Genomic DNA, 72,089 nt, shown 5'->3' on the forward strand with positions numbered 1-72,089 from the left:
AATAAATAAGGAACTAGACCTTTTCCAAAAGACGAAATTAATCGATTGCAATGAAGAATACCTATTAGTGCCAATATTTAAGTTAGGTAGTTTCCTTCTTATGGAAAATTATAGAATTCGGAAAGGATAGAGAATGATAAATTTGCCACTATTCGTGGTTTAGTCTAACACTAGGTAACCTATCTATACTATCCCAAGCTCTAAGTGACACGCCAACAATCAAGTCTGAGTTCACTCCATAAATGCAATGTTGGCGCCGGACAAGCTCAACGATTGGGAAAATTATTTGGATCTGGTTATTAAATTATATTATGATTAGGCAGAAGGTAAATTGGCTTTAAAAAATTTTAAAAGGGTAAGACTCTTCACCTAAAGGTCGTACGTTTGAGCCCCAAGATATATCGCAAACAAATTTGCTATTTCTGATGAACATTTTACCACCAAGTTGTCATCGTTTAATTCCCTAAAACACATCCCTATAGTAACTACCCAGGTCAATTGGACATTAATTTTTCAGATGATTTTTAGCCTCTCAAGCCAAATTTTAGGAAAAAAGCATTTGGTAATATGATACGGAATATGGGAGTTAACTCTAGCAAGATGGAAACGAAACCCATTTCTCATGTTTAATGAACTATGTTCAGCAACAACAGACCGATAAATAAATGTAAAACATTCGTTCAATTGTATTAGGCTCAACTATGTGGAAGTTAATACTCGAAAATGAAAAGGAGACTTCGTTGTACTTGATAATGACCTCTATGGTTCGAAACATGTTGTACGGACAAAATAAATTAGTGGAAATCAACGAAGTCTCCTATTCATTTTCGAAATGTAAAACAATCTAACATTTTTCTCTGAATTTTTTTTCGTACACTGGAATTTGTTACACTGTATCGTGCATAAAATTCCGTCTAGTGCCATGGTGGCTATGAGTACAATTGAGTCATGAAATTAAGCTGGAGATGAAGGACTTAAGATAATAAGTGTCATGCATCATTTTTAAGGTGAACAACCCTTCCGTGTTAGCTTCGGGTTGAGTCGTTGACCCCAGCTTATGACAATTTGCCAGGTGGAAGATCAAAAAAGTCACCGCGAAGATGATAGGGTAGTGAAACAAAGGGAAATCATGCCAAATGTTATGATCACGCCTGATTAGATTGCGTCACAGCGCTGTGTGGTCAGGTCATCGGCCGCGACACCTGTGAAACTTTGATCGGAGAAGGAGATGCACATTGCAGGAAACTCTAAGTGTGTATCTTTTTTCTTCGAAAGGCAGCTGTTTCTCGGTTAACTGATGGAACGTGTTTATTATTTTCGGCGAGGCCAACAACCCTAGAAAGGCACGTGCTAGCCCATACTACATATTTGCATTTTTGTGTTCTGAAATCAGATGGTAACTTAATTAGGAGGAGGCGCCATTCATGGAGAGTATTTATTTGCCTTAAGTCGTATTAACCTTGACTGCATAAATTTCTAAATACGTGTCAAAAATATTTTTATTTTATAAAATATGTACGGAAACGCTGAATTACTACATTATTATAACTTTTTCTGCTATTTTTTTCATTTTTAAGGAAACTTTTTATATTATCACATTGATACATTACGGTTAATAATTAATACGGAAAATATTTTTCTTTATAAAATATATACAGAAACGTTTCAATCACTACATCTTTCTAACTTTTTCTGCTATTTGTTTTTAATTTTTAAGGAAATTTTTTTATATTTATCACATATGATACATTATGGTTATAGACAACTTTTACATCAAATGGATGTTTGTCACAGATTTGGCAATTTTCCAAAAAAATGTTTTCATTACAAAAATTAATTGGAAACTCCTCGCTGGCGCCGGTACCGCATCTAAATACATGTATAGATACCACTTGGGTTAAACCTCTCAATAGTTCCTCATGCAGAGAGCTGACTTCCTATAACATAATTAGAAGCTGATCACCTTTAGTATTTACTGACTACTTCGAGAACCACATAGTATAACGACGGGGTGTATCATATCTGATACACCCCATGTGTTAAAGAGGAAGAATTCTGCCCTTCAGAAATAACAGGCAACGAGTTTAGTGTATGAGTGTAGAGTAAGAGACTATAACGGCTGCGTCAGAACTCACAAGTAGATTAAATGACTTTTATTGTAGCTTACTAACTCACACACCTTAATGCAATTTTCTGAATTTACTTATTATTTCTAACAGCATGTTTGGTGTGTTCTAGCTTTATTGGCAGAAAACCTTCATAAGTAGTTTGCAAGTTTAGCCTTGAATGAATGCGGTAGTATAATCTTTTAGTATACGTTACGTTTTTTTTACCATGTAATGTGCATGTGGGAATTCAATTGCATGCCGCATGCTGGTGATTGATCACCCCCTGCCAAACATCCTAGAGGTGGTTCGCAGGGTAATATGTAGATGTTGATGTGGATTTAGATGTATCATACAGGGTGTCCCATTTATCTTGACCACTCGAAATAACTATTTGTCCAGATGGAAATTCAAAAATGTGTCAAACAAATGTTTATTAGCCGTCAGGGGGACATTAATCAGCATGATTACCTTCCTTATAGCTTTGTTATTTGCAAAGATATGAATAGTGGTATGTCTTTTTTAAAGGGCGGCCTATATTTTTTATTCGGTAATTCATTTCCTCTCCTAAAGACCTATTCAAAAATGTAGAACAGTGGACCATTAACATAAACTCAGTGCTGTGAAAAATGACTGACTCTCTAGCGCTTAGTGCAGGCACGCGGGTATTGGAACTACTCCACTTGCTGACGTTGACGGTGAACAAATGAAAGCATAGTAAAATGCGTACCAGCCATAAGAAACTCGTCCACAGTAAGGCTAGTCCCGGTATAATTTAATTTGTCCCGGACACCAATTCTGAATGAGAGATTCGGAAATTCCCAAACAATCCTCGAAATCGGTTTTCACAAACAGGTGTCTTTGTCCCTCCTCGAAGTCTACCCTCACTTATCCAAGCCAAACTCCGGATTGAAACAAAAAAAGGCAAACGTGTTCGTCGTCAAATTGACGTATCCGCATCTTTGTCAAAGGCCTATAGATGCGGCTTACGGAGTAGAATGTTGATGATATTTAGCTTTATAAAAGTCCATGGGGGGGAAAGTCCATGTCCGACTTTTACCACCCCCATTAGAGGGATTGCTTTTATTTGTAACATATCTGAATAGCATAAGGCAGTTTTACGCATGACTGGAGCGGGGCTTTGATAAGGAGTCACCCCAGCTAGTGATCAAGGGGTTGAGTTTTGTCTGGGGTGGGGATGTAACCGAGGAACAGGTGCCCCTCCGATACAAGCCCTCCCCTCCACGACGCGACTTCGCACCTGCGCGGATTAAGCAAACCAATTGGGCATGCGCACTGGCGGCCTTGGAGAGAGAAACAGGGGACGCCGCGCCGATTCCATTCATTTGTTTTTTTCAGTCATCTCTCTCACCCCTCCTCGGAGTTTCCAAGAAGAACGGAGAGAAGCAACCCCCGACACTACTCTTCACCCGTTTATCAACCCCTTCGCCATGCAAACCCATGGCCAGTCCCAGACTTGAAATTGGCGCCCGCTATCTGATTTCTGCGCATGCGCAAGCAAAATTTTCATGTCGGTATGGTATGGCATGGTATTTGCAAGGGGGCGACAGAACTGCGATATATCGTATAGAAAACCTCTTTTGTTTTGATTTTTCCGGAGCCCCAGTGGTCCAACGGCCTACCCAACATAGAGGCGCTGGTGTAGCCTGTTTTTCTGAGCAGTAACGAACTGGGGGCTGCCATATTGAATCTCGCTGTAAACAAGCGTGATATTGAGGCTTATTGATAGTCACTAGTGTTAACTGCAGACTTTTTTTTATTGCTTACAGTGTCCCTTACGATTTTGGAATGTGCTCGATGAAGGATACGAGTCTCAATGATCTTGGTTATTGCTAAATTGCATGGGTATGAAATGTATTTGGTGATGAAAATGTGAGTAATTCTTTGTTTCCTTCATTATTCCATTTTGATTTCAACCTGTGATTAGCTAACCTTTTCTCATGTTTTCAACCTTTCATAGTGTCTTTTATTCCTTATATTTCAATATGTTTTTCATTGTATTTGCAGTTTTTCTAGTGTTCAAAGTACTAACGAATCACTACTGCTATGCTTTGGTTTGTTTAATGCTAATCATTTTGTTGGTTATGTACTTAATTTGCTATTTCAACTCTGTCCTTTCAACTGTTTAATTGTCATCAATTGAGCATAATTCATTAAGTGTTCTACAATGTTTACATTTCTTAAAACTTTCTCTTTCGTTTTTAAGTGAGAACTTAATTTCTACTACATTGGTATAAAATATTCATCACTTTTCTCGTTGTGTACTTTTGGAATACTTTCTTTTGCATAAATGATGGATATTAACATCTAAGAACCTTTCATTTTAAGACTCCTCTGCCAAGATATGTTATCTTACTGGGTACTCATCATGAACTACTTCCTACGAAATAATGTCCTTCTCCTTTCATAATTAAATAATTATCTTCCATGAAATGATATCCAAACTTGCATGCTTATTTCTAGTGAAGTGTTGTCATGGTCGTTGGTTTCAGGATTAGCATTATTTTCCCTGTCCCTGAGCTGTTGCAAGATACATCTACCTCAAGGAACATTGGGTCACCCTCTTTGTCTATAAGTGTGGAGTGTTTACTGAAGTTATGGAAGCTGACTCCTATTACGCAAAGGCTGCTCATCTCTCATGTTGTCATTGATATTTGTTGCTTGTGCATCTCATGTGTTTGTAGAATTGTGAACTTCCACAGATTTCATCTCCAGTATGTCATATTGAAATTGTTATTGTTGTATTTTTTTACCAGTTATTGTATCAATAAATACCAATGTCCACTGAAGTAAGTTTCCGAGATCATTATTCTTACCAACCACCAGATCGCCAGTTGACTTTGTACATTAACCTTGTATTATGGTTACTGCTTTAGTAACCTGGGGAAGTTCTTCAGGAAGATTTTCCTACATTCATTGCTTTTAAGTTTATCGCAATTGCAATATCATTATTAAGCCTGAATAGCACGCCCTATCGTGACGCGTAAAAAAATTGAAACACGCGCCGAGATGTGCATTCAAACTTCGCGGCAGCCTTGGACCACTGGCATAGATGGCACTGATGTATCAAAACCTATACGCATTATCCTTATGGGTATGTCGCCTCCTTGGTATTTGGAGGAGGCGACCGACAGCTGAGGTCATTTGCGCCATGAAGGATGGGTGGAGAGAAACCCGGCGTCGACATTAGCCTGCTCTTAACGAAAGGCGACAAGTGGACCACAGCTTAACGTCCCATTCAACGGACGGAGTGTTGCGCTTGAAATGTCCTCCACACAACATTGAAGCAGGAATCCGGCAGTCTCTGAAAATTCTCTGCCACTGCCGGGATTTGAACCCGAGCCCGTCGGGTGGGAAGCCAACACTCTAGCCACCACTCCAACCCGATCCCCCAAATTTTTTCATGTCGAAGGAGTGCATATACATTCACATGCTGACCTGCAACATACCTCAACAGGAGTATAGAGATATATAAGACCTCAGACCATATAAATTAAATAAGAGAGATAGATTGCAGAACAGACAGATTCCGAATGTCATTTTTTCCTCGATCAATAAGAGATTATAACGGCAGCAATAGACCTCGTAAATAGATTGCATGACTTGTAGTGTAGCCTACTAACCTATGTAAAACTTAATGCATGTTACTGAATTTCTATTCTATATTCTATTTCTAACAGCATATAGTAGTATAGTTTGTTATTATACGGGACGTTTTTTGGACGGTGTGGTGTGTATGTGGGAGTCCAAATGCATGCTGCATGCTGGTGATTGATCACCCCCTGCCAACACCCTAGAGGTGGCTCGCAGGGTATTATGTAGATGTAGATGTAGATGAGTATGGAGGGGGTGTTAGGACACCAGTCTTAGACAAATTAAATGGAAATGCTCTGACGAAGTTCCGTCTAGCATTTATTAATTTCCTTTATTCTAAGTGGGATAAATAAACACCCATACATATTCGTTCGCCAAAATATCTCTCTTAATTTATCGTTTCTGAGGGACCTGGAAACATAGTGTGGTTCTACTATGATGTTCTCCGTGTCGCTCTGAAAGATATATATTCTCAATCGGTCGAACAATCTAAGTCAAGCGCCCACCATCCGAGTCTCCAACGAATCCCCGGCTAATTCGTTTAACATCTGAATAACGCTTTCCAAAGTAAACTCGATGGAAAGAATAAAGCTCATAAAGGAATACCGTGGGTCGATCCTTTTTCTACATCTACAAAGATCTACAAGTATTATGTGGATGTAGATGTTAGTATAATTTGTTAGCATGGGTGACTTTTTTGGATTCTGGGGTGTGTATGTGGGAGTTTTTTCTAACGAAGTTAACTATATCTTACGGACGCCAACATACTACGGAAGATCAGATCATATAAATAAAATAAGAGAGATAGACTGTAAAAGAGACAGATTCAGAATGTCTTTTTTTCCACGATCAATAAGAGATTATAACTCATAAATAGATTTCATGACTTGTAGTGTAGCCTACTAACCTACTAGCATGTAAAACTTAATGCATGTTTAATTTTATTTTTATTTCTAACAGCATATAATTTATTAGTATACGAGGCGTTTTTTGAACTGTGTGGTGTGCATGTGGAAGCCCAATTGCATGCTGCATGCTGGTGATTGATCACCCCCTGCCAAACACCCCAGAGGTGGCTCGCAGGGTATTATGCAGATGTAGATAACTAAACAGCGCATGCTACTTTATTTTTTATAGCAATATATACGAAAGCAGATCATACTTGAATGAGGGTATGATATTTAAAGGAGGCAACTGACAGCTGACGTAATTTTCACCAAAGGGTTGGGAGGCAAGGTTGGAGATAAGCCCAACGTCGCATTAGCCTGCTCTTAACGAAATGCGCCAAGGGGACCACGGCTTGACGTCGCATCCGACGGTCAGAGTGCTATACTAACAAGTTAGTGGCCCCTACAAAACACCCAAGGCAGTCTCTGAAAAAATTTCCGCCACCGCAGATATATGAACCCAGGCCCATTGGGAGGGAAGCCAGCATTGTACATCTACATGTACATAATACGCTGCGAGCCACCTCTTGTGTGTTTGGAAGGGAATGATCATTCATCAGCATGCAATTCCCACAAACACAGCACACGGTCCTAAAAACGTTACGCATAGTACAAATTATACTACCACATGCTGTTCGAAATAATAATAAAATTCAGAAACAAGAATTAAGGTATGAACAAGTTAGTAGGCTACACTATAAGTCATCTGATCTATTTGTTAGTTCTAGCGCTGCCATTGTCTCTCGTTCCGTCCGCGATTGGGCGGAATTCGAGAGAGAAATTGATAGGCCGGACATTTCATAATTATTACGGAAAGAAAATTGGACTGTATGAAACAAAAAACAGAAAAAAAGATAATGGGCCTGCAGGAGAGCACTGAGTGACTTACCCCAGGTCTCCAGGCTAGAAGCTCCACCGTCAGACGTCTGGATGATAATGGTGATATCTTTTCGTCGGTTCGTCTGCGAGTGAGGCCGGGTTCGTCGTCTCATGGTCCCAGGAAAGCAATACATATCAACGAAATATTCCGACAGGTGTCGGGATAAGGGACAAGTCCCTCACTGCCCTCTTTAGGCCAAAAAGTAAAATAGACTTAGGCCGCGAAGACCAAACAGCCATTATAATCTCTTATTGATCGTGGAAAAAAATTCTGAATCTGTCTGCTCTACAGTCTATCTCTCTAGTTTATTTATATGATCTTATCCTCCGTAGTATGTTGGCGTCCGTAGGATGTGATTTACTTCGTCAGAAAAGATACTGCTCTTGCACTTATCTAAAAGGTTTAGTCTATTTTTCAACCTATGGTCTGACAGGGATTCTCATCCGAGGTTATCTAAGAGGTCAGTTACACTAACAAGACTATCGTAACGACTTTTCACATAACTGGCAGCTCTTCTTTGCACGCATTCTAACACTGTTTAGGTATTGCACCAACCTGAACCCTCTCTAAAAACACTGTAGGTGAATTTATAATAATTTTAAAATAATCATGTAGTGCTATACTTGAAGTTCCCCACACAAAATACCCATGCAGATATTGGGCAGTATCTGTTATACGATCCCCTCTGCGCACCTTTGGTCCTGTAGCGGGAGGATGAAAAATCCCTGCCACGGTTAGAATTGGAGCAATACCTCACAGGGTAGGTAAACAGCACTCTATCCCACGATATCATTAAACTCACCAAACTGAACCTAATTAAATGAAGGCTTCCTTTTTCAATTCAAACTGTACGGAATTTCCTCCTGAAATTTTCGAATTAAAAACAAACCACACACATAGTATTTTAAAGCGCTTTAAATCTTAGGGAAAAAGCCATCCTTAATCAAATTCTATGCCGCGCTCGAGTAATGGAATTTTCACAGCAGTTCATCGAAACCTGTTAATAAGGGCTTTATGATTACGACGAACACTATTCGATAGATATTAACACGATTAGATAAATTCAAGAGCAGTGTCTTTTCTGACGAAGTTAACCATATCTTGCGGACGCCAACGTACTACGGAAGATCAGATCATATAAATAAAATAAGAGAGATAGATTGCAGAACAGACAGATTCCGAATGTTATTTTTTCCACGATCAATAAGAGATTATAACGGCAGCAATAGAGCGCGTAAATAGATTGCATGACTTGTAGTGTAGCCTACTAACCTATGTAAAACTTACTGCATGTTCCTGAATTTCTATTCTATATTCTATTTCTAACAGCATATAGTAGTATAGTTTGTTATTATACGGGACGTTTCTTGGACGGAGTGGTGTGCATATGGGAGTCCAAATGCATGCTGCATGCTGGTGATTGATCACCCCCTGCCAAACACCCTAGAGGTGGCTCGCAGGGTAATTTGTAGATGTAGATGTATTCATTTTTTTTGCAATTAATACATTTCTGCAGTTTCTGCGAATTTTTTTTGTGTTTGTAGCATTATTTACGACTTTCTTCATTGTATAAAATATTTTAAACATAATATAAACGCAGTAAATAATAGGTATTGAGATTGTATAGATCCTTATTCACAGAAACCAAGGAGACGAAAATTGAACTGATTCTAGTAACGCCTCGCTTGGAGTATGCTGCCAGCGTGTGAGACCATTATAAAATAGGACAGATACCTGAAATAAATAAGAGTATATATCAGGGCGGATGATATTTTTGATGAGTCATTACGATAACGAGTGCAGCGTTCCCAATGTTAGGCGAGTTATTATGGGAATCTTCACAGGAGCGATAGAAACGATAAATTAAGATAGATATTTTACCCCTTATCAAACACTTTAGAGGTGGTTTGCAGAGTATTATACAAATATAGATATATGGTTCTGCCAGTTGTTTTTTTACGGAAAAAACCTCATTCGTTTTACTTTAGGCCGTTTTACTCGGGGCACGTACTTACACAGTCTGACGTGTACAAAGGCACAGTCAAAATTGCCTCGTGTAAAGTGGTGAATTGCTAGAACACATGTGAGAATTCGTGGACGTGAAGAGATGGCAAAATAGCCCCTGTTCTAATTTCGTTCATGCATTCGCGCAATTCCACGTCATTTTAGAAATTAATGCAGATCTAACCTGCGCAATTCCTTCCCCGTGTAAAACGGCCTTTAGAATCGCAGCTGAAAAATGAACATTTTAATTTTTTTGGCACGAAAGTATCTACATCTATATATTACCCTGCGATCCACCTCTAAGGTGTTTGGCAGGGGGTGACAAATCACCAACATGCATACCGCACGGTCGTAGAAATATTACGCACACTAGATAATATACAATAACAATGGAAATATTACACACACAAGTATATGCATTTCGAATCGCTGCTCATTAATGGAGTCAAATTGTGCCTCGTTGGCGTCACTTTCGTGGCGTTCTCTCCGTTCCGCACGAATACACAGGTGAAGAGTCAAGAGAAGTAAAATTTTTGCTGACTCACTCAGTTGTGTTGAAGTCTTCTCGCCTTGGACCGGGCCAGACGCATTTGGCGATTTTTTTCCGGCGTCTCTGAGCAGCAGCGGAAATGGCGATCCAGTGAAACGGGTTCCCCGATCCGAGGGTCGAGATCTTCCCCGGTCGCCAGTGGCGGGGGTGGCCGACACGAGCGGCCGTGACTCACCGCATCTCCGAAGGGCGGACGGAAAACAACCCCTTCTTCATCCGAAGCAGGCTGAGATCGCAGAGGACTCTGTACGGAAAATTGGATTGCGGTGTGGGACACTCTAACATCTACATCTACATAATACCCCGCGAACAACCCTTTGGGTGCTTGGCAGAGGGTCTACATCTACATCTACATAATACCCTGCGAGCCACCTCTAGGGTGTTTGGCAGGGTGATCAAGTATAGGCTTAAATTACTAAGGAAATTCGGAGAAGATATTTTCTCAGACGACGTAAATCACATCCTTCGTTTACCGTCGTACTATAGTAGACGTGATAATGACAATAGAAGAAATAGACTGCCAAACAGAGAGATTAAAAATGTCATTCTTCCCTTGTACTATTAAGGATAGCAATGTTGTCTCAATTGATAGGATGAATGGCGACGCAGGCTAGGATCACTCATTGCATGTTTTATTCATGGTTCTAACCTTGCATGTATTTGCTCAAGGGATTAATAACCATCAGCAAGTTTTTTTTTATGAATAAGCATGTATATTTTGCAAGTATGCGTAATATTTCCATGACCGTGCGGTGTGCATGTAGCGGTCCTCTTGCAAGCTGCATGTTGGTGATTTGTCACCCCCTGCCAAACACGCTAGAGGTGGCTCGCAGGGTATTATGTTGATGTAGATCAATCACCAGCGTGAAGCATGCAATTGGACTCCCACATGGACACCACACGCCCCAATAACGTCACGCATACTAGCAAATTATACTATCATATGCTGTTATAATAATTATAAAATTTAGAAACATGCATTCAGTTTTACATAAGCTAGTAGGCTACAATACCAGTCATCTAATCTATTTATGAGTTCTAACGCTGCCGTTATTATCTTTCATTAATCGTGGAAGAAAAACATTCTGAATATGTCTGTTTTACAGTCTGTCTCTGTTATTTTATTTATATGATCTGATTTTCCGTAGTATATTGGCGCCCGTAAGATATGGTTATTTTCGTTAGAAAAGACACTGCTCTTGTATCTATCTAAAAAGTTTAGTCTATTATTCAATCTACTTACGGTCTGACAGAAATTCCCATCCAAGTTTATTTAAGATGTCCGTTACACTAAAAAGACTAACGCAACGACCTGTCACATACCAGGCAGCTCTTCTTTGCACGCGTTCTAAGTCTGTTATTAAGCCTTATTCATGAGGGTCCCAAACACTGGAAGCGTTTTCTAAATGGGGTCTAACAAGAGAGAAGTAACTAATTTTTCTCACTTTGTCGTCGCTCTTTCATAATATTCTTTTAACAAAACGCATTTTACGGTTAGCTTGAGCTGTTTTTTTCCCGAATAAGTTCATTCCACGATATATTATAATAACGTCTACCTCCTAGATATTTCACTGTTTCAACTTTCTTTAAAAGGGTTCCCCGAATGATATAGCTCTGTTGTGGGGAGTTATTCTTTTTCCAGAAAGTCATCACCACGAATTTATTCAAATTTAATTCTGCCATGCATCGCACCACACTTTGATAGCAGCAAGGTCGTTCGTTAGTTCATCCCTATCCTTGCTGGAATGGATTTCCCTGTAAACTACAGCGTCGTCTGCAAAATAATCGTAGCTTACCGTGTACCTACTACTTCACCAATGTTCGTTGATATGAAGAAGGAATACGAGTTGGCCAATGACACTACTCTGAACGACGCCAGAACGATAAAATTTGAGAGATATTTAGCCGAACGGATAGACATGGGAATTTGTTTTTCCCTAGAACAATAAAGGACTGAAACAAATGCTATGAACTTCGTGAGGGCGTTTCCTTTTTATTTTTAAAGGGATGGTGTCCTAACACCCCTGCAACACACCTATTGCGGGGTATTTGCGGGGCACTATGCAGATGTAGATGAAATTGCATTTTCTCTTTTTAGACCAATCTCCTCCTAAAGACAGCGACGCGGGCGCCATTTCAAATCCCGTCAATTCCATGTTCAATGTTCTATCATGGCTGCAATAACTGCAATTCATGCATCTTTTCCTACCTTAAAATTATACTGCTTTAAGTTCTCCAAACACAAATTGTCAACCGCCCATAACCATAACTTCCATAGTGAGATTTTCCAAAAACCGTTTAAATAATAACAGCTCAAAATGTTAAAATAAAGAGATAGCGTAAAAAATGCCAGAATAAGGATATCAAAGTCAATGATATAAAACACCTTTGGTACTAATTTGGGTAACATAACGACCAATATGGTCGTTATTTTACCCAAATATATTTTTATAATATGGTCGGGCTGCAAAACAGAGAGGTTTAAAATGTCATTCTTTCCTCGTACAATTAAGGATAGCAACGTTGTCTCAATTGATAGGGTTAATGGGGTCGCTCGCTAAGATCACTCATTGCACGTTTTTTCATAATTCTAACCTTGCATGTATTTGCTCAAGGAATTATTAACCATTAACAATTTTTTTATGAATAAGCATGTATATTTTGCTAGTATGCGTAATATTTCTATGACCGTGCGGTGTGCATGTGGCGGTCCTCTTGCATACTGCATGTTGATGATTTGGCACCCCCTGCTAAACACCCTAGAGGTGGCTCGCAGGGTATTATGTAGATGTAGATTAATTTTTGCCGCCTTTTTTCGATTTGAGGCCACAGTGTGACGCCGGTACACTCATGCACCAACCCACCCTCATCTCATCACCACCGCTAATCCCTTTTCTTCACTTCCCCATTTATTTTTCCGCTTACCAATTTTTTTCTTTTTTTAGGGGACAGCCCCCACCAATTCTTCCTCCTCCATCCATCCCTCCTTTCCTTGTAAGGGCCGAGCAAGAGGAAACCTCAAAGCAACCCATCCCGAGGGCAGGCTCGTTGCAGATATAGAAGCAGCAGCGCGGAGGAGGCAGCCCCCGAAAACGACTCTCCACATTCGGCAGTGGCGGGCGAGCTTTGCACCTGCAACCAACCCCCAACGGGGGTGGAGGGAGTAGGAGGAGGAGGAGTAGGTTTTACGGGGCTGGGGGGAAATGGTACTGAAGTAGGCAGTGGGTGAGGAGGAGGAGGACTTCTGGATGGAGGAGGGTGGGTCTTCTTGTGGGGAAGGGGGGAAGATGAAGAGGGAATAAGGGGTGCTTTTCTAGGGAGGATCTTTGAAGAGAGGTGAGGGAAGGGGGTTGGGTTTGTGCCAGCTGACCGCCACTACCTTACCACCCACCCCCAAAGGCTCATTCAGACAGGTCCCGCTGTTGAAAAACTCCTTGAGCCATCTGCCTCCATCTACACACTAAAGGAAAACTCTCTGCTTTTGCCTCCTACTCCCAAAAGATTTCCTCGAACAGAAAAACTCAAAATACTCTCCCTCTCGTTCGCTTTCCCGCCTTTTTCTCTCGAGGCCGGGCTCTTTTCCCGCCAAAAATAACGGTCTCGCTTCTGTTTGGATCGTTTGGATGCGCGAGCGTTGGCGACCAGTTTTGGCGGGAAAACTAGGATCGGTTCTCACGATCGTTTTTCTGACATATTTTTTACCATGCAGCAAAATGGTTCTGTTTCCCTGTGTCCGGTAGCTCATTGGCGACACAGAGTGAGGATAGCCGACGATTATACCATATCGCTGATCAGCATCGTTTCCAGAAGCCGATTACGATTCCCATTTAACCTTAGCGAAAATCATGAATCAAGAAGTTACGAATTTCACGAAAACGTCTTGGGCGTCAAATAAATATTCAGTTCACCATTAAACTCATTCATCAAGAATTAACTTTCACTGATTGAATGTATCATTCCATCGAAAGTCAAGTAAATAAACGATACACAGCATTATCAGTATTGAAAGAGGCCGCTAAGAGTTATACCACGAACTGCTATGTAATTTTAAATGTTGTTTTCTTTTATTACCAAAAACGTACTTTTATAAACCTTTCCAATCCTGAGCTACTTCTGTGAAATGTTAAATTTCAAGGCTTCTCCAATGAAAAATGTGAATTTTTCTGCTCACACATTATTATTGTGGCAGCTACATATTCCAACATTAAACTTTACAGCATAAAAGAACACATAGTTTAAATCTTTCCTGAACACAGCAGTAAATGTATAAATTTTTGATGTTTCTTATTGTTAGTGGCAACACTGGGTTTGAATGGGTACAATAAAAACTGCAGGCGATCAACTTTGCAAAATAAAATGCAATCCTCGGTGAGCTCCGTCGATGGACAAAATGGTAAATACATTTATTGGAATGAAACCGGCATCATTGCTCAAACCACAAAAGTACTTCTCATTTCTTGGCGCAGTTACATGATTCTCCTCATTAAAATTAGCAACTAAGGCAAATTTTCAATCTTCGCTGGAGCCTCTGATTCCATTTTCGCCGAAAGGATGTGGATTATGTAGCTAGTATCTGAGTATGCTGGTACCTACTGATACGCAGGCGTACCCAACGGGGGGCAGCTGTCCCCCCCCCCCCCCCCCCCAGAAGCAAAAATGGCAAATTTCTTTAAGGAAAATGATATTTTTTCAAGTAAGTAATTTTAAAAAGTAATTAATAGGTGTTAGAATTTCCTTAAAATGTTGATTTCATCCACCCTTTCCATGCTTAAATCTTACTTACAACTTGAACAACCATGGCTTGCCCCCCCTAGTTTTGATCCTGAGTACGCCCTTGAACTGATAGTGTGAAAACGATAGTTTTAAGCACCCATTTAACAATACAATAAATTATTCGTTCTCTTGACATATTTCTTTATTAAATACGCCTTTCGAAGTCATAGAATAATTAAAGTGTAATTACCAACAGAAACATTCATTGAGACCTTTCCCTGTCGTTATTATTATTGAACCACCATACATTATTTCTATACAGTTCACATTTTCTTAGCTTAAAACTGTTTGTGAATACATTTCCAACTGCTTTGATCCTCCCAGAAATTTCTCTACCCGTTCTGCACAGCTCAGCTTAACAAGCTCAGGAGCTGTTGAGCTTAATGGATCGTCGAGTATGATGATCCTGATAACGAATTGATTATGATATTTAATTTACAACTACATCATTATGAATCCCATCAAAATTTAATTCAAAGATTTTATTATCTTCCGTGAGTAACTAATCCAGTGATACAGAAATTAAGTTTTACGAGAAAAATGTGAACAGCGATTTGCCCTACTCACTATAGAATTAGGAGAGGTATTTTCACATTACATTTTTTTCCTCACATTCCTTTATTTCACCGCTTTGCATCTTTTGATGGACCTAATTATCTTCCTAATGACTGCTGATGTACAGAGATATTTGAACTTCTCTCAATTAGGGAAAATGTGAAGTAGAGTAACACTATTTGTAAGCTGCAGACCGAAGTACGATCTTTTTTTTAGTTGCTAGCTCCATCATTACGCCAAATTTATTCACGAAAAAAATTGGCGACCGGAACATCAACCTTCATCGAATCAACCTGATATTTTGAATTCTTCGAAACTGCTATCACACTCCATCAACCTCTCCTCGGCAAACGCCACCTAAAGTAAAATTTAAGTAAAAGTAGTAAGTTTTACTTTAGGTGGCGTTACCTCGGCACCTGTCTCCCAATTCTCCCTATTAAACCATATCCTCCAATAAAGCTCCGTCGACCACATTTATGTACCATCAATTCCGTTTCCAACTCTTTTGTGTAAATATATTTGTTTTCTGCCAATGTTTTAACGCTGTGTAATTAATAATTTATACTTTTGCGGGTCAAACCAATTGAATGTGTTAATATTAAGTTTTTGAGACTACTTCTGGTAAAATAAGAACCTCGCCCAAGAAATATAGATAGCTACTCATGGATAAATTAACGCATGGAGGCAATACTTCGTGGAACTTCCGCATGTTCCACATGTTTAATCCACTCAAAATCGAAGTCCATACCAATAAAAAGAGATGCAATGACGTAGATATGGGATAGGACTTTCATCCATCCCCCAAGCCTTCTGGCTCAAAATGGTTTTTCCATCAAGGTCGATTTGATTTATTTCATTTTATTTATTATCTACCACTAATATTACCATTTAGCTTCCTTTGGTGTGCAGCTGGAAAAGCTCCCATTTCACCGATATAATTTAATGTCGCTTAAGGCATACGTACTTCGTATTCGCAAAAGGAATTTCCTTGAAATGTGGGTGTATTACATTCAAATATATCTACGCGTCAATGGATTGGCACTGATTAAAAGTTGATGGTAACCTCATTAGCAAGACCCACCGTAATGCCTTCAAAAACCTTACTTCTCAAAGAAAGACAAGATGCATGGAGTGACTTTGAAAATCACCTTTGACTGCTCGAGAGCTTACAATTCATACCATTGAGATAACTTTGAGATTGAGATGCTCGTAAACTGCATATGCATACGAACTACAAATTAAAGCACATGCTGATCTTCTTAGCAACAATATCGCTAGCATCCGCTGAATTAGCGAGGTACCGTACGCCAAGAGTATATGTATGTACTTGCAGAAATGATGAAAAGGTTAAACCAATGTAGGATTAAAATAATATAAATAAAAACAAAGAGATAATTTACTAACAAGCAGAGGCTTTATTGCCGTTCTCACAACCTCTCATATTTTTTATATTTGTTACCTTTTTTCTACAACAAATGTTTTTACAAATGCTCTTTTCCAAACACACATATACATAATAACTAAGAAACGAAGTTTCACATTACAAAAAAAACACTAGGTTTGAGATCTTCAATACATCACAGCAAATAAAATAAATTTATATTTATAATATATATATTTTTATATATATGAAATAATGAAGGTTACAGGTTACTATGGGGTCTTCTCAATAGTAAAGGACAAGAGAAGCGAGTTTGAAACAGGATTAGGAGATCTTTCAATTGCCTCAAGTGCACCATTTGTTGTAAAACCCGTTTGCAAACTCCTTCAGACGCTTCACTTGAATAAAAATGGGGGATGATAATCAACTTTGTACTTACACGTCTTTGGATTAATTACATAGAAAAAGAAAGCCCCCTTGAAAATATAACTAACAGCCTTGACTATTTCTCTTGAAAAACACGACCAATGGTATAATGAAAAGGTTTAGTTCACACTGTGTATTACCTTTAATTTGTATAACACCTATGAAGTAAATATGTAAGCAGTAACAATCTTTCATGACACCAGAAATAATTGAGATTGAACACAAAAATGTATGCATAACATATCTTTGGAAGATCAACCGAAGCCATCATGGATAACTGAATCCCTACATTATTCATCATTTATTTAAAAAAAGGCTTTGGGATATTCTTACGTTTTCCTCATTACTGTAGTGATAAATAATAATCCAATCCACCACTTAGGTATAACCCACTATGTAAGCTAACCTGGCCATTGAAAAAAATATCTGGACCACCAAATATGCTCCACTCTTAGGCCTACCGATTGCATATAATGCCATACACACCCAACCATAGAATAGTGTGATCAAAAAATAATACGTCTATACACATCATTATTCCCTCTTTCCGTATATTAATGAATTAACTGTTTTAACACTCAGCATTAAATAAAACCATTTCCTTCTCCAAAAACGAATAATGAGAAAATGTGACATTTTAAGGTTCCAAGGGGAATGGAATTATGGGGAAATACTGAGCACTACAACATAGATAGAATGGGATTTTGGCGGGGGTTTATGAACATAGATAAATAACAAAATAGGATGGTTTAAAAGGGTAGGTCAACTAACAGGCGAAAACGCTATGATTTCTACACCACAATAAATAAAATGAGTTGATTGTCTGTGGAAGGTTTTCTTCGCTAAGGATAGATCACAATCCCGCGAGAAAAAAATTTGAGATAAAGTCGAACATTAAAACTCAGTCACCAGAAATTTCTGCGGCACAAAATGCTAACTTCTATTTTGAATTTGAAAGATAACAATGATTTGGTGAAAACATGACGCAGATATGGAGGGGGGGGATTCAAAACCTGGGTAAGTAAAGAACCAGATAGCGCTCTCCAACTTAATGACGAAAATAATAAATACGTACAAGTTTATATACAACAAAACAAAGGCTCGAGAGAGAGATATTTCAGGCACATTATTCCAACCCTCAGGAGACAACAATTTTTTTCTATTTCCTTCCACCAGGAAAAAGGGAGGCAAGGCTGAGGATGAGAAGTTGATAAGGATATTTAAAGGACGGGAAGCATAAACTAGGGAATGATAGGATATGAGGGAGAATTGTGATGATTCTTTTACAGTAACTCGAAAAAAACAAGACCAACTTAAAAAAATAATCCGTATCAAGGCTCAAAAAATATGGTGAAAATAAAAGCGCTGACATTAAAAAAAAACATTGCCAGTCCTCTTTCCATACATGCGCTTTCATCTTCTGAGCACACAAAAAAAAACATTCAAGTCTTTTTTCTTTGCAATAAAAAAGAGATCCATTTGCTTTGTCTTCTCTCCCAACTCCGCGGAAAAGAAAATCGCCATTTTCTTCCGGGAACAAAATAAAACTTGCTTTTATCTCCGTCACCCGGAAATCTTGGATTCTCCGGGCTACCGGATCAGGTGGGAAGGATTTTGAATTTCGCCGAGAGGATCTTGAGAAACGCCTCAGGGCACACAAACAAACAAAACATACACAAGTTGAAAAAAAAACAACTGGGCAAGGCCTACAGGGAGACACTTCACCGAGCTGGGTGAAGGAATGAGTGTTTTTGTCCTTGATAAACTCGATTCAAAGTCTCCCGTAATAAAGTCCACACATGCCCGTGACGGTAGGCCGAGCGAGGAAAGCACGTTGAAGTAAGCGGACGCTGTCCTTTCTCCTGCCCCCCACCCTATTCGGGGGATGTAGAGGTCGCTTCCCCGCCCTCCCGCTGCTCCACCCTTCGCCATTTTAGCTCTTCTGAACTCTCGCCTTCTTGAAGACCGTCTGCTCGGAGGGCGTCGAAGCAGGTGATGCCGGCGAGGAAGACTTCTCCTTGGTCAAGAGGCGCTTGCGCTTCTGGTGGAAATCTGCAGAAAGAGAAAAGAAAAAGAAGAAACTGGTTAGAGACCATTCGCTTGTAAATAAAAATTGCAAATGAACAGATGTGGAAGATAGGGAAAATAAGAGTGTCGCCTCGTTTAAATTCTTGAATGGTCATTTAAATGACAACAATTCCATAAGTTATGTCACAAGGATTTTTAAAATTCCTTAAATATTTATCCAGACATATTCCTAAAATATTTATCCAGATAAAAAAAAATAAACCTCGGTGATGAGATGAAACATCTGCACTCAAATTTATACCTATATGTGCGCTCTCCACTGAAATAGAGCCAGAAAAATAGCTTTCGTGGAACTCTTATGGAACGCATCACAGCGCTTATAGATACGTTGACTCGTGGAACGAGCAGTAAGGAAAGTTGGTTGCCTGTAAAACTTATGTTCTGATTATAACTGCAAAAAAGCTAACTTAATAAATAGAAAAGTTACTTTTGTGCATTAGTTATTTCTTTATGAATCTACTCGGAAAAAACTTATAAAGAAAATTTATATACACGTGCATCGAGGATTAGACAAAGCGAACCGACAGCTGTATTCGGATGAGCTCCATGTAGCCCATGCCGAAAGCGATTCAAAGAACACCGCAAACTTCGAAACAACTTCATTCACTAATTTTCCATGCGCTTACAATAATATCTCGGATACAAGATACAGGTACGATTTAATAAGAATCATATTTCAACCACACAGATTCAAGATATTTCTACCGCTATCCACAAAATGAATGAATAGTACAGTGCGTTCGGATGAAATGGAAAAGATATTAGGAGAGAAGTGCTCCAACTCACAGTTTTGCCCGCTAACCCCCACTTTAACAGATCTTGAAAGACGCAGGAGCCCAGTGCGAGAATGATAGGGGGTGGGGCGCTGAAAGGAGTTGGGGGGAAGAACCGAAAACGGACAACACCTGCTATCCCTGGCCACGCTCCTCGTAAAAATCCCTCCCACCCCCTGCCATACACCATCCGGGATACACACAACTCTCCCGGGGAAAGAGACTGGCGGGCGGAGATAAAAACTCCCCAGGGGTTGAGGATGCAGTTTAAGGGTTTGGGCGACGCTTCGGTTTCTTCTTCTGTTCAACCAGAAGGTGGTAGTCAGAATGAGGGCTGGATTACAGATTTCTTACGAACGCTTTCTACGGCAAGAGGAATTGAAAGACCAAGCGCAAACTCCCAAACAAGGTTTGCAAGAACCAAAATAGTGAATTTATATTGAAGTCCAAATTCCGACATAAAAGCATGCCTGCGAAGTCCAAACGTACCTATATTAACGAAAGAGATCACGCATTAGTGAGAAACTACCGACAAAATAAAGAGAATTGAAGGGACGCAAAGTATTTTTCTCGAAGCAAACTTGTATGAATGCGAAGAAATAAGCTTATTATCGAGGAAATGCAAGACGTTAATTTAATAAAATAAAACCTTTCAGCGGAAAACAAAAACAGGACACCTGATTGCGAGAAATACACATAGAAGAACTGTTCAAAGCATAGGGGCTGGATAATCGGGATGGAAAGACATTATTAAGAATACAAAGAAGCCGACCATTAAAAAAAAAAAAATAGTGGAAGGAAGGGTTTTCTCACATTTGGTCCAAACGACACACAATTCTGAGTCCATTACGGAAATGCCTCCCTACACCACCTGAACCTGGGCAGCTCACGACTTTCATTTACGCTTCGGTTAAAGGCCGTCTTAATTGCCACAGGGACGACCCCGACGCTGCGGAGCCCCCGACCAAATGTGGAGAATGAATAGTGGAATAAAGTGAGCAATCGTTGGTGAGGGAAGCGGGACCCTCAGTAGAGAAGGTATAATCGTCCACAGAGTGAGTGTTCACGCGCAGGCTTTGTGAATTGAACGCAGCTATGAGGACGGACTTTCGGTTTTTAAGTGAGGTGCTGGCACTGAAACACGAACCTAGTGGAGATTGAATTGGATAAGATGAGAGGTTGTGATTGGGACCGAAGGAAAGAAAATCCACACAGCACACACAATGGGAGTACCTTGTACCTACGGATTTAAGGGCTTAAAAAGAAATGTAAAACCACAGCGACGCGTGGAAAATATTAAAGACACAACACGCCAAAATAAGAAATATTCTATATAATTAGAGATGCAATGGACAAATTAGTGAAATAAAACCATACAATTCTAGTTTTTTTCCACGGACCCATTTCTTGCACAGCCTAGCACAACACTCATTGGGATGAAAAGATAGAGCAATTCCTGACTCAATATTTACCACCGGAAATAATTAACAAGCATAAACATATCGGCCGCAGTAAAATCAACGAATGACGAACAATGAGATGGAAACAGTGACGAATGAATGGAAAAGACGACGACCTATAACGAGATTGCTCTAATTTCAATGCAATAGAAATACAATTTATCGGCCGCTTATCCCAGACTAGGACTTCTTCTCCTCTCTGCACAAGGAGCGACAGACACTTCCCTCCAGATGATGTCACTTAATAGAACCTTCAATAAACCACCATATCCCAACAAAATCCCGGCCTCCCAAAGCGAAAACGTAGACCTTCACCTGCACATTACGCCCACCATGACCTCGCACGCAAGATGACCCTTAGATCACTCCGAAGGGTGTCTCCGGTGAAAGACAGGGGAACACGCAGGCAGGTAGGTAGGTAGTCCCCCCTGAGCGCGTCGGTACGTGTTTTAAGACCTTGCAGTGCAGGAAACCCTCACCTACATACAATATGCCTCCCGCCAACCTTAGCCCCAGGAGGAAGGGGGCATCGCCTTGGAACACCTCCGCCCCCGGGGGGATGGTGGCTAGGAACACGTAGACGCGGGGGCAGAGGGAGGAAGAGGGGGAGGGGACCGTCTGGGTAAGAGGCCACAGCTGATGGACCACCTGCTTCCTCTCCTTTTCCCGGTCGAGTGGTGGGGGAGGGTACGGGGGGGGGGGGGGGCAATCTCGGGAGAGGTATACTCTTCAAGAGGGTGCAGGGGGAAGGGGTTTATGAGGTCTGCCAAGGTGGAGTGTGGCAGGGGGTGAGAGTCTTAGGAAAACGCGGGAAATCGGAAGCCTAAATTAAATATTGTTAATTTCTCTCACTAACAACGCCTTAATATGCACGAAAAAGATTTTAAAACTTCATAATCATATCCAGCAGTAAGATTTCTCTTTACTGCCCTCCCATATCACTAAAAGAACCCGCATCACGGACACATCCCATTATAGAATAATTTTGTTTTAGAAATGTTTTGCGATCATCTTCTTGAAGGAGGCAAGGACAGGGCCGGGGCACTTCTCCTCTAGTGAGCGATCGTATTCGCATCCTGTTTTCATTTTCCGCTCGCCCACAACAAGCATCGGAGCGGAGCCGCCCCTGAGCACACCACATCCGCCCGGCCCTGCATCCGCCCCCACTGGACAGATATATTTACTCCCACCTGCTCGCTTCCTCTTCCTCCACAACATCCTTTTGAGGAGGCACAACCTCCACAGCTTCCTTCCTTTCCTCCGCCCCGAACCACCATAGCAATCATCCCCTGCGGAAACCATTTCATCCCCTTCCAGACATCAGAATCTTCCCTCTCCGAATCCTCTAAGAGCCTAGCTTGTCGGTCAGCCTGCAACATAATCTTCCCCGAAAAATATTTTTTTTTTCATTTTCAACTTCCCCATTAATAGCTCACAACGGTGGTTCCAAATTTAACAAGGCAAAGCACAAAGACCCATTTTCTGGATAGAAGCAACGTACTCAGACGGGACTCGAACCCACGGCCTTCGGTTTGGCATACGAAGAAGAAACCCAACCGCCACCGAAACCGTCATTGATATTGCTAGGGAAGAAGATGAGGGAACAAAAGGTAAACGCGGAGGTTTTAGCGTGGATTCCGATGGTTCAAAACCACGTGGTTGGGGCTACAGTTTACCGCCTAGCTGTCGTTTTAACATAGTTGCTGACGCATAAATACGAACCTCGTAGAGATAACATTTGATTAGTTACAAATATAAATTAATTTGTCAAATAATGTAGAAGCCACAGCTCTAATTGCCGCAAAATATACACATGAGAAGTAAGGTGTCTTGATTGGAAAACTTTTTCTTTGGCCACTTCCTTTACTAAGTACAGAAACCTAGTTTTCAGTTAATAATCATCATAATCAGGAGTAAATTTTTATAAAATCGTTTACGCCAGATTACGACGATGACCATTCAAAGAAACCCGGGTCGCTTAACTTAAATAAAAAGAAGAGGTAAAAGTAATCCAACGAGTAAAAACTGAATAAAGTAATATAAATGGAACTGGAACCAGATACATTTAAAAATGAGATGAGAATTTTGTCCACGAGAACTGTTAAGCCCACATTACTGACGATAAGAATTGACCCCTTTTAGAATCCACAACATATGGAAAAATTTGGAAACAATCTCAATTACGGACGAACTACGCAAAATACTGCAGAAAATACTGCAAACTACTCCGCTATAATTACAGAGCGAGGGAAGGTAAAAGGACCCCCACAGAAGCGCCGCCAAAGAACGAGCAAAAGAAAGAGATATAATTGAGTCGACGCAATGGGATTCGGTGGGTCAAGCGACAATAGCCAGCGAACACAAGCGCGAAACCGGATCCGACCCATGGAAGGCTCATGACGGGACACGAATAAAATAGAGCATCATGGGAAGGGAGTATTTCACCGCCCGGAAGGCACGGCGCAGTGCGAAATGATGTCACACGATAGCAGAAAAAAAATTGCCGGTCGGACACAAAAGAAATAAGGGGGCCGCCAGTACGGGATGTACTGAGTCACTTTCCTCAGGATCTGTAGGATGAGTCAGTATAGAAACGGAGATTAAGTCATATCTACCACCACCACATTCACTCCACGAACATGCCACGAAACGTTCCAGGAAAATAGTACCAAGTCGTGGCCTCGAGAAGATATATTCCGCTCGAACGCTATCACGGAGGAAACGGTAAAAGAATAAATACGACCCCGAATGTCTTCCAGGAAATGCATAGGAAATCACCAGATAACGGTTTGGCATCCTTGAAGCGAGAAGTGTTGGGAGACCATATCGCCAGACACAATAAACTTGGGTTGTATACAGCAAATCTGTAACATATGCTGAGTAGTATGCGAGGGATATTAATTCCATGAATGAAGCCGAAGTAATTCTAAAACCAGGGACGACGGAAAAAAGAAGACTAGTAACGTCCTTTGAACAGCCACTCTAAAACAAACAATACAACAGAATGTTTTTAAAATGGCATTTAAAACTCGTACACAATCCATTGTAGGTGATGTTCCCCGATGTATCCCTGAATATAGAATCCATTAAAGACCGTAACGTTTGCGAAGAATGATTATCACCCAAAATGACGACATACACTTGATATTTTCAATGGATAATTCAAAATGTCGAGAATGATGATTTCGTAATCCAGTTGACGTCCAAAATTTTCCGGCCAAGATATTTTCAATGGCTTACAAGATGAGCGGAGGTATACTGCAACCTAAAATATATATGAAAAATAATCCTACGTGTGATTTTACTAACTCCTGGCAACAAATTCCACGACCAACCACCACGCCCCAATACCTTCAGATTTGAGGTATTCGTCGAAGAGAAAAAGATCTAGAAAATGCAAACGACCTCAATGATCTCGAAAAGAGAAGTTCCATGTAAGAATGTTCGCATTCGAGGAAGAAACAGATGAATTGTAACGAAATTAAATGACATTATGAACCATATCCACGCAATATGTGACGACACCACGGATTTGAATCCCAACCGTGTGTTTACCAAAACAAGACGACCACTACGCAACGCGCATCAACTCGGTGTCGTATTTACCACTCTCTCTCTGCTCACTTTGAATACAAGAAAGGATACGCTTGTAGCATTGTTTGGGGGACGCGGAGGGATAGGAATAGCGGCGGGGAAGGGCTTGGAGGTTGGGGGAAGTGCAGGAGGGGTCGCTGACCCCGCAAGGGAAACACGAGACCTGAATTCTCTTTAAATACGATGCTCAGTCCGAGCAAGCTCTTGACGCGGTGACGTCATCCTCGATCTCGTAGCAAACCGAACGTACCGTGAAGCGTACCAAGAGAGGCATCTCGCGTCTCCTTGGCATCGGATGGTACCGTACTTACATCAGCTGAAATTAAGACGCGTACATAGTGAGGAAGAGCTAAGACAAACGGGAGAAAAGAGAAGACTTCTAAAAACCTAAGCAGAAGACGTGGAAATTTCGTTGGCCAAACGAGGCATGGGATCCTGATGAAAAAAATCGTAGAAGAACCGGTGGAAGGGAAGAAGGGCAAGGGATGACCCTGAATGAGATACGAAGGACTGATTATGCAGGACGTGAAAGAAAGTTTCCATGAAAAAGACAAGAAAAGTTTCTATGAAAAGTCTAGCGGAAAAAAACGTTAACGGCGGATAACTAAGAGAAGAGTACTTTCACATAATGGGAGAATCAAGGATATTTTTATGGGGAGTAGGGGGGCACAAAGGCTTAACAGGTCTTCTCGTATTAGAGATAAAAAGCAAAATATCTACTAAAAACGAAAAATAAGGTCAATGGCCACGAAAGAGGTAAGAAGGCACCTTAAACATCAAAACGACAGTGCAATAAATATGAAGACGACTAAAATTTATTGAAAAAAGGCTATTACCGCATGAATAAATATCGTGTTATTACTGAATCCCAGATTAAGATAGGTACATACTACTAGCCGAGTCTAGTGTTCATACAGTGTGTGGACCCTTTCTTCCCGATTCGATCCTCCGTCTTATCGAGTCTTGACATGCTTCACTTCGTTCCCTGAGGTGAGGGGGTCGCTTATAGGAACTCGTTCTCCCCATTCCAAAGGCTACCGTGTTCGCCGAGTGACTCATGCGTGAAGCGTAACCTCTGCTGAGGCTAAGCCGAACGTGATTTCCTGGACTCAACCGTCAGATTGTATTGTGAAGCCGCTTTGTCGACTGATACCCGTGCAGGAGGGAACGTGTCGCGGAGAAGTGACGCTAAATAACAGAAATAGACTTACGATCAAGCTTAGACATGCGGAATGAATATTCCGGCTCTGATAGGAGATAGAAACATATTAATTCCAACATACTACGGAAGATCAGATGACATAAATAAAATAAGAGAGATAGATTGTAGAACAGACAAGATTCCGAATGTCATTTTTTCCACGATCAATAAGAGATTATAACGGCAGCAATAGAACGCGTAAATAGATTGCATGACTTGTAGTGTAGCCTACTAACCTATGTAAAACTTAATTCATGTTTCTTAATTCAATTATTATTTCTAACATCATATAGTAGTATATTTTGTTATTATACGGGACGTTTTTCAAAGTCCCGTATAAGTCCGTAAGTAAGTTTTCGGAGTCCAAATGCATGCTGCATGCTGGTGATTGATCACCCCCTGCCAAACACCCTAGAGGTGGCTCGCAGGGTATTATGTTGATGTAGATGAATCGGGACGGTACGTTACAAACGTGAGAGGTAAGGTTATGGGAAAAAGAGAAAATAAAGAATCTCGAAACGAAAACTACATTGGGGAACATTACGGACTCCGACCTTCGAGAAAAACATTTATGAAAAAAAATCATCACCATTAAACAAATTGCTTCAGCCAACGGTTATTCTCAAAATTTAATAGACAAATTGATTAAAAAAAACAGAGAAGATTGGCTATCGACCAAATGTTTTCGGCGGACGAGGATAAAAAGAAGCAGTGACGTACTTCGATGCACTTTCTCTGAAAATGGCTCAACATTTACCCAAGGATAAATTCCGTATGGCACCTAAACCTTATGCCACTCTAAGGAGACATCGTTAAATGTAAGGATCAGATAGACCAATTGGAGAGGTTTCGAGTATATTCATTGAAATGCAACGATTGCAACGGTGTATACGTGGGACAGACAGGAAGAAGTTTTGAAATCAGGAAGAAATAACATTTAAGTGCTTACAAACATAGAAAAGATTAAAGAAGTAATTTTGCTAAACATTTAATGTGCAACTGCCATAGAAGCGATTTTTAAAATGAATATTTTAAAATTTTGCAATGACCGCCGTGAATTGGACTCTAGGAAGCAGTTAGAAATTTTAAAAAGTATTGAAAGTCAAGACAGTACTCTTATAAATGAATATCTCTGCCCATATTTTTCCCCTATTCTGGCGTTCGTTTTAAAATTCATCAAGTAACGAGGTAACAATAATACGATAAATCATAATTTGCGCCTGAAGATGATGATAATTCATTGAAACCCGGGTCGCGCTCTGATAAAAAGTAAGCGGTGTAAGTAATTGTCTGATATCCAGGAAACTCATTTCTGAAAATTTTGTTATTTGTTGGCTTCTCCCTTTTTCCGATTATTGAATTAATTTTCAACTGCGAAATGAATCCAAATAATTATTCAAGATCGGCCCGCGGCACCAAGAGAGTTAATGGCTCATGAAAGTACCCAATATTCGGCTCTCGGTAGTGGTGGGGTAGAGAAATATAAAAATATCAGACACCGGAGGTGATTGGCTTTAGGGAGGAAACGGAAAGAGGAAGAGGGTGACGCCCTCTTTTGGCAGTGCGTTGACTTTAAGTGCGCGCGGAAATTTAAACAAGCGAAGGCAGGGAAGCGGCGGGCACACCTCCCTCGAGACGTGCCCACGAAAGCCTGTGTCACCGACCGACCGGACGAAGATGCGATATCCTCCAAAACAAATGACCAACGCCGGAAACGCACATACGTGTCCAGAAAAGGGGGTGTGGCAGATGGGGCCGAAGACCCAGCGAAATCGTCAACGGCCGATGACATCAGAACGCACAAGACGAGAACTTTTAAAGACACAGACATCATTTGTGAGAAGAATAAACGTTTGACTTCATTAAAAAGGCGAATGAAATGAAATAAAGAGGCAACTGGACATGACGTTGAAGCAATATGACCGTGTGATCAGGTAGTGTTCCTTCTAGTCTATCACTAGCGTTTGAGGTTTATTGTCCTTAAGCAGTATGAGGTGCATGGAGGTATACTTGAATGGAGATCGAATAATACCATTCGATTGGGCAACATTTTGAAGAAAAACTTTGAAGAGATACGCCGCATACTCACATGAAAGCATAACAAAATTGATACGGCCGGGAAAAAATCTCTACACCCCATAGGTTTACAGGCCAAAAGATGAAGACGGTAAGTAAAAGGGTATAGGGTTTAGTCCTTTCCAAGCAAATTAGTGAGATGAATTATTCACGTGATACATGTTTATAAAATTAACAACGAGAATTGTGTCAATCACGGATCGCGAAACAAAAAATGCTCGAAAAATCCGTTTCACTTGCCGAATGGCCACTCTCAGCCAACCAGCGAACACGCTAAGAACCTGAGTCGTGGCAAGGCGGGAGACGGAGTGAAATTGATAGCTAAGAGAGTCGGGTTTGGATCAGATTCATGAGACGAGGGGAACGCACGGTCAAGAGGCGGTGAGACCAGTAAGGGGGAACGGCCGGCCGAGACTTCAGCGGCAACAGAGGGCGCTAAACCCGGAACACAACCAGCTAAGACGCACCTTGCCCCTTACATAAACACCAGAAAGGCGTACAAAGATGGGAAAGAGGAAAGCGGATGCAGGAATCACAGCGAAGTGCGATGATGATCCATCAATTCATCTTTTTATATTATTAAGACGGAAACTGAGCATCTCGATTTCGAAAATTACGGAAGTTAGACCGACAAGAAATTGAATAACGGGTAAATCCAGTAATAATGATCAAAACACGTAAATTAAAAATAAATAAATGTAAAAATATATCGCCGAGGAAATAAACAGGAAATTCGCCATAAAACAATTGGTGCTTTATGTACGAACGAAACGATGCGAATTACTATTCAAAATAGTGTGAAATACAAACGACATCGCGGTTACCCAATTTGCTAAAAAGCCATGAGTGTCCGCGTAGACAAGAAGTTAAGAGATAATAGAAAATCCAAGGGTAAACGAATATCGATTAATGGTTGTCGCGATCATAAAATAACTCCAAAGTAAGCGACTCTCCGCAAAAAAAATTACGGGGTGTGATGGAAAAATACCACGCAAAGGCAAAAATTCTTAACGAATGCACAGCAAAACTCGTGTAACCATATGCGTAACGTAACTGTAAGTAAACGTAACGTAAGCGAAAGCACTCGAGAGAGTGGGCGAGGGGCAGTAATGGACCCGAAGCGACGGAAGCGCTGACAAGGCGAAACAAGCAGAGTGACGGTCCGAGCCATTAACAGAATACTTGATGGCCACACTCGCTCATGGAGTCACGGAAGTCACGACACGGCGCCAATGGGCGAGGCGACGTGCCTATCATGTCAACACAACGCGAGAGCGATTATTAATTTTTAATTAACGCCGAGCGGAAACGGGGAGGTGAACACGGCAATGACCGCAGGAACGAACCATCCCATTAGGGAATAAGCGGAGAAGAATTTGAAAATGAGGTGGGTAAGGATAAAAACTCACTATTAAGCCTATTGACTAAGCATGGTTATTTATGTACGTTTACTTGTTACATTCGTTGAATACCCCGGTGTAAAATGGCCAATAAAAGCTGTATGCGGTGGTTTGAGAATAAAATTAAAATAAAAATAAAATTAAGGTTGATACACTACAAAGTTACAAATGAGTTAATAATAATCATTGTACCAAGTATTGACGATAAGATGGGCCCTCAAGCTAACAATGTTACTATTTCATCCCTTGGTGACAAGTCAAGTTCACGCCCCTCATAAAGGCTTGTGAGATGCAATTTCAGGCGTACCCCTTGCAAATGATTTTCCCACCAGAAAAATAATTCCACATCGGACCGAACTTTATTTCTTGATTTGGTATAATTAGATCTTTATGAATGTAACGATTTAACGTGCTACAGAGGTGCAAAAATACTTCAATACTTAAAAGAAATTCTTACACAGAACTCACCACCTTAGGACACAAACATGAATTTCTTAGGCAACATCCCAGAGCAAAAATATGCCTATTTGGCGTTTAGGAAAATGGCAACTTTCCATTCCACATAAAAACAAGAGGTGTAAAAGATAATTAGAAGCTACGGTAGAATTAACTATAACCCGTTTAACTCCAAGACGACATCACAAAGGGATCCAAGGAAGAACATTGATGAAGCAATAGCTACTATGGAAAGACGTCGAAGCAAAACAAAGAGCAACTCAGGTCATTGAACGGTATGAGAACCGTTAATGCTAGTACACCTTTTCCACCAACCAAGATGACGAGAGTACCAACTTAGCGCCAGACAGTCTTATGGCGGGCACCGTTATGAGAATCGCCGTCACCTCCCGGAAGATCAAGCGAGTTCGCGCCGCCTCGCTTCAAGCCTGCCCGTTCGCTTCGGTGCCAAAGGATTAATGAACTAGAATCCGAGTTCCAGCAACTAGAATACCAGCTAGAGGACGTGAGGGATGACTCTTAATTCCTACGATATACAGGAAGCTGAAAGATATGGCAAAAATTTCCATAATTCTATAAACCTCAATTGTAATTCATTAAGTGGAAAAGAGTTCAATGAAGTTTCGATCAAGTTAAGCACACAAAAAAATTCATGCTATATCGATTGGAGACGTCGGGTTTACAAAAAACTGAAGTCGCAATACATTAAAAAAGGTAAACCTCTAACAAAGGAAATGATGACATACACGGAAATGAGGATTCAAATAGCATGAAAAAAGCTGCAAAAAACTGACAAACTGCATAATTTATCACATACGAGAATAAAAGTAAATTTTCCGTTGCAACCATTACATCGAAATTAAAAGTACGAAAATGCACCCAAAAGCAATTGAATATCGCTGTGAAAATGATACTTCCTCCACAATGCAACTTGGTATCATTCGAATACACGAACGTAGTCACATGATGGGTAAACCGATGCCTCAATGAATACTACGAAACGTGGCCGAACAAATGAAAAACGCTCCCTGAACCCATAATATCAATGCGTTTGCCCCCCCCCCCCTAGAAGCAAAAATCGGGATAGTATTCAAGCAAAATCAGTACTGAATTGAAAAGAAAGCATTCAACAAATTTTCTTTAAACCCACGGAAAATGATATGTATTATTAGTTTAAGATATGTAACTGAAATAAGACTAAGGTTTTCAAGGAATTAATCTCATAGACTAATGTCACAACGTGGTTTGCCCCCGCCTAAACTATGGCTTGTCACCCCTAGACCGTGGCTTGCTCCCCCTCCTAGTTATGATCCTGGGTACGCCCTCGTTCTAGGCAATGAATGCCTACTTCGAGAAACCATTCTGTAAGAGAGTGGAGGAGAATAAAACGATGGAGAAGAAGTTATAACGCGAAGAGGGACATGGGCCGGGTTCTAGAGGATGGAGGAAATTTTCGGGCAAAAGGTGAGCGAGAGGGTGGGGAGAAGGGGGGGATGAGGGCAGATTCGGGGGTGGAAGAGGGGCGGGGGGGGGGGGGGGGGAGGAGAGCTTCGCACGCGGGTTGAACGACTCTCTGAGCTTTGGTTGAGTGACCTCTTCCACGAGAACGGAAGGAGGGACGCGGAGGAGGAAAAGCGACGCTCTCCCATCCACCGCCTCCCCAACCGAAACAAACCTCCACAACCCAAGAAACCTCTCTCCACTACTCCATTTACCATTCCCACATAACCCACGCATAGTCAAGTCGCCCCACGCGGCAAAGATCCCATCACAACACCCACCCAACGGAGAATAACAATCGCAAAGACAGGCAAAAACAATGAAACTCAGAAACACTCAAGGTAAGGGTAAGACACTGAATTTTAACAGCGAGGTCGAAAGGCGATAATAAAACGTGCTATGGAGAGAAAAAACAATATTTGTGAGCCGAGAAAAACATTATCGTTCAAAAAAGGAAACAAATAAAACATTCGGCCAGGAAATCTACCATACCGACTTCAGAGGCAAACTTTCGAAAAGCCGCGTCCAAATAATTACGAGAGTTGAGATTACATAATTTCACACTATCATGCAGCGAACGTCGCAAAGTTATTCGTACTGAACTGACGAAGGAGCGAGCTAATACTAAAAGAGATAAACGGAGGTTGGAAATAAAAAAAGACCTTGCAAATCTTCGCCCCAAAATGGACGAGCAAGATTGTTCCCATAGCCTCACACGTCCAAGAAGTTAAGGGAGACCCACCTCGTTGAGATAAATGCGGATTAGCAACTTAAAATAAAGTTGGCGAAATAAATACATGAATTTCAAAATTTTCGCTAGAAAAACACGTGAAAACTCTGTTCGAAGTAATTGACGCACACCAGCGGAGACAAGAGCCCAAAAAACGAGTGAATCCGTCAGACGGAGTCGAGCAAAGTGGAATGATTGCGTCACCGGATCATTGGATCCAAGGCACACGTGCAGCGACAGGACTAAAGACGAAACCTGAGACGAGAGGAAACAAAAGACGGGAGCAGGCCGAAAGCGGATGCCAACGCATGGCACGTGCGCTGTGTAAACCAAAACCTTAACAGGGCGAGTTCCTCCGAAAGGCCACCCTAGGGCTTCGACGAGAACTGAGATCCCAATAAAATGCCATCGAACCACTTCGAAATAGACGCACAATCGGTCAAATGGAGTCGATGCGAAAATATCTGAATGGCCGAAGGTGTGGAACCACAATTGGCAGCTAATATCCATTCTATGAAATAGGAAAATAGATAACCTACAGAAAGCCGAGCGCATTATTTACAATAGCATTTTTAATACGAACCACCAAAAATCAACACGAGATGAACGACAAAGTGCCGGACATGGTTGGTGAGGCGAGGGAGCTTCTTGATGAGATACGGAGAAGATAGAAGGTATAGATGGTACTGAACGGGGTGGGGATGCCGAAAACAGTGTTAGAGGGTAGGACTGTTGGGATAAAGGAGAGAAAGGAAAAGAAAATAATTTTAGGTATAATGAAAGGCACTGAGCCTTTAAGCGTGAATTCAAAAGGAGATACAGCCGGAATATTTCTTAAATACTCCAGGGAAACCATCCCTAATCGGCAGAGTAAGTACTTTAATAAATAAATCCAGATGAAGAATTTTGATTTACTACAAAACCATTCAGACACCGAAGGAAAAATAACTAACTCTGATACACAAAACAAAACGGAAAAGAACGCAAGAGGGATGGCCTTCACATTAGCAGACAATGTACGTCAGAGCAAGCATATCAACACCCTTCAACCGAAAATTCTCGGAATCAGAACCCACGCAGGCACCCAACGCATAGCCATCGCCTACTTTTAAAGAGCAAAGCACCCCTAAGGAGCGGACACTCATACAAGCAGCGGCAGGATGGGGGTGGAGGCATTGCATTATTCATGGAATACGCGAGGGAGCATGGCATAAGAAGGGAATCACTCGAGGACACGCCGACCCAACCGAGTCCAGAAACATCTCGACTCCGTTCCCACAGTGCAGAGTGGTACATTGGGGGGGGGGTTATAACGAAGGCAAATTGAATCTTTATGCTGACACGAGAGGGTTATATACCTCTCTCTCTAAGGGTGAAAACAAAAAGAAAGGGCATAAAGCTGCTTCCGTAAGCCACAAACACTCCTACACTCCCACGGAGATGATGCATGACCTCAGGTGATGAAATGGAGGGAAGAAATCAGTTTGTACCTTTCACACACACGGATGTGTGCGCGCGAAAGCGATATCCATGTCCAGACGAATAAGCGTGGAAGCCAACCCACAATGGGCTCGATCACTGAGACCCGAAATTGACAGCATCATTGTTCGGTAGCTAATGGGAATCATAACTAAGAAGAAAATAGACTTCCACATACAGTTATTATCTCACAACAAATAGCTCGGTAAGGAATATTTAATGGAGGAAAGAAATATTGGTTATAGAAAGAAACGTCAACGCCTGAAATCATAACATCAACTGATCTAGACTTCCTTGCAAATTGCAATCGAAGTAACAGCCAAAATCCAAAAATTTCATACCTCCCTTGAAAATATATCTGGATCTACAACTCTTAAAACCGAAGAAGTAACAAAACTTGGTGCAAACATGTTGATTGATAACATATTCCAATGCCACCTTTTCCAAAGGAATAAATCTATCACGTCATCAAAGAGGTTGTGAGTTTATACGTCACTGGCCACAAGCTTTTTCCGTTACACACTGCGATAAAGGGCGCCACCTCCGCTCCGGTTTGAAAAAACAGCGAGAACCAACCGCCCCACGGCTGCTGATAACAAGGCTTTACGCGAGAGAAAGACAGATAGCGAGAGAGAGAGAAAAACATAGTATATGCCTTCCGACAACGTCACGATCCACTCCCTACAGAAAATGCGTACTATGCGAGGCGCTACGCTACACGATGACGCGGAAAACTATTCACTAGTAAGACCAAACTTTCGAGAATGGGACAAGAAAATACCTAGCGATTCAAAAAATATACTCACAACATAAAAACATACTCCCCTTGCTGCTAGGTTGTGACTTCGTTCCTTATCAATGCATCCTTTGCTTTTGCAAAAAAAATGATAAGTATAACACGCCAACAACACTTCCTATTTCAACGGAGAGCCAAACAGTGACCAAACTAACACAGTTCTCATGGGAATACCATGCTTGCATTGACGTTATCGAGGGGTTAGGTGGAAGAGGGGACTTTTTAGTCTCAACCTCGCCCGAATAAAGGCATATCATTATTATTATCATTATTACACGATGAAAACATGGCTTGGAGGAATTCGTCTAAAGAGCAAGGGATACGCATCAAATCCTGAATCACTGGATCAGCTCACTAAACGTAAGATAGATGAGAGAAAGAGAAAATAGCGTTTCAAATACGTGCTAATATGCCAGCAAGTAATGTATTACATTAAATCCACTCAAATATCGATGCCACATGTGATTCTGTCACCGAATGTTCACACTAAATTAATTTACCAATAAAGCCTCAATGGGAGGGAAGGCAGCTAACCACCTCGACCGTGAAAGAAACATAAAAAATGGAATAAAAAAACGAAAACCACGTCGCGGATACTCCTCGACTCCCTCACGAGGAAAAGAAGCTAGGAAAAACTTCCACAACTCTGTGAGGTGTCGCCGCCCTAGCGGCCACCGAGAGAACTACCCCGATCGCCGCAACCTCCCCTTCCCCTACCGCCCGACATACACGAGAGAGAGATACTAGTAGCAGGAGCAAGCAACCCTCGGCGCGGGCCGCGCGCGCAAGCCGTTAAAAAAAATATATATCCATCCACCCACCCAACCCACACTCCCGACACTAAAACCGCCCCCGACGTACCCCCCCCCCCCCCCCAACAAGAAGGGAGTAGTGGAAAGATAAAAAAGTGGAGGGGGGCAAGGAGCTTTAAAGCGAGGAGAGAGAGCGCAAGGTTTGAGGAAGGCGGGACCGTGGTTGGGTGGGTGGGAGGGAGAGGGAGGCGGGTAGGTGGGGGAGGGGGGTTGGTAACACGTGATACAACGACATGGAGTGACTGGGGGAGGGAGGGTGAATATGAAGAGGAAGATACCATTTCGATGGATGGAAAGGGGGAGTAGGGTATGCAACGCAGACTTTGAAAGAGAACGGAAAGATTGGTACGAACCTGACGCGGCACTACCAATTGAAACGAGAAAAAAATCACGATCCCTAACACATGATAAAATTATGTACAAAAATACTTTTAAAAAAACTATTTCAAACACTGGCAATACTATATCATTCACTCTTCAACGTAGCATTAAAAAAACTGTTCATCAAATTTTGCGCTCAAATCATCCACGAATCGAAGGCGAAATTCATTTCCTGCACGACCTACAAAGAGTGATGAACCATTTCGATCATTATACTAAGCCTACCACTAAATTGAAAATGATGTTGTAACAAGTTATAGATGTCTTGAAACCGATTATTAAATATCCTCATACAGGCTCCGAAAGATAGTCAGCTTATTAAATACCCACTTGTCTGTTTCCACACTCAAGCACAAGTTGGTCGGCGAAAATAAAGGAGTGAGGAAACAAACTAGTGTTTTTAGTAAGCTGAAAGATTCCCACCGTATCACTGTATCTTTTAACCACAAGGTAGCTTGAATTCAAGGCAAATGGCATCATTATATAAGAGACCCTACCACCCTTTACTATTGTTAAGGTCGTTCATACACTAAAAAAATAAGTATTCACGGTTATCTGTATGTCACGGAAAACTACTCATCCATCGCACTTTTGCTCCTCCTTCGGGATGATACCGCACGGAGAGTAGTGGCTTTCTCCGTTTAAATGCCGTAGACATCCCAGGCAGCATCCCTCGCCTCCATTATCTCCGTGTCGACCTCGAGGTAATGCAAACTGACAAAAAATGCGCCTACGGAGAGATAACAAAAAGCTAGGCCCAACCAGCCACACCATCGCTCCTCCGAGAGTATGCTCCGAAGTCTTGGAACGTCACTCCGAAGTTGGAGTAAGTAGTTGGATTTGTAAAGGAATGGAAACAGAATTGAAAAATAAATAGGCTAACAATAAGGATACGCGGGAACATACAGAAATCAATCAATTTAAATTGCAACAAAGCCATTAGGTACGCAGAAAAGTCTAATTGCCACCACGGAAGGGAAAAGTAAAGTCAGATATGAAAAAGAAAAAATGGAAATCGTCACTAGTTAATGAAAATTACCTCAAAATAAGAAAAGAAATTTCACCCATAATATTAAAACCCTAAGATTGGCATAATACCATAGGCCAATATATCACCCCTTTCCAATAATCAATAAGCCATGCGTATGACATGAGATAGTTATCACCAGCAACAGAAGCGTTTAACAATCTGTTTCCAACAAAGAAAATAAGCAAAGGAAAAATTAAGCATGAGAAGGCAAGAAAATCACAAAATGCATTGTATCAAGTCATCGGAGTAACGAGGATGACAACGAAATAAATATTAGCGACGCACAGATCACAAAATATCTTGACCGGCCAAAAATCAGCATCGATGTTGGATACGGAAGAGCGCAAAATCTCGCGGGATACTAAAAAAAACATGACTACGGTAACTATGAAGACAAAAAATGACTAAACAGACGCAGAAAAGACAAATCAGAAAAAAAACAAACCAACTCATTGCGGGAAGGAAAAAACGGTTGAAAAAAGACATGGTCGAGGTTTGTTTGGCTTAGGGGGCAATAAAGACAAGGGTTGTGTGCAATAGTACGTGACTACGAGCGAGGAAGGCGAATGGGGAGGATACGGCGGTAGACAAGGTCGACTCAAGGACACTAATTTTTAAATGGGCGGTTGGGAGGGAAGTGACAAAAGAGAATAGCGACCTGATGTCACGCTAAGGGGATGCACAGACGAAGAAATGCACGCGCAGAGCTCGTCAAGGGCGCCGCCATTAAAAAAAACAGTGCACTCAACGAGCAAAAAATGAAACCAAGCCGTGTGCCTCGTAGTAAGCCACTAGGGGTAACTTCCAATCTTTCTGATAATGGTTTAAATCATAGACACATTATAACGAATACGACGAGACCTACCGGGAAGAAATTATTTCACGCAAGCAAACAAAACGTGACATTGTTGCGAAAAGTCTCGGGAGAATAAGGAAATAAGCTTTGATTCGATAATATCCACAGCCGTAAAAAAATACCAGTCCGTTAAAATCTCGGTGGGCAAATTATTAAAGGAAACAACTGTCTTAAAGTTTGAAATCAAATGGGCATCCTTTTCACATGACCGGCTACCATAAATGAAATGATTGAAAAAACATAATGAGGAAACCCTCCAAAATAGTAGAAGATAAGTATGCGTCAATAGCGAAACGAGTGCCCATAAGGAAAAATGAACACTCAAAGAAATTAATGCAAAACTGTTATGCATAGCAGGAGCAAAAATTAGTCTACTACATTGCATTCAAGTATATTTTATATCACAAGGTGAAAAGTTGATTATGATCGTCACGAAAATATCATTTCCATCCCGCATCAAACAATCGTTTCAAACGCCACAAAATGTTAAAGTACCCCAATAACCACGCAATTGAAACTGGATATATAAAGAAATATAAGGCATTCAAAAAAATGGTCCCTCTGTCAGCTCTCAAGAGGGGCTAATGAATTCAAATTCGACGGCACTGGGAATCGACTTGGAACGACCTTCAGCGAGCCCGCCAGACGCAGGGAAGACGGCCATTGTCCTCAGTTACTACCACCACCACCACTACTGCTCTGTCTTTAGGCCCAACGAAGGTTGTGATTACCTGGGAGTAAAGTATCACCAACAATACAACTCTCAATAATGAAAATAAAACGGCTGGAAAAGTGACCACATGCCAACAAATAAAACGAGGAATGAGAGCTGCCCAAAAGAACGTTAAAACTGCAACAATGAGTTATTAGGGGTAAATGGGTACATATTCACTGTGGAAAAGGATTAAGCTACATCATCCAACAATGATCCCCCAAATGAAAAAAATACGAGGTACACGTGAAATTCCCCCGTAATTATTTACGTTCATACGCCACATTTTTAATTGCATAATTTCTTTAAACATTAGCCCCGTTTGAAAAAACACTGAATGGTCATTTCAAAACTAACATATAACAAGGTTTTACTCAACACTCAAGATAATGCATAATTTTAACCTCGTACATGAAACGGATCGGTGCTAGCTTGGAGAACTAACCATCTGCTCGTCTTATCCGTGGAGTGCACACTTGGGTATTGCTTACCGCCCTCAGGTGACTGGTAACCTCGCGCTAAACACTTCAGAGATCGCGATTATTACAACCACTTAACGTAAACAGAACAAATGAAAGGTGAACTGAAAATCTAGCCGAGACCGTCGACTGAAACCCAAAAGCAAACGCCATAAGGTTCAATATTACGTCTCCAACGTGTATTGAAACAAGTAGATGACGATAAGGGATCGTTGCTAGGGGCGACGTAGATACTAACCGTGAGGAAAAAGTGGCACGCGCTGGAAAAGGCGTGCGGTGCGAATAACAATAACAAAAGAAGAAGCACGCCTCGAACACGCGACGCATCCGCCGGGACAGGTCGAGACAAGTACGGGGCGAGAGAAAAAAATGTGCGAAAATAAATAAAAAAGGACTTCTGGAAGAAACCGCGGAAGTAAGGAGGCTGATAGGAATATACGACGCCATACTACGGTGGAGGGAGAAGGAAATATTGGAACTGATTGAGAAACAAAGAGATTTAAAATCCCTATATTTTCTGCATATTACGGATACCAACGGTGACACGAACAGTAAAACAATTGGCATCAAATCGCAAGGACCTACCGTGGATTTGCCAGAGGAATTACTAACCGTTGGCAAATTTTGCCCTTGCCCGGATGTGTACGGGAAACGAAGGATATCTCCCACGTCGTCAGAGAAAAATATCTTTCGCTTTGCCCTACGCTCCTGTAAAAATCATCATCAAATAGAAAGAATGAAGCGAAAATGGTCGAGAAAGACCTACACTTCCCAGGGAAAAGTTGCAGGATCAGAAGAGCGTTCGGTCGTAAGGAGACGAGTACCTCCAGCGGGTAGTGAGTCACGGGCGGAGGCTAAGTGGGGTGACTTCGGCGACCTCCCCAGGGCCAAGGGTCGAATGGGCGAGGCGAAACTGAGCAAGGGGGGGACAGGGGGGATGGAGAAAGAACACCTGCGCTTCCCAGACCGCGAAAATTAAAGGGATGGGAGAAGCAGTACAGAAAATCGACAGCCCAATGGTAAAGCTTCCATCAATACAACCCACTACCCTCAACTAACTATCCATCGATCGAAACCATATCAAGACGCGGTTACGAGCGGAAAATAGCTCATGAAATGAATCGGCTGGAATATCACAACGGAAATCATTAATAATTGAAAATGTAGGCAATCCATGGACAAAGCTGGTCGAAGAGTAAATGAAATAAAATAACTATGTTTAATTCCACACTTTATCTTAAATCTATAGATAAATAGTTATAATATTTCATTTAACATGAAGCAATTCCACAAAGTAACGCCTGAGACCGTGTCTTATACTGGTCGAAGACATCGACTGTTGACTGACAAAAATAATGGGGCATCCCGCGAAAAATGCAACAACCAAATAGGGTCACAAAATGCACCATGGGTAATGCACCGAAAAAACTCGTAGACAATAAGGATTGGGGGAACATAACCTTAATAAGAATGAATGCGGTAAAAGAATCGGGTACACAGGAATAATGTTTTTGTAAATGAAGATCGTTCCCCGAAAGAGAACAAGTACCCCGGCAGAAAAATGCAGCGATGACGATGGTAAAACGAGACGAAATATCTGGCTAGAAGCAGGCCACCAGCTAGTCAGCAACTACTAGGGGAGATATTCACCCACGCCACGCGAGCAAGCGGCAGGAGCATCATAGTGGTGTTGGGAAAGGCAACAGATGCTGCAACCCCGGAGCAGACACGGCGTAAGGCTTTTAATAGAACAGGGCGATGGATCATCAATGACGATCGCGGACAATAGAACCAAGGGAGTAGACGTGGGAACCTATCTCGACTGCAAATAGAGTAGGGGGTTGTGTGGAGGTAACCTAGGCGACGGCGTACCCTACGTTGCATCCATACAATACAAGGCAGGGATTTATAAAGCGTGGGGTGAAAACCGTTTGCTGTGAACCCACCCTCGCTGATGCGCAAGGAACATATGGCCACCGTAGGCCACCATCAGGCATGATGCCCCAACGCTTTGAAATACGTATAAACCTCCGTACATACCTTCTGAAATCTGTACTTTGCAGTAAAACACATATTGCTAGTTAAATAATTACGCCGATACGATAAACGCTCAAAATGAAGATGCTTAAGGAGAAATGAAACATAAATTTAAATTCAAAGGCAAAAACGCCACAATAATATTAAAAAATTATATTCGTAAGAGCCCATATGCAATTACTAAATAGCCATTGAACTCTGAAAAATTTCCGGTAGAATTCAGTTGTAAAAAGCAATGACATTATACAATATTTATTTACAACCCCAATGCAAAAGAACACGGTAAATGCGTTTGATCGGAAACGGTCAATTGCAAAAAGGGTTTTAACGTTGTTGATGTGATATCAAAGCCGAGCCGCTGAAGAAGTCATGAAATTGATCGAAAGGCGAACTTCAAAGGTAATAAGTGTGACAACCGGATGCTCAACCTATAATAACTACCCACACAACAACAACGAACTCTACAACACAATCAGGCACAGCAGACACCTTCGTGCATGCACGGGTTGAAGTAAAATGCATTACCCTTACTACAATTACGTAAAAAACCTAACTCAATGGAGTTTTCAAACGCTGACGTAAGGACATGGGCGCGAGGGCAACCGCCTCCAGGTTTTTGTAACTCAGCAGGCACCACCCTCGGTTTAAAAACCACAAAGTCAGTCCTCCCCGGAGCAATTTAAACACACGAAAAAACGCCCCTCAAACTCATCCCCGACCCTCACAAATACAGAACAGAATGGCCCCATACAGAAACAAGCTGCATCAAAAACCAATAAACCCACCCAACACAACTTTTTTTCGAGTATTTTCTAAGTAAATTTATAGATTTAAATTTAGATTAAATTTTTAGAGTACTATCTAAGCGGGTTACGAGGTAAACCATTGCTCTCCTTACACTTCGTTTCCACAAAGGTATGATATAATATATATAATCCAAAATCAAGTCTAAAACAATAAAATTCATATTTCACATACGATTATATACGAAATGAACGAAAACGAGGTATGACATATCAAACGCGGACGGATGAAAAAAACGCACTCTTTGGGAATGATTGAACAATAAACTGGGAACTGACAACTAAATGGATTCGATCCTTGGGTCATTCCATTTCGAAGCAACACAGAAAAGTAGAAGGCCATCCTTCCCAAACGCATTGCCATCACCAGTGGGACTAAAGCCATTGACAGAGACTGAATCCTCAGTAAAGAATGAGAAGACGTGTTAGTGTTTCTGGCCCCTTCTAATGCCTACTTTTAACCGTCACACGGCGGATCCCACGAGCACAACGGCTGTTCATCATCCAGGCAGAAAAACAAAGCAGAGCATCAGGCGATACGGCGCCGCCAAGTCCACGCCTGGGGAAAACGTCTACACGCGGTAGAAATGACCACAAAAACAAACAAACGGCTCGCCACGAAAGGGTGTACGCTAGCAGTTAACCAGAGGAAATAGTATTTACGAACAGACACGTGCACCAGTTTATTCTCGATTGATACGAACACTGCGCTCACGGTTATTACCCTTACCCATTATCAAAAGCTACAAAGCGGTTTCCGACACACCTGAATGTTGATACAAATTCCACTAACGCACACTCTATCTCCAAGTTCCAATACAAACAGTGCAAAAATAAATACCAGGGGAGGCATCCTCCTAACAGGGCTGTTTTCGCAGGCCGAAATGGCACCTAAAATACGTAGACTTCCTGCATGATATCTAAGCATAAACCATTTTTCAAAAATACAAGGATGAATGAACAATTACGAGATATAATATCATGTAAAGAGTACAAGGGAGGACTAGATATGACTATTATAGCTCAAAAATATGTTATACAGTTTCACCAGCGTTAAAATGAAGGGGAAAACAAATTCGATGGCAATAAAAGGCAGAAAAATATGTTGGAAGTATGCGGTTGTTTGGAGACTCACGCGCAGAATATCAGTATTATTTGGCCATATTATAAAGAATAAAATTTCAAAAATACAGACTGATTACTAAAACAATGAGGCGACACTAAAGAGAAAGAGGAAAAGCATGGAGGAAGATACTCACCAGTGATACGGGACTGTTTCATCGCCGCCGTGCTGCTCTCCAAGGGACGCGAGGACGCCTTGACCGTGGTGGTCGCCGCCTGGGCCGAGGACGAACCGGACGCCGCCGAACTCGCCCCGACGACCGTCGTCGTCGTGGCTTCGTCCGCCGCCGTGTGCGCGTGGATGTACGGCATGCCCCTGAGCTCGTAAGGGGCGGGCACCACCGTGGCTACGTCCCACTCGTAACGTCCACCATCGCCGCTCGTCGGCCTCTCCGCCAGAAAGTCGAAGTTGTACTTCTTGGAGTCCCTCTTGGCCTGCTCCGCCAACTCCGTCTCCAGGGCCCTCTTCACCTCCTCGTGGTCCACGGGCCCGAACAGGTTGGCCCTTATCCTGGACCGCCTGTCGCCGCTGAATCCATCAACGCCGACACCACGCATGGCGCCTCTCATCTCGAACAGTGGGAACGCGTTGAAAACACGGGCGCTCATCGCGTTCGAAAAATTGTCTCAAAAAACTTCCGTTCCCTCCTGCCAAACAAACACAAAACACGCGCCGGGGTTTTAAGCTTACCCGCAAAGCACGCTGTCGCGATATCCCAATAAGTGTACTTCCCAACTCCTCTCACAGTTTGGTGGGTAAAGCCGAGAGACGTAAGACAGTCCACAAGAGTTTGTCGAAATCAAAACAGGCCGTAAGCCGAGACGGACACACCTCGCAGTCCACCGTACGCAGAGTAGGCGTAACTGTTCGATGTGAATATGAGATCGAAGTCGCGAACCACGCCGTCCAGTATTTAGGCACTGAGAAGACGCAGCGGGACTAAACTTAATAAGGCCTTCAGCAAGTGACCGTAAACAAAACGGGAAAACAACAAATCTAGAAAACGGGCGAAGTGTCTACTCGAACAACTGTCAGACGGAGAAGTAAGCTGAACGTAGAAAATTATTCACATACGATAAATATATGTGAACTAATTATTTTAAAACTTATTCACTCTCAAACTATGAGAGATACGAAGAACGTGCACGGGAACACTAGAGTAACCCGGGCGAAGAGTTCAAGTCCGCCGCACTAGGATGTCAAAAAAGACGTGTTCCGCCGAAGAAGAATATTATTTCCTCACGAAACTGGGGAAAAATCGGCTGCGATTAATGTCCGCGTTTCGAAATCCAAACGCCATACAAGGTGGTAGTATCCAGAGGAACGACCGTCAGCGGGGCTTCCCGAATGATATAATCCAACACGGTTGCAGCACACTTCACTCGTCCTTAGAAGACAGAAGAAGGTACGAGCGACAGCGACTCCTCTTCGAAACACAACCTTCTCCGCCGGACACCCGCGCCGCACTGCCCAAGCCGAAAAGTTTCCAACAGCCACGCCAACACAAGCATCGAAAACCCAAAACGCCTTCCCCTCCATCCACCTTCCCCTCCCGCGACGATCCCCCATCCTCCAACGCCCCTCCCCGTCAACCACCCTACCGCGGTTTCGCTTCCCCTCCACACTCAGTCGCCCTCCCCTCCTCCGCCGAGTTCTCTCTGTCAACGACTACGCCCTCCCCTCCGCTCCCCGTTCCGCTAATTCACTTCCCCTCACTCGCTTGCCTTCCTATCTCCGCTTCCATAGCCTCTCTCTCCCCCTCACAAGGCGACATGATTTGAAAAAAATAAATAAAAGGCTCTCTCTCTTGTATACACGTAGGGGGGGATGAGTTTCCGAGGACCCACGCCACCCCCTCCGCCCCCCTCTCTTCCTCCCCCCCCCCAAGATCAAGCGTACTCCAAATGCGCCCCCTCTCGTCCTCACCCCCCTCTTTCCGTAACTATACCCAAGCGAGCTCTAGCCTCTCCCCCTCCCTGCCGCGTCTATAGTTTCGTTGCAGTTAGAAGCGAGCGCTTGGACCCTTCTTCTTGCTTCCCTCCCTTTCAAGACGGTCCTCACTTTTAAAAAACCTCACCCCCTCTGGTCCTCATCCCTCGAAGAAAACTCACCCGCCACACCAATGGGTCCTATACAACCTTCCCCATCCCATCCATTCCCCTCCAAACAGACCCCCCCTATTTTTTCACGCCAGCATTCGCGAGGTTGGTTCTCGGTGTGCTCACGCGCGCCAGGGAGGGAGGCTACGATTTCCCGCCCGCCGAAGATGATGCGAGACACCGCCAGCGCCATCCGTTGGCGAGAAAACAAACTAACATGCACGAATGCTCATGAACTATCGTCAGTAGTTCGTTTCGTTTCCCTGCGTGGATGCTCAAGAGATTTTAGTCATCTCGACCGCAATATTATTAGATTTGCTTCCATAAAAAAACAAGTATATATTATCTAAAAATACTACTTCATTCATTCACACGGCGCCTTAAGCGAAAACATACCAATAAATTCACAGGTAAGGAAAGAAAGGGATAGGAACTTATAATAATAAACGGACTAGGACAACGGTGCTGTGGTAGATGAAAAAAGCTATAAATCATAGGGTAAAAATGCGGTCTAACTGGGACTCGAACCTAGAATAGTAAAATAAATCATAAATGAAAAAAAAATTAAAACGTGGTTGGTGTAAAAAATTTGTCTGATAAAATTGAACAAAAGAACCACGACAGAGAAGAGTCAGCATATTATATGCCCATAAGTATAATTCAATAACCTGTAATTATAAAAATGATATTGGCATTTCAATGGATTAAAAATTTAAAATATTCATCCTAAGACCAAAGAATCTGAATTAGCCTAATAATCGATGAAACTTTTCGATGAATAATGACATATTAACAGTCTGAAAAACAGTAGAAATACCTATACAGCAAACATTTTTCAGACTTACTGATGACAGTGATAAAAAAATGGTACCAGTTCTTGTAACAGAACCACAATCGGCAGTTTAAAATAAGACGATCTGATGATTAATTCTACTCGTAAATAACCGTATTACTACACAAAAATATCAAACAGCTAACTTAAAAAAAGGCCTAATTTCGAAATTTTAATCATAATTATTTTTGTCGAAAATGATATCATTCCTATAAAGTATTAGAAAACTTATCAATATCACTGAAATTGCAAAAGATGAATATGAAAAGCTAATGCTTTTGAGGACTGCGCAAAAAATTATATTATCTCAATACCTCATTAGTCAGAGGAAATTTGTTTACTGCATGGATACCAAAGATTTGTGTCTGTTATACAATAGCTCTTGTTCTGTCATAACAAAACTGTCACTTGCGATAAAAGAAATAATTTCGCATAATCGTACTAATATTCACGCAAGTAACAGGAATAGTTAAAAAGCACAAAAATAGTCTATTTCACGCATCAGAAGTGCTCATTCCAGAAGAGCATGCCTAATATTCTGGCACATTTAAAGATAACACATTTTCAATTGCCTTCCAGCGGTCCCACAAGCCCGACTGATTGCGGTAGTAAATGGACGTGATCAAAAATTTGAAATAATTAATTTAATTTCAAAGTAGCCGTATCAAAAGAAAATAAGGACAAAATTAATGGTGTTGACAACAATGAGAGCAGCATGGATCAACGGACTAACTAAACTCAAATTGGCCCAACAATCATGCAACGGTCAAAACTCTTTGTGCGCCCTTTCTCGCAGGAAAACTGCGATGCTTTTGAAGCGATAAATTACGTTGAGACAACAATGCGGACGTAGAAGTAGTAGAATAAATTTAAATCACACAAAATAGAAACGAGACAATACCCGAGTCTAAAGTAAAAAATGCTTTGTGAGTGCGGCAAGACTTCTTCAAATACTGGGGGTACAAACATATTGCCAGATCCATATTTTTTAAAGAGCATATAAGATATGGTGCAGTCACAGCATGTAAGTGCAAAATTGCCATATGTTAGAATTATTACATTTACGTCAAATAAGAATATTGTTTTGGCACATTCCGCTAACATTGTGACAACAAGGACGACCAAGGCGTGATATCAAACTATTTACAGCAGTAAAACTAAAAGCAACACCTCCTCGACACGATATTATAAATAATCAAACGAACAACAACCATAAAATTCAATTTTGATGAGGTAATAAATTGCACTTGCAAAGAGAAGTCTTACTTCAATTAAAACAGATATTCCCCGATTTCGATTCAGATAATAAATCAAGGCACATCATTTCTTAGGAAATGAATTCATGCCTAACGTAAACATGTTTTCAACAAACTTGATTACAAAACTCTCCCCTCGCTGGAATCTTGTTAAAGGGGCAGCAGCCAGACGCGCTGGTCCAGAGCCTTCGCGTGAAGAGAAAACTACTATCGGCAGCTTTAGCGCCATCCATACGAAGAAAACACAAACTACATGGGCTGCGGTAAGAGGTTTCGGAAACCCGGGAAGTTCAAATGAGCGCTATTTCAAGCCAACATTTAATTTACACAAATACCAACGTAAACATTTCAGTATGTCTTCATGCATTCTACGATACTGTATACTGATATTGAAGGCTAATGTAACTCAACTATTCTTCTTAATTATATACGATGTTGTTGTCTCTTTTAACTCATTTAGGTATTCATCTGCTCTGGTAATTTGTCAACAACTTTTTACCCTTGACAACCCATTGCTTATTTATAAACTTCAACGTTTTCCTTTGTTTATTTAAATTAACATTTCGTTAAAACAATTACTCGAACTCAAGGTTGGTATACGCTAGGTAAAACTAATACAAATGTAGCCCATACCTTTGTATGACTGAAGCGGCAAATTCACGTTCACTATGCAGAATCAATAGTCAAAGCATTTTACTCAGGATGAAATAGAGCACGTTATAATGCCAAGAAAATCTTGATTCCTGTAAAAAAAATAAATGAAATTAAGTGGCTTAATTAACAACTGCACCCACAAATTTAACTTGGATTCATTTCAACTGTTTCATTAGAATTTTTTTCAAGGCCCGTTAAAAAATTTATCATTACGCCTGCTGTTAATCAGGAGAAAATATGAAATTGACTTTAGATAGATCAAATAAATGGAAGCCATTCGATGGCAATCAATAATCTTGATACGATTCTACACATTGCTAAAAAAATAGGTACAACAGAAAATTACGACCTATATTAACCCTAATTCTCAAGTAGCCATTAAAGCACTACATATCTCGGTGTAAATGTAAACTCGTGTAACTATGTACTTCCTAAAGCGACATAATTTTAGGCAAAGTAATTCCGAAAGCATGAAACTGGATGAAATGTATTCGATACAGCGGGAAAACTGATATTATAATTAATTGATATAAAATCGACATTTATGGTGAATGTGAGATTGAAATATTATGTCGATCGTTTCAAATCGTCCTGCATCGTTCGTGACAGGCTTATGGGTTGGTCAGAGAAACGAAAAGACATAACGTAGTCTATTTTCTATTTCCATAAAAATTATGAAGGATGTCTATTAAGACTTTAAGATAGGAGATGTGCGTCAGTATGAAAAAGTTAGCTGACATGTTATTGGAGTGGAGAGCTGCGTCTAAGCAATCTTAGGATTATTGGCTTATGATGACGATTTAACTATAATGAAAATTTCAAAATGTTACCTTCTAACTGAACTTCTTGGATGGATGGCAACGTAAAAATGGGTTTACCATGCTACAATTACACTATAATAATAATATCACTATGCGAGGGAGGTTTTTTATTTCAACCTCCGATAGATCAGCAAAAACGCCACAGGCAATTTCGCAGTACATCTACATCTACATAATACCCTGCGAGCCACCTCTAGGGTGTTAGGCAGGGGGTGATCAATCACCAGGATGCAGCATGCATTTGGACTCCCACATGCACACCACACCGTCCAAAAAACGTCCCGTATACTAACGAACTATACTACCATATGCTGTTAGAAATAATAATTGAATTATGAAACATGCATTAATTTTTACATATGTTAGTAGGCTACAATACAAGTCATGCAACCTACTTACGAGTTCTATTGCTGCCGTTATAATCTCTTATTGATCGTGGAAAAAATGACATTCGGAATCTTTCTGTTCTACAATCTATCTCTCTTATTTTATTCATATGATCTGATCTTCCGTAGTATGTTGGCGTCCGTAAGATATGGTTAACTTCGTCAGAAAAGACACTGCTCTTGAATTTATCTAAAAGGTTTAGTCTATTTTTCAATCTACGGTCCGACAGAGATTCCCATCTGAGCTTATCTAGGAGGTCAGTTACACTAACAAGACTATCGTAACGACCTTTCACATACCTGGCAGCTCTTCTATGCACGCGTTCTAACTCTGTTATTAAGTCTTTTTAATGAGGGTCCCAAACACTGGCAGCGTATTCCAAATGTGGTCTAACGAGGGAAAAGTAGCTAATATCTCTCACTTTGTCGTCGCACTTTCCTAATATTCTTTTAACAAAACCCATTTTACGATTAGCTTGACCGGTTATTTCTCGAATATGTTTATTCCACGATAGATTCCATAGTAGGGCAATTTCTCGTCCTCATCACCACACGCTTAAGTCATTTCTGACTGTAAGTTGTTAGTTAGTAGTTAGTAGCAATATCATTAACTGTACTGCCTCAATAGCTTCTCCCGCCAAGTGTGCAATGCGGAGAGACCTTGCGCTTAGATATTTATAACATTCTCTCCCATCCTCGACTCAAGGCATTATCAAATTCTTCGTCTCCCTATCATTAATATCAAGTTCTATTTATTCTTTATCTATTTTCATTAGGCCATTCATTCATTTGTTTTAGGGTGTGCATTGCCTTAAGTATGACTGCAAACCCGCCTAAATGAAGAGACATGGTATTTCTGAAGTTTTACACGGTACACGGAATTGCGCAATCTGACGTACGTGCGAAGGCGCAATCAAAATTGCGTCGTGTAAAGCTGGAACACATTTGAGAATGCGTGGATGCGAGACGGCAAAATAGCCCCTGTTCCAATTTCGTTCGTGCATTGGCGCAATTCCACGCCATTTTAGAAATTAATGCAGCTATAACCTGCGCAATTCCGTGCCCCGTGTAAAACGGCCTTCAGAAAGGTGACCGACCCACTTTGATCTGATGTCAACAGCCCTGAAAATGTGGGCTGAGAATTTTCATCCTGTCACCTAAACTTCCAAGATTCCGACCTGCTGTGACACAAACACAAGCCGTAGGCTATTGGCGGGAAGTCACCGGAAGCAAGGTAGATCTGCGAACACCCTTCATTCCTTTTGAGCGCGTGTCCTTTTCTCCTACTTTCCCGCCCAACTGACTCACCTATTGTGTGTCCCTCTGGAGAAGTGGGCGAGGCCGCAGGAAGACCGAATTGTGCAAGGTTGAGTCCTCAGAAGTCAGCGCCAAAGGGAACGCGAGGCGGGGACAATGAATGGCTCGCCAAATGGAAGGTGGAGTAGAAATTCTATACCCTCCCCCACCAAACGAGGAAGTCGACCGGTGAGAGATTTTAAGGTGGAACCTCTACTACTAGGAACCTTCGAAAAAATTGCAGAGACATTATGCCTCAGTCGATATGTGAAAAAAATAACTGGGGGCATCGGCCACTTAGCGCTGAAAATAGGATTTGAACATTTTATTTTTTAACATTTTATTTCTCAACATTTTCCCCGGCAAGTCTACCTTAAAAACGACTATTTAGTGATTACATAATCAACAGTTAAAATATATTGTTTTCAGTTTAACGTATCGGCCACTTAATGTAGATATTTATGATTAAAAAGCGATGATGAGTCTTTATATCGTTCTGAAGCCGCCATATTGGTACAAACATCGACCCCATCCTTGCCTCACGTCTCGATTGCAGACGATTTACTATACACCGAAGTATGTAATTTATCAATGTTGACTACTCAAAGAATTCCTATAAGCGCCCAAATTTTAGCTAACAATCGAATTGTCATACCCGGAAGACTATGCATATGCTAAAATTGTAGACGTATCGTAAGCAGAAAAACCACATTCCTACTTGCGAGAGTTTGAATGCTGTTCAGAATGCTACTTCAAATAGTTTTACGTTTATTTTGAGAAATCTGCATCATTTTCAACTTGCAGAAAATACTTATTTGAATATAAATATCTCACCTGTTATGATTATCTAGACAATGAAACAAAATAGATTCATAGGAAGACATTTTCCTTCAAGGGCCAAAGGTTGGGAAGAAATACAAAGGACTTTCACAAGACAAGTTATCTTGGATGTTAAAGAGAAGATACACCTCAATATGGAAAGGTTTACATATAGGATTGCGGAATGAAGAGCTAAATCATATAGGATTTTTGAGGACATTGTAGTATTCGTGGGAGTTTTGGGCATTTTTGCTATTTTTTGATTGAATGGTGGAACATCTATCGGGATTTGTAACGCGTTAAATAAATGTGGCCTCCGAGGAAATCTGCATTAAAAAATGTTCATATCGAAGAAAAATTCGAAGCGGTAATGTCAAAAAATAACTAGCTTATTCTCAATATAGCTCCTTAATCTATTTGCTATTTCTTTCCTCAATATTCTCAATAAGCATATTTCAGAGAAAGGAATTATATCTAATGTAGTAAGCACTTCCGCTGAAAATCGCCCATTTAATACACGTAAGTTTCGAAAAGAACCAACCGACTTTCAATTATATTTCATTAGCAATTTTATTGAGAACATTTAGTTCGATAATAAGGTTCTAGGGTGAATGAATGAGACAAGAAGTAGATAGCTAATAGCATGGAGTAAGTATATATAGAGAGCTCACCACACGTACAAAAATCGTATACGTTTTTGGTGTAGTTCTAGAACAATTAACCAGATAGCTATGAACAATTTTGGCAATTTTTTTAATTTGCTCGTTCCACAAGTCTAAAAATATATTTTGAAGCAGAAAGGGTTGCTACGTTAAGTGGAGACATTATTATTCGATTTTGTTCATAACAATTGCTATAAAAAATATTTTCTCGAATTTCGGCTAGTTACTTGACTTTTCCGAGTTTATATTCCTAATCCATTTTCCGGCAGGCTGTTCTTAGTATAAAGTTGAAACTTTATACTAAACGAGCGTCTTCACAAACTTTATTCTATCTCACCCCTCCGTTAAGGCCTGTTTACACGGTACATTGACACGTACGGGTTAATGTCTTAATGTATGAACGCGAGAATGAACGCCAAAATGCACCGTGTAACCGCCCAACTTGTGCGAATGCATGCACAGAAAATAGAACCTGTTATAATGTTGTTCATGCATTCGTACATGTTCCGTTCCGGTCCACAAAAATCATTCACGCAAACGTACATTAACTCGTACGTGTTAATGTATCGTGTAAACAGGCCTTTAATAATCAATAAAATCAATTATTATACATTTTCTAAAGGAATTTTCCGATTCTCTTAGTCATATTTTATGTACACATTAGTTTTGTTGCTAGGGCATTATTTTTGCCAAACCAAATTGACCAAGACCAAATTGGCATTATTGGTCTTAGTGGACATTTAAAATCATAATAAAAATAAAAAATGATAAAATCATTTGTAGGAAAACATCTAGGTACTAATCTAACTCCATCGTTTCAATTATAATAAAATAAAAATTTAAAAAGAAAACGACAATCCAAATTTGAGTCCTGCAGAAACGCTACCACAATAATATAAACAAAATCAGCACGAAATAAAAAAATGTAAAACAATTCTATTAGGCCATACACAAAAAATTCCAGTTCAAAAAGGGAAAAGAATCAAAATTCAAAAAGAATTCGATCCATAAAGAAAAAGAATGTAGCTAACTTGATTTAACCTCTGTTACACAATTCATTTGCTAATAACTAAAAAGATAACAATCCTAAGTTGCATATTTTTAATGATTCTGAATATCACATTAATATAATATCATTATTTTGAAAACATGAATGGCACTATAAGCAAGTCATAAATAGGTAATAACAGAGACGGTGAAGTATTTGAATAAAACGCGAGTAAATATGAGTAGTATGATGGGTAAGTATTACTGGAAATAAGCACAAAGAAAACAAACATTTTTTCCGTGCAGTAACAAAAAATTGAAAATAAAAATTAATTATGTCACTTGGGATGCAGAATAACTAGCGATGAAAGAAGCAAGAGAGACATTACCAGTTGAGAAGTCCAAGCAAAGAGAGCATGACACCAAACGGAAGATAAACTCAAATCAAAATATTTAAACGTAGAAGTATGATGGAGTGGAATTTTTTCATATTGGAAAAAACATGCAATTTTAATGATTAAATAATTCCTGGAGTATAGGTCATATAATGCAAAAAGTTGTTTGCCAACGTTTCGGTTTATTTTGATTGTAACACTTGCTATGTAAGATAAACATCACAATATTTAAAATGCAGGATTTCACAACACAAGATGCAATTTTCTAACTACGAAATATTTTGTACCTTGAAGATGATGTAGTAACATCATAACCTAGGTAAGGAATAAAAGTTTATTAACGTGGAAAATTTCATGTGTTTCTTTCAACGTGGCTACTTTCCCTCGCGGAAGATCCCGCTTTGTCAGTCGGATGGCGATGGTGCGCACCTTGTAGCTCACCAGAATACTCCCGCTGTGCCACCACACATATGTCGACCCAGGTTTAGGACGAATCACTGTCACCTGTGAGCATGGAAAGCTTTTTTTTCTAGACCCGATGCATGAGAAAAGTCCGTCTTCCCAGTTGAGCGGAGACCTCACGGTTATGAGTGCCTCCTTGTCATCCCATTTTCGACCATTCATATTTTTCGCTCTCCGCGCCATGAGCAGACACTGGAAACTACTCAAAAATCACTTCAGAAACGTTTAAGATGATTTCCGGCGACGATGCAACGATGCATATTCGTAAGAAAGCGACCCGTTATGGGACAGTCCACAAAAATGGGGACTCGCACAAGCTCAACAATGGGAAAAATTGTGACCGAATCCGTCAAATTTTTGGCAGGATATCCGTGGGACGCATTTCTGCGTGAAGTGGAAGACCATGGCCAACTATTCCGAGTGCGCTAGGAATTTCAGTCTTGCGAATGACATAAGTTTAGATTCATGATCACGAACATTACTAATGTATGCCCTAAAATTAAAGTACGTATGCCCTAAATGAACTGCTAATATAAAAAATTTGATCCATCAGAATGAAACTGAAAATTTATAAAAACCATAGCAAAACAAATCTTTCTCTGTGGAATTGAATAATGGGTTATCGACGAAATTACGGAAAAGAAGTTAAATATCTTAGAAAATAAAGTGCTAAGGAAATTTTTGTCCCACTAGAGAAATAGAATCTGGAGGATAAAACGTAACAGGGGAATCAGGGACCTTTTTAACTCACCAGACATTGTAAGATAGATGACATAGAGTGATGACATTGCAATGTATAAACTGTAGGTCGCGGGTTAGGGTCCTTCCTAGGTGGGTTTCCCTTACCAAGCCTTGGAAATTTGTGGTCGTGCATAGTAATAGGGTAGTTTCCTTCATCAAAGAAATCGAAAGGCATTGATTGAGATTCGTTACCCACCATTAGTGTATTCATAATACATAAATTATTTGGTTTTAGAAATACCGGTTCAGACGAATGGCAATGGTCAATTTTATCCTCATTTGAAAAAGGCCAGATTGGCGCCCATGCGATGCCACTCCACGTGACGTCACAGGGACCAAGTTTCTATACGAATAGATAGGAGTTTTACATCGTCTGAGGTTACCAATGCATGTATGAGGCACAGAGCTCAGGGAAGCATGTCTTAACAATCACCTATTAAAACTGGCTAAGGTCGGAAAGTTTTCTTCATTTGATAAGGTATTAATATCTAACCCTTATTTAAGCCAAGCGCTACCAGCTCACATGGTATTCTGCTACCTGCTAGCATCCTGCGTCGTATCAGCGCTCAAAGCCTCACCCCAAGGTCACCTCACAGGGTGACAGCTGGAACCAGAAATACGTCACACGGAGTTTTCCCGGCATTCCTACTTAGCCGTCGCGTTTTCGCGCTCTCTAATATTTTCATTATTCATTTTATCGCGAAAAATAGATATCGTCATTTAAAAATCCACAAGCGTGAAATAAGTACTCCACGAGTAATAATCTTTCGATTTAGTCAATAAAAAAATAGTAGGAAACCACCCTTTTCGTCGTAGACGCCCGATGTATAGGCCTAATATTGCTGTTTTCGGGTTGATCAATATTAATAAATGGATAAAATGTTATTTTCAGGTTTACATTAGAGTTAAAGGTTTGTTGTTGTTAGGTTGCCTTCGAAAGATATTGCTTAAATCGAGTGTAATTCTTTTTTTCCATCTAAGACAGCACGGTTTGAATGTTTTTACTTTGTGGCGTAATAAAATATGAGCAAAAGTGGGAAATTTTTTTCTAAATACTTCAAATTCTCCATTTATTAAATTTTGAATGCTGGGGTTGAACCAAAGACGTACTGGAATAATATTTCTATACTTAGAGATTTTTTACCAATCGCAACTTTACCTTGATATGCTTCAGCCAACTTGAATCCTGTGCGTTTTTTAGTACAGGCGGAGATGTCTAAAACAGTCTTAAATGGAGAGATGGTAGCTAAGTAACCATGGAAGTGGAAGGAGAGAATAAGACTTAAAAATATTTAGAATTAAAGGGTGAGTGTGATTCTGAAAATCGAAATTCCATCGAGTATTAAAGGGAAATCTCTCCCGTATCCCCTTTTTATTTTTATTATTTAATTAGGTGTTTTTGTATGTCTAGCCGTGGGCAAGAGGAAGATTTTATTTATAATGCTCGTGTTAGTCACCTTAGAATGCGATCATTGACATATATACTCACACACATATTGCATACATTTATTTACGTAGGTATTATTCGAGAATCTAGAAAAAAGGAATGCTTACTATCGGTCGAATTCGGAAGCAGACCTCCGAGGACCTTAGGGAACCACGTTGACAACTCATTAGCGTTACTGGGAGTGTCTTGATATCTCCTGCAATTTTTATGGCATTGAATTATCATGACGTCGGAAGTATTGAATTCTATGCGTTCACACTTATGTATAATGCCTTTTAGTCGCCATTTTCCGCTGCCCCTAAGTATCTAAGTATGTCCCAAAAGGCAAGAAAACTCATCTACGACAATTCATATTTTGTTTTTCGCAGTGAATCAACGATATATTCGATTACACCAATTTTATCAGCACAGTACTATCCTCTAGTGGAGGATATTTCACCTAGTGTAGGATATTTCACCTAGTTTTAGCTAGTGGAGGATATTTTACCTAGTTTTATATTGCTATTTTTGCTATTTATTTTGCTAAGTTATTGCTATTTTCCGTTGCCTCTAAGTATCTAAGTATTTCCCAAAAGGCAAGAAAACTCATTTACGACAATTCATACTTCAATTTTCGCAGTTAATCAACGATATATACGATTACACCAATTTTATCATCACAGCACTATCCTCGATGGGTTGGCAATATTGGCAAATTACGTCAGCGCTTTGATTTGAGTCTCGAATACTTCATCTCTTCCGAAAAATCCTGCGTGTGAATCTACGAAGCCTTCCCTCGTCGGGAGCACCTATGCCTTACTTCCGTTGCCGGAACCCATGCTGCTATTGTCGACCCACCCCACCACTTCGGCCTCTTGAGCAGGACCCGCCAGTTCCCCGTAAGTACGCTCTCTCCCACGGGTGTTGGCGGTGACCGCAGGGTGTCCAGGTGCTTCCCTTCTGGTGGAACCAAGGTGGTGATGCGGTGGGGATCCGCTGGCTGAGAGCTGCACCTTGCCCACGCCACCCCCGACCGTCCCTCCGCTGAATCTTCCCATGGGACTCAACGCTCGCTGGCCCCGGTGCGAAGGCTCCTCGATCACTTGAGCAAATAGATGCGCACCTTTGTACAATTCACCATTGAGGAACTTGGTCCCTATATAGTAGTTGCGTCTTTTCGGCCATGTCCAGGCTACAGGGCTATATTAAAACTTTTACCGACATTTAATCAAATACAAATTACACTGCCTTAATTATTATTTACGACTATGTGTCTTTCGTATGTCCTACCTTCTTCCAAACACAGGTTTAAAATTGTTCTTGCTTTTCAAGCCAATTATTATTCCATTACCCTGAAAATGGAATTTCAAAAGTGACAAAAAAATAAATAAATAAAATACATAAATCTTTTGCTGCTTGCAAAGCTCTCTAAGCAAAAGAAAAAAATGATATAGGTAGTCTAATTAAAAATTGTTAAAAAATGTTTCACCATCTTTCCTTTTCTGCACAAACAACTATATACACAGACAACGATACACATGCGCCAATTTTAATTAATTTCTTTTCTAAACTAGCTGGTTGTGGTGAGTTTTGTTCTTACCGGTACAGCAATAGTATACGCGCCTTCGGCGCTGACAATTAGTGACGTCCGCCAGCTCCTTGCAGCTCAGCGTGCTCATATCCCGGGAAAAGGCTATTTAAAACGATGAATACTGAAGTGGAATACTCAAGTTAGATGTGGAAGTAATAAAAACAACGATTCATTCATTTTCGTGAGCACTTGGACCGTAATTTTCGGCCTTGGTGGCGGCGGGAATTAGTCCTCGCCCACTATATGGAAGGTCGCGGGTTGGAGTCCCGCCTGCATAGGTTGCCCCTTCCAGGACATGGGTATTTGTGATCGTCTGTTGTTAATTGTTTATACTCCCAATGTAAATGCAACATTTTGCTATTTTGGGGGCAATTGAGGCAAATAAAAATATTTAAAAAATGATAAAGTTAACTCTACATAGGTCTTCACAATTTATAATTGAGTCATACTTAAAAACGAAAGAAGGGAATGCAGATACAAAAAATTGCACCCTGTGTTGACCGCCGATACAATATAGAGACAATGCAATGTAACAAAATTACTCTCTGACGCATTCCCTCGCGAACAGTGTGCTTGCACTATACAACACAAAATACACATCCCACATCAGTGGCGGATCCTTGATAGGGACAAAGGGGGGGCTGAGATTACGATTCTATCTAGTGTAAATTGAATACTCAGCCCCTCTCTGGATCTAATACTGGATTGGAGCATACCAAAGATTTTACCTAGTGTGTGTTTCGACCTAATGCCCCCCTAGATTCACCACTGTCCCACATCAGTTTTACAGAAAATCGGGCGTTACCAGTTCTTGGTTTATACGCCGAGGAAGGAAAAGGAAAACAAATTATACAATGGTAAGGAACAAAGAAACCACCTCTGGATGTCCCAAAACATCAACTCATGAGATACATTTTCATATGGTCAGGGAATACTGAAAGCATATCAAACATTCCACGTTACACATTATTAGAAATGAAATTTTAAACTCTCAATCTGCTCTTTAGCTTCAAAACATTAAATACAATTAATGCGTGCGGCAATCAGAACGATGCGCTTAAAATTCGTTTCTGAGCACTCTGTGAAATTGCTACTAACTATGATATTAAATTTGTTTTTGGCCTCTTCCTCATATTTTAATACGAACTATTTAGGTGTAAGTCATTTGTAAAAACATATTTACCGACGTTTCGAGTACCTACTAATTTTCCATTTTCAAGGCTTATTGTATGAAAATAGAAAAGCTGCATCAAATATAAATGCGGTCAAGTATTAAATATAAATTTTATAGTGCAAAAGATATTTTTTAAATATTTTAGCAAAATTGATTTGAAATTAAAAAAAAACTACGTACTTAAAAATGACGCCTCATCTTTTAAACGCGTCGTACCAAAAAAAATCCAGTGAAAAGTCACCAAGGTTGTTTATTTTTCATTTCAACATGGATTTTCACAAAGTTAAAGCCGAATCGATTGATTTCATTTAAAAAAATTACTAAGAACTTCACTTTTTCCCGGCGAGTGGTGGAAGTAAAATCTTATGGGGATTTCATCTGCGTAATCTCAATTTCTATTAATGCCGACGTTTCTATCGTCTTATGGCCGAATATACTCGAAAAAATATACTCGACTGCATGTTATTTAAGTTTCTAAATTTTATGCAAATTTATTATTGTCCAATTGTCAAGTTCTTAGTTTAAGTTTTTTTTTCCTCACAAACCACCTTTAACACCGACTACGCAAACGAACGCGAAAAATGTCATTTTTAATGTCACCTGGCTGGTTTGGGAGAGTTAGTGGATTTGCCGGTGCTTCAATCAAACTCATTTTCCGCGCGACAATAGAATCATGAGTTTGAATTGATTCGCATGTCTTTGAGCTAGTGGAACAGTAAGGGGGCGTTTTAGTGGAAAACCCCCCCCCCCCAGAACTCAGAGAAATTTTAATCCAAATCACTTAATTGGATAAATATTACTTATACAATAGTTTAGATTAATAAAATATCCCTCAGAAAGCCGTAAAACGCACCATTTAGAACCATTTATCTTAAAAAAATTTCTGGGGCAGGGCACCCGCACCTCCCGTATTCCATGACCCCCAGTATTAGTTGCTCCTAAAACTCCCCCTAGCCTTAATTACTAGCTGCGCGCCTGTTCAGATTATCAACCTCTAAAAGCATTCCGCAAAATTTTCGCGAACCTACTTGCATACAATCCTTAACCCCTAGATGACATTTAGCTTCGCTTAATGTCTACATAAGGGCCGGTTTTATAATGTCTGGTTAAACCTCACGTTAACTAACGTGGAGATAAGGGTAACGTGGAGTTTAACGAGAGGTTGAGTTTTATAAGGCAAATCCTACCGCCGCGCCGCGCCGGTTGGCTGATGGGAACTTCGACGAGAGGAAAGCACAGCTACTGTAATTCTCATACGAACAATTGATCGCGAAAAGTGAAACAAACAAGAGTCGATATTGAAAAATCGAGTGTGGAGGATGGTGAGAGATGGTAAATGTCCGATCTTCTACATCCTCCTCGCTGACTCTCATTCACCTCATATCAATCAGCACCTCATCCTACCATCTTTTATTTGGTCGTCCAAGAGTTAGTCTCCCATCAGGGTTTTCTGTACAGGCTTGTTTTAATAGGGCCTCTTGTTCTCTTCTCATAATGTGCCCTGCCCATTGCAATCTCCGGATCTTCGTCTCAGTTAAATCTACATCTACATAATGCCCTGCGAGCCTCCTCTGGATTGTGTGGCAGGGGGTGGTCAATCACCAGCATGCAGCATGCAATTAGAACATGCACACCACACAGTACAAAATACGTCACGCATAATAACAAATTATACTACCATATGCTGTTAGAAATGATAATAAAATTAAGAAACATGCATTAAGTTTTACATAGGTTAGTAAGCTACACTACAAGTCATCTAATCTATCTATGAGTGTTATCGCTGACGATATAATCTCTATTTGATCGTGGAAAAAAAGACATTCTGAATCCGTCTGTTCTACAGTCTATCTCTCTTATTATATTTATATGATATGATCTTCCGTAGAATGTTGGCGTCCGTAAGATATGGCTAACTCCGTTAGAAAATACACTGCTCTTGAATTTATCTAAAATGTTTAGTCTATTATTCAATCTAAGGTCCGACAGAGATTCCCAACCGAGTTTATCTAAGAGGTCAGTTACACTAACAAGACTATCGCATCGACCTTTCACGTACCTGGCAGCTCCTAAGCTCAACATCAATAATGTGGTAAGTTAAGGTAATTGGGGGAAAGTTACCTGCAGCTAGTCATTTTTGCCATGGGGAATGACAAAGACGAAAGGAAGGAAAGATGTCAAAGAAGGTTGTAGAAAAATTCGTCTTGTTTATCGCTACTCATTTCTATGCATTCTATCAATTATTCATTTGACAGCTTTTTTCTAGGCTGATGTTCATGAACTCTTAAAATAGAGTACCTGCTCATGATTTCCACACGAAATAGAATATTGATGAGGAGGAGAAGAATAAAGTGATTTTCCGTCCTTCCGGTCGAAAAAAATCGAGCACCAAAACATTAGTCATGCCATGTCCTAATTCTGATGCCTCAGGGAGATTTGAAATTTGAGGATACTACGTAGTTATTTTCATTATCATACATATTGAAATGGACGGAGAGGATAAGGAACGACGAAGTGCTGGATATGGTGGGTGAGGAGAGGCAGCTTTTGGATGAGATACGGAGGAGACAGAAGGTATGGATGGAGGGAGTACTCGGCGGGGAGGGGATGCTGAAGAAGGTGTTAGAGGGTAGAATGTTAGGGAAACGAGGGAGGGGAAGGAAAAGAGTAGGATTTTTGGATGGATTGAAGGGGAGTAGGCCTTACAGTGAATTGAAGAAGGCGGTAATGGAAGGAAAGGAAGGCTCCCAGATCACTTCTTTAGTACTCCATGCAAACCTACCTTAATCGGTAGAATACTCTAATAATAATACATATTTTAATATTAGTTAAAAAGCTTGTGAACGTACGAAAGGAATCGAGCCACGTTCATTTCATGAATACTAGCAACCCTCCTGATCTTCCGTAGTATGCTGGCGGTCGTAAGATATGGTTAATTTCGTTAGAAAATACACTGCTCTAGAATTTATCTCAAAGGTTTAGTCTGTTTTTCAAACTAGGGTTCGACAGAGATTCTCAGCTAAGGTTATCTAATAAGGGAAACGTCCTCTAATAAATATCCAAGCAACAAGATATTTACACCCGTTGGTTGGATACACTGTTCGGAAGTGGATACGTTTCTAGAATCCATACAAATTGTGGCTCCCGGTTCACCCTAGCACGTTTCCCAACCCTTGGAAACTTGGAGGAGGAGAGAGTCAGGAAGAGGGATTCTCTCTTGGTGCGGATGAATGAGACGGGAGTTGTTCCTTTCGGCGGCGGCGGGAGGAGGATTCGCCCGGAAATCAGGAAGAGGGCGTGGGAGAGTTTTGCGAGCAGATCAAAGCATTTCCGAGGGAAGGGAGAGAGGAAAGGGGAGGAGGAGGGGAAATTCTTTTTTTCGCAAGACACACCGTCAGGGTGAAACCGGGCGAGACTGAGTTTGGTCCTTTGGACAAACAAGAGCCGTGGGAGTTCCGGAACAACCTTGGAAGGATTCGCTGCATCTGTCTCCGAGCGGCTTTATATGTATGGTCTCCTGAATCATAGAAACCCAAAAGGCTAATAATAGGGTGGTTTCCTTTTATTTTTTTATAGCCTAGATCGAAAGATTACTACTCCTTGAGTACGCATTTCACACTTTTAGTTTTTTAGATGACGATATCTATTTTTCTGGATTAAATGAAAAGTGAAAAATTTCAAGCGCGCTAAAATGCGACGGCTAAGTAAGAATGCCGGGAAAAGCCCGTGTGACGTCATTCTGGTTCCCGCTGCCGCAAAGTGAGGTGACCTTGGGGCTGATGCAGGCTGCTAACAGGTTTAACATTTACTTCATTATTATTTTTTTGTTGGCATACATTTTGTTATTTGATGGTTGATTAATTCTGGTCCTATGACCTTGGAGACCACCTAAAGCTCCATCTCCTTGTTATATTTGTATGCAAATGTAAAAACAAAATGTAGGAGTAAATAAATTATTATTATTATTTGATAGAACACATGAGATAATGCGTGGATGTGAGATGGAAAAAAAGCCTCTGTTCCAATTTCGTTCATGCATTCGCGCAATTCCACGCCATTTTAGAAATTAATGCAGTTCTAACCTGCGCAATTCTGTGCCCCTTGTAAAACGGCCTTTAGAAAAGAGTACATCTCACTCCAGAGGGAATATCATGGGCATAACAACAGAAGATTCTTAAGTCGGCCATTACATAAGCAGTATCCCTCGCACATTTAAATGCATTAATAAAAAAAACAACTTTCTCCGCAGAGATATCGTGGAAGAGCATATTGAATAATCTCGTTCTGCCCTCTAATTTTATTAATCAGTTCAAAACACGTATTTCGATTGCCTCACAATTAAGTACCTGATAATGATTGTAATGCAGTCGATACACGTGTTGTGAGCTGTTTAATGTAATTAGTAGGCAGTAAAATATATTTTTTTATTATTCGAGTTTACTAAAGCTGTCATCAGCGTCGCTGATGTCAGACGGATCCAAATTTCACGAGGAAATAAGGTACACTTTCGGTGGTTAGCGGAATTATAATTACCTATCACATAGTCGTTAATTTTATTCATATTATCAATAAAACAGGTGTAGATTGGAGCGATAGGTTACTCATTCGTTATCTATGAATGTCCCGGACTGTGTAAGAGTAGCTAACGGATAATCTGGGTGGGCAAGCATTGGTCGAAGAGTGAGGCAAGGCTGTCCTCTATCGCCGCTGCTTTTTAACGTATACGCTGAGGAGATGGTAAGAGAAGCGTGGGATGAGTTGGAAGCTGAAGTGAAATTGGCGATGCTTAAATCAGTGAGGTTTGCGGATGATCAGGTGTTGATTAGCCAGTCAGCGAGAGGACTGCAGGCTCTAGTGTGTGCATCATGCAAGCGCTGCAAAGGGCATGATATGAGGATTAATCACAAGATGACGATGTTATACAGTTTTGCAAACCATTGTGGAATGCAGGAATGTGATTCAAGATAGACTGTGAAGGAAGCAGAAGGAACAGGTGGGCAAAGACTTGAGCAGGTAGAGCATTTCAACTATTTAGGCAGCACATTAGAGGAAAACGGACACATCAGTTAGGAAATCTGGAGGATAACGGCGTTTGCAAAGCAGGTGCTCATGAAAAGGAAGGAGCTTATGAGAGTATCGTTAATTAAGAATTAAAAAAAATTAATGAAGATTTTGATCTGTAATGTAGCACTTTACGTTGTGGAAACATGAACACGTAGGAAGGAGGACGAGAAAAGACTGGAGGCGTTCGAGAATTGGGTGTGGAGAAGAATGAAGAATATGAAGTGGGCGTAGAGGATGAGGAACGACGAAGTGAGACATGGACATGGTGAGTGAGGAGAGTAAGCCTCTAGATGAGATACGGAGGTGACAGGAGGTTTGGATGGAGCGAGTACTTTGCGGGGAGGGGATGTTGAAAAAGATATATGAGGGTAGAATGTTAGGTAAACGATGGGGAGGTTGGAGGGGAATAGAATCTTTTGATAGAATGAAAGTGAATAGGCCTAATTATGAATTTAAGAGGAAAGTCCATAAAGCAAGGGCTGACTTGAAGTGCCAGAATACTTTGAAAATATTACTTTTAAAACTAACTTAATCGTTAAAAATAATCTATCTAATTATAACCTTTCGAAATCAATTCAACGCAAATGCAAATTAAGTACCTACTACGAGTATTTGGAATAAGTGGATCACTAAGAAGTCATGGCTGCGCTGAAGACAATTTAAAAAACCGATAAAAACTCGCGCGAAATAACAACATGAATCAATATCCTATTTGTAGGACTAGGACTTCCTCTATGTATTATTTGGAAATATATAAACAAGAGCGCGTATGATGGTTGTGCAGTGCCAAAAATCTGAGGATCTAATACTGAAACAGGCATTAGAAAAAGTCTCGGACTTTGAGGAAGCACTCATTACTGATCATCATAATGAATATAAAGGTCAAATCCACACATAATTTAATATTGATCGACCCGGGTTTCGGCAGCTATAGAATGGGGCTGAGCTCCTGAATCTTGGGTTAGTCATTATTAACTTAAATAAGGAGTTTACCACTGTGTTTCATTATGAAGGTTGAAACAGGTCTTGCGTATTACATACGGAAACCGATGCCCTGATGCTACTCGTATTAAAGTGAGATTTCTTGACCAAAAGTTATCATGTAAAATTTTAATTTACCAATAACCCAGAGCTCAATCTGATTAACTTATTAAATTGTATAGGCCATTGCAAAAATGTAATGAAATGTATTCACTTAATGCATTTCACAATTTATAAAAGTATCTACTTAATAATTTTCGGAGGCTGCGCGCTAGGCTTAGATTGCTTGAACAATTGAGAATGGATATCTTTAAGAGCGACACAGAGAGCATAATATTGGAGCCACATTATATTTCCAGGTCCGATAGAAGTGATAAATTAAGAGAGATGTTTTGCCAAACGGATAGATATGGGAATTCGTTTTTCCCCCGAACCATAAAGGACTTTAATAAACGCTAGTCCCAACTTCGTTAGAGCACTTCATTTTAAGCTGTAAACGGCTGGTGTCCTAACACCCCCTACCACACGCCTTTTAGGCGGCTTGCGGGGTATTATGTAGATGTAGATGTACATGTGGGAAAAACTTTCTTGTTAATGCATGGGAAGAATTATAACGATAACATTCCTTTTCACAATGAGCTAATTCGCAGTTCGCGCTGTGTCAATTAGTCTCGTCTTATTACAGCCGGTCATTCGGAGGTGTTTCCCGTCAAAAGGCTCCCCTCCGCTGTTCACTTCCGCCGCTTCTTGTGGGAAAGTTCTCACGGAGTGTGGGAGTGGGCAAATCACGCCGCGGTCACCGAGTCGGGGGTCCCCTCTTGTGGGAGGGGAGGGGTCAGCGGCGGGGGCTCCAGAGCAAGCACGCGGCCGCTTCCGCCAAGGGAAAGAGGTTTGGCGGTCTCTGAAGCTGAGGTTTCGACCTATATAGGTAGCGGTTGAAGTGTGACCGGGTTGAGCGGGAAAAAACAACCCCCTACGAAACCAACCCCCTTACTTTTCCTTACTTTTCTCACCTTCCCCTCGTCAACACTCCGTGGGAGGAAGTCATCCCTTCGCAAGCAGCTTACTCTTCACCTTAACACTTTTTCTGTCAAGGCTATTTACCAGAATTTGCTACATTTCAGATTTCAAAAATTTTCAGCTACTTAATTTTATTTAATACGTGTAGAGTTTTTCCCAATTCTTAACACATATTTATATCTTATAACCATAGATAGATTATGGAGGTTTACATAAATTACAGCCCTTGAAAAGGCTACAATCACGAAAAAAAGTGAAATAATTTAGCAAGTTCGGGTAAACAGGGCAATGCGGACTATGAAACGGCTTCCAAAGATATTTCGCTTTTCAGCGTGTTTTAATGGATCAATTCAAATAGATAAATGGCATTCTGACAGTTAATCGTAGCTACTGCGATGGATTCGATGCCCTTTTTTAAATATCACACTGAACTGTGGTGTAGCCTGCTGATATAATTTATGCGTGCACTCAGACTAGATCACAAAGCCTACTACATAAGGAATCCATATCGCATCAGGTGGTATACGAGGGTGGTTTGATAAGTTCTCGGAATCACCACGAGATGTAAACGCTAGGGCATCGACTTTTTCACGTGATGTCTATGGGTCTGTTCTATGTAAACACATGCCACATCAATGCTCGTGAAAAAGAACCGTGGCGGTAACATGACTATGCTGTTGTTCCCGGATAGTAATTAGCGAAGATAAAAAAATTGAAATTCGAGCAGTGACTAAGTGCTTCGAAAAAATAGGCATGAAAGCAAATGACATTCATGCCGATTTCCAGAATACACTAAGGGACTCTGCTCCTTCATATTCATCAGTTGCCAAGTGGAAAGATGGATTCCAATTTGGTCGGGAGAGCTTTGATGATGATACACACAGTGATCGGCCAAGATATGTCTCTACTCCAGAAATCATTGCAAAAGTGCCCAAAATGGTCATGGAGGGACGCCAAATGAAAGTGCGTGACATTGCTCACGCTTGCCAGATGTCATCTAATAGGGCATATCATATTTTAACTGAAGAATGAGAAATAAATAAAATCTGCAAGATTGGTATCGCGACTCTTGACGCTGTATCAAAAACGTATGAAAATGGACATATCGGAACAATTTTTGGCCCATTATAGAAGAAACAGACTAGATTTTTTCGCCGGTTTGTGACCAAAGATAAAACGTGGGTGCACTACTACACCCCAGAGACAAAACACAGTCAAAACTGTGGAAACATGATGATGTTCCGCCACCAAAGAAAGCAAAGACAATTCTTTCGACTGGAAAGGTCATGGCATCAGTGTTCTGGGATATGAAGGGTATTCTGTTTGTAGATTGTCTCCCCTATAGGAAAAAAAATTGCTAGACAAGACTAAGCTAATATCTTGAATAAATTGCAACAAAAGATACACGAAAAAAGACCAGGTTTAGCAAGGAAGAAAGTCATGTTCCATCAAGATAATGTACGCCCGCACACAAGTGCTGTTGCCAGGGCAAAATAACACGACCTATGGTATTAATTGTTACCACTGCCGCCTTATTCACCTGATATGGCTCCATCAGACTTCCATCTCCTCCCAAAACTGAAATTATTTATTGGTGGACTTGGTGAATAAAATGATTCACTTCAAACGAAGAACTGATATCCAGAGTTGACAACTATTTTGCAGGCCTAGAGAAATCTCATTTTCTAAGATGGGATCAGTGGCGGCCTGCCCATAAGGACTCTCGAACGCCACCCCTCACAAAGATTTGAAAAAGGAAAAAAATTAAATGCCCAATCAATTATAATTAGCTATACATCTAATTAACCAAAGTGTTTTTTTCAATCGCATACCTACATCGAAAATGTAGGAAAAACATGGAAAAATAGCACGAGAAGCTCGATTTTGTAGCTGCGGGCCGCTGGCCAGATCGTCCCAATCCATCGCCATGCAGTTAGGTGAAGAGCAGTAGTGGCGGGGGCTGCTGGTGCTATGACGCGTCTAAGCTTGTGCCTTATGGAAGTCTTGGGACGCCGTTCGAGCATGCGCAGAACGACGTATCTAGTGAGATGACATCGCCGCTACGGCTAGCGGCATTATAATCTGGCGTCTACTTGGTGCTGCAGTGTTGCAGAACACCTTGTTTTGGTTTAAATTTTATTATTATAAATATTTAAATTATATTATTTTAAATTCAACACATTTAATACCTAGATAGCCTTAAAAACTCACCAAAATACACAACATGTTCAAAAAGTTTGACCCTCCCGGCGAAGTGTGCCCCTCCCCACCCCAGCATTTGAATCACGAGCCGCCACTGGATGGCATCTAGGGACTAAAACATCGTTGGACCAAATGCATTAATCTACGAGGAGACTTTTGAAAAATGAAAAAAAGAGTCAGTTATATAAGAACATATTTTCTATTCCATTCCGAGAACTTTTCAAACCACCCTCGTATTTGAGAATTTCATCCTCTCTTCGGAAGCGCCCTATGTCACACACTCTGTCGTGGAGGCTGCTGTCCTCCCTCACGTAGATCCCAGCGACTGAAACGTCTCGTCTCACACACCAAAAATAAAGAATGAAAACGAGCACAACCCTTTGGTGACGGATGATTCGCCGAGGTGGCCGGCAGGTGCTCCTCTTCCCTTGTCTTCTCGCTGAGCGGGGCGTCGTGAGAAAATGGGGTTGGCAAAATGTTATTATTCTCTCACCCGAAGAACGGGTCCGCCCTTGTGCGAGTTTTCCCACACTCCCATCACCTGTCTGCCACCGCGAAACTTGCGGTTCCTTCCCCCCACCCTTTCCGCCCGCTCCAGGACCACGGGGGCGCAGAGGCGATCAAAATGATTTAGAGTGTTGGCTTCACACCCCATGGTCCAGGGTTTCAATTACGGTGTTATCATATAAGTTTCGGAGATAGCCTGATCCTTACTTGAGTGAGTGTCGCGGGCAAATGGCTTAAGGGGAGCCCTTCAGGGATACACCGGGGACGGGATCCAAGTCAGAGATTTATACGCCCAATCACCCGCGGAGGGGCTGGAGAGGAAGGAAAAGGAAAGAAGCGCCGCCGCGATAGGAGCCCGTTGACGCCTCTGGGGTAGGATAGGGAAGGAAGGGACGGGACGGGGAAAAACACCTCAACGCTATAGAAGCGAAGAGGGCCCAACTAAATAGCGAAACCAGGCAAAGCCATTAATGTGCCAGCGATTTTAGAGAATTATCCAATGAGGAAGAATAATCCATCGACGAAATAGCTAGATTGTTTCGCGGGCACTCAAAGTACAGCACTCCGTCCGTCGGATGGGATGTAAGCCGTGCTCCCCTTGCCACCTTTCATTAAGAGAAGGCTAATACTGACGCCGAGTTTCTCTCAACTTTCAATCCTACCCTTCCTACAGGGCGCAAATGACCTTAGCTTGCGTTCGTCTACTCCAAACACTATGCCATAATCCTTAAAAGTCGTAAGGGATACCTTATTAAATATAGTTAGTAATACCAGTTATTATACTTTTGTTAGTAATACCAGTTTAACCTCATCAATTAAAAAAACGCACATGGATATGTAATTTAATAGCTTTGTATTGTTTTTTATAGTTGGTAAATTTTATTGAAATACCCTTCGCATTTCTGGGCAGTACCCCAGGAAGAGGGTCATAAAAAAAATTTGGTAACTAATCGAAAAAAAATTTCCAAACCCTATAAAGTCATAGCAGAAAAAATGGAATCGTACGAAGCCATAATATTATTCTAATTTTATTTTCACAACGCATTTCCCTGACAAGCAAGATTGTCATTTATTAGCCTACGTGTATTATATTATCGATTGATTGCGGTGTTTATCGGAAATTCCCGCCTTTCCCGGGAGTCTCGACGGGTGTCAAGAAGTATGGAAGGGACGAGACTTTTCGAATCTCGTCAAGACTCTCGACCCAGTCGAGACTCTCGCCGCGGCGAGGGTCTCGTCCCGACAATGCCGAGAAATGAAAGTCTAGTCTCGACCGTCGAAGCGAGACTCTCGCACAGCACTAGTCCTAACGCACCCTGTCACACGCCTATTGAGGCAGCTTTCGGAATGGTGTGCCGATGCAAAGGAAGTAACAACGCGAAAAGGAAGTGGATGGCTGACCCGCGGATTTTCCAAATACTTTGGTAAATAACACTATCTCGATTGAACGCTGAAATCCACTCTTCTGATGTTACCGAATCTGGACGCTTTTGTATGAAAACACGCGATCCGTATATTCCAGGAAAGTCTTTCTTCACCTAAAAAGAACAGGAAGTGATGTGCCGCTTTTGAAAAAAAAGATTCCTCCATTAATGCAGGTGATGTTTACCGATACAAAAACTTACTCGATGGGTGAACACGGAGGTTTCTTCAAATTGTGACTCAGGGTTCTAACAAATTGAATATAAAACTTATTATTTTGGAAACGTTTATCTTTTTGAAACAATCACGGTATACATGAAAAATTTGGCAGCAATTCGGCCATACTTATTTTTATTATTTGCATATATAGCAGAAAAATATTTGGAAGAAATTTAAACTCAAGTTATCAAACCGAATTTTGACTTAGAGTTAGCCAGAGTGAGCTTCAAAGTTACCACTAATATTACTTCGGGAAACATTTGTCCCGCGAAACGGATTCTGATAAGATTTATTACACCGTGAGTACATGAAATGAAATATGACATATGAAATGAAATGAAACGATGAAATTTGGCGATAAAAGGTCATAATATATAACCTTAACGCTATTGAATCGTAGGGTCACCAGGATGAGTGAGAATAGAGGTAATCATTAGGTGGATTATAGTGGTTAGAAAGAATTACAGTCAAAAACTCTGTATTTTTTCCCCTCATAAATAACAACTTAGGTAACTAATCGAAAAAATATTTCATACCCTATAAAGCCATAGCAGAAAAAATGGAATCGTGCGAAGCCATAATATTCTTATTCCAATTTTATTTTCACAACGCATTTCCCTCTCAAGTAAAATTATTATCTATTAGCCTATGTGTATTATGGCCTTTACGATGTGTGACCTGAATCTGTAAATAGATTGATTGACTGTGTCTGCTATTAATGGCATGAATAAAGCGCACTCAAACGGGAAGATTTTTTTCGGCCAGCCACGATTTCCGTCCATTCGAGTTTTAAAAGATTTAAAACACGGGAACTCCTCTTTTTAACACGCTGGATGAGGGGGAGGAAAAGGAACGCCATCCTTTATCTTCCAGAAAAGCCTTCGTCCTCACCCTCCAACTAAGGGAGATAGTTTTTTAAGTGACGAGCGTGGCCTTAGGTACAATATTTGGAGCAACAACAACAGCGACAGCCTCGAAGGAACGTGCAACACTCGTGGTATCACTTGGGTGTGCGGCCCCGCCCCGGTCGCTTATCTTATCCTTGTGGTCCCCTTGCGATTGTGGACATAGGGGGCGTGGAATGGAAGGTAGGGTTGTAGGCTCGGTCGTCCCTCAGTTATTTGCTCACCTCATAACCCTTCTCCACTTCGAGAAAGGGCCTGCGATCGACCAGCGAACAATAGCCCGAAAAGGAAAAAAATCCAATCTCTTACGACGCGTTCAATTCCCCACCACCTTAGGAGGTGAAATACGCCAAAGGATGGAATTTGCCATGAAAAAACATTTGATTCAGCAGGGATTCGATCCCGGATTGTTATTATTACATATTGCTGTAAGAAGGCAATTGCCTGGTGGTAGCATAAGATTTACGTACATGAACAACAACTGAACCAATATAATAACCGAACATTTCGTTTACCCATCCCGAAGTTCGCCCTGAGAAAATGCTTTGGTGGTGTAACTGGCTAACATGCCTGACCGGCAATTAAGAGACCTGTGTTCCAGTCCCGGCACAGTTAAGTATTTTTTTCATGGTGAACTTCATTCATCGGTGCATAAAAATTTCTCGGGTTTTCCACCGGTTAATGCTCTCCATGTCTCCCGACGTTGCGAAACTTTTATGCACCTGATACGCCGGGAAAACCTAAGATCACACTTCATCCTTCAGTGTATTTTACTTTTCAGTCGTGCGCGTGACCGAATACAGTCACTTGTTTCATGCAGTCCTTAGAGGGTATACCTGTAATAGGGTGGTTTCCTATTATTTTTTTATTGCCTTAATCGAAATATTATTACACCTGGAGTACGTATTTCACGCATTTAGATTTTTAAATGACGATATCTATTTTTCGCGATTAAATGAAAAGTGAAAAATTTCAAGCACGCGAAAACGCGACGCGTAAGTATGAATGCTGGGAAATCTCTCCGTGAGACTTATTTCTGGTTCCCGCTGCCCCCCTGTGAGGTGACCTTGAGGCGAGGCTTAGCGCTGATACGACGCAGGCTGCTAGCGGGTAGCTGAGTACCCTGCTGGCTGGTAGCGCTTGTCT

The 72,089-nt window shown here is 41.0% G+C and overlaps 1 protein-coding gene across 1 annotated transcript; it reads right to left on the bottom strand.

Moving 5' to 3' along the window:
* Positions 1–16,821: 16,821 nt before the first annotated feature.
* LOC124162076 (cyclin-dependent kinase inhibitor 1B-like) lies at positions 16,822–44,517 on the bottom strand. Its single transcript, XM_046538432.1, has 2 exons — positions 43,159–44,517; positions 16,822–19,288 (listed from the first exon to the last, which is right to left on the bottom strand). Exons 1-2 carry the CDS (start codon positions 43,628–43,630, stop codon positions 19,170–19,172), a joined length of 591 nt encoding a protein of 196 aa, XP_046394388.1. The 5' UTR covers positions 43,631–44,517; the 3' UTR covers positions 16,822–19,169.
* Between the last annotated feature and the right edge of the window lie 27,572 nt (positions 44,518–72,089).

The sequence above is a fragment of the Ischnura elegans genome, chromosome 7, assembly GCF_921293095.1.
Source record: "Ischnura elegans chromosome 7, ioIscEleg1.1, whole genome shotgun sequence".
In the NCBI taxonomy this organism is placed as follows: Eukaryota; Metazoa; Arthropoda; class Insecta; order Odonata; family Coenagrionidae; genus Ischnura; species Ischnura elegans.

Excerpts from the sequence above, each read along its gene's own strand:
- LOC124162076 (XM_046538432.1), bottom strand. The coding sequence starts at position 43,630 with ATGAGCGCCCGTGTTTTCAACGCGTTCCCACTGTTCGAGATGAGAGGC. Across the intron at positions 19,289-43,158 it reads GAAACAGTCCCGTATCACTG|ATTTCCACCAGAAGCGCAAG; the intron begins GTGAGTATCTTC and ends CTCTTTCTGCAG.